The sequence below is a fragment of the Bactrocera neohumeralis genome, chromosome 6, assembly GCF_024586455.1.
Source record: "Bactrocera neohumeralis isolate Rockhampton chromosome 6, APGP_CSIRO_Bneo_wtdbg2-racon-allhic-juicebox.fasta_v2, whole genome shotgun sequence".
Taxonomy (NCBI): domain Eukaryota; kingdom Metazoa; phylum Arthropoda; class Insecta; order Diptera; family Tephritidae; genus Bactrocera; species Bactrocera neohumeralis.
Window position 1 is genome coordinate 12,895,211 of NC_065923.1, and position 67,177 is coordinate 12,962,387.

Consider the following 67,177-nt stretch of genomic DNA (forward strand, 5'->3'; position numbering starts at 1 on the left):
ATAGGGCTATTGAACAAATCAGTGGTCACTTAAATTTACTGAAAACTATACAAAATCGACTATAAGTCTCATCGGTTTCATGACAGTTTAACTTTACTTTATTTGAAATTTCTTAGAAGTTAAACTTTCTTAAAAAAATCTTAAATGGTAAAGTAAAAGTTCTAAAAAATTACTTGGATCACATGAGTTATATATAAGATATAGCAACAAAGTTTCACTGCACTTACAGAGCTTTTATGGTATAAAAATCGCCTAGCATTAGACAATTATAAACTTATTAGTAGATTTCTGCTTTCAAAACCTGTCCTAAATCCATTTAATGTTCGGCAGCGGCACAAAATTTATGAATATCTCATTTTGAACTTCTTCTTCTTCTTTACTGGCGTAGACACCGCTTACGCGATTATAGCCGAGTTAACAACAGTTCGCCAGTCGTTTCTTCTTTTCGCTACGTGGCGCTAATTGGATATTCCAAGCGAAGCCAGGTCCTTCTCCACTTGGTCCTTCCAACGGAGTGGAGGTTTCCTCTTCTTCTGCTTCCCCCGGCGGGTACTCCGTCGAATACTTTCAGAGCTGGAGTGTTTTCGTCCATTCGGATAACATGACCTAGCCAGCGTAGCCCCTGTCTCTTAATTCAATGGCATCGTATATCTCATACAGCTCATCGTTCCATCGAATACGATATTCGCCGTGGCCAACGCGCAAAGGACCATAAATCTTTCGCAGAACTTTTCTCTCGAAAACTCGTAACGTCAACTCATCGGTTGCTGTCATCGCCCAAGCCTCTGCACCGTATAGCAGGACGGGAATTATGAGCGACTTATAGAGTTTGGCTTTTGTTCGTCGAGAGAGGACTTTACTTTCATTTTGACCTGCACAAAATAAATGACAAACGTACTAATTGTTACAATCGATACTATTAAGTACTTAATATAACATCATTCAAATGGCCTCCATGAACTCTTTTGCAGGAACTAATTCGATGAACCCAATTTTCGAATACTTTTTCCACTAAAGCAAATCGTATGTCATGAATAGCACGTTCAATATTGACTTCTAAAGCTTGAAGTGGGTCTCGTTTACTGCCAATGACTTCAAATAACCTCACAAGAAGTAGTCTAATGGCCTAAAATAACAACTTCTTAGAGGCCATTCAATGTCGCAATTTCTTGAAACAATCGAATCATCAAACTTTGCTCGCAATAACTCGGTGATTACACGTGCTATGTGGCGCGTACCCCGTCCTGTTGGAACCAGATGTCGTCAAAATCACTTTCTTCCAATTGCGCCTGTAAAAAATTGGTTATCATCGACCTAAACCCTTCTCCATTGACAGTAACGTTGTAACCAGCTTCATTTCGAAAGAAGTATGGTACGATAATTCCACCAAGCTGTCAATTTAGATGAATCTGATGGTTGTTCATGAATAATTTATTGATTTTATTTACACCAGAATCGAAAGTTTTGTTTATTTACCGCACCACTTAAATGAAAGTGAGCATCATCAGAGCAGATGATTTAAAAAAAAAAGTTATGGTTTTCAAATTGTTCCAAGGCAAAATCAGTAAATTCACGACATTTACGGTGGTCCAATGGCTTTAGTTGTTGAGTAAGATTTATGTTATATGGCTGCAAAGCCAAATCCATTCTCAACATCCGGTTGTGGTTTGAGACAGTCCCAATTCTTGAGAACCTCTTGTAATCGAGCAAACTTGCCTGAGCGGCAGCAATATTTTCATTACTTCGAGCGGTTCTTTGTCTTATAGGCACTTGAACATTATGTAAAGAAAATGTCCGCCCAAAATTTTCAACAATTCGGCGAATAGCGAGCACTGGTCTACGATTATTACGATCATATAATGACAAAAGCGCACGAAAAATTGCAATTGGAGAGTGATTATTTTTATAATAAATTAGAATAATTTGTTAACGTTTTTCTTGGGTCCATATTTCCTTTATGTAATTATAAACATTCCTGAATACAATGAAAAAAAATACAGATCTTGAAAATTGGAAAACCCGGTACTAGACTCTTGATCCAATTTCAATAATTTCATCATCAGAATACTGTTGTATTTGTTGAGATTCTCTGAATAGTTCTACAGTTTTTGAGTAATAAAATTTAAAGTAACTCTTTTCAGTTACAGTTTTGTAAGTTTACCGAAAAAATTAAGAAAAAACGTTAACTACGGTTATACTGAAGCCATTATTCCCTTCCAAAGTGCCCTGGTTATAACATAAAAAGATATACTACTGTGCTCAAAAAATATGGTAACATTTGAATTTAAACTGCGCGCGTCGAAGGATTTAGAGAATTATTTTTTTTTTTAGGTTGGTAGTACTGTCAGTCACATTTATGTCAAATTTCATGTCAAAATATTCATTAGTGTTTGAGATACGTGTCGTTTTGTGAGCTGCTAAAAGTGAGTTTTTCGTTTTTTGCGATGTCGAAATTTGTTGAGCAAAGAATTTGCATTAAATTTTGTTTACGGAATCAATTTTCTGCTGATGATACGTTGAGGATGGTGCAGAAAGCCTTTTGGTATAGTGAGTTCCAGGCCGGCCGTGAACGTGTCGAAGACGAAGAGCGTCCAGGGCGTCCATCAACCTCAACCGACGAAGCTCACGTTCAACAAATCAAAGATTTGGTGTTGAAAAACCGTCGATTAACAATTAGAGACCTTGCTGATGAAGTTGGCATATCGAAAGGCTCAGCCAATACCATTTTGAAGGATGTTTTGGGCCTCAAGCGTGTCAAATCTCGACTGGTACCGAAAACATTGAATTTTTTGGAAAGAAGGCGTCGCGTTGAAGTGTGTGAAACGATGCTTTCCAGTCGGTATGTAAACAGATCATTATCTTCATTTTGTTTAGTCAGTTTGTGTGGTAGATATATGCTACATTAGTCTGATCTGAACAGTTTGTTCGGGGATTATAGCGTTGTCTTGGATAATCTATAGTGTTCCGACCAACAAGCAGATTACAGAGTTCTTGGCAAATTTAATTCACCCTGTTCAGGTTATAAACATGGTCTGTTCACATAACAACTGTGACGAAGAAAGTAAATGCGAATTGTGAAATCAAATATATGAATAAGAAAGATTTTTCCCCTATTACTATAATAACTACCTATAATTCTACCTATAATTCTATATATATACTATGAACTCTTTAGAAAAAAGGCTTGTTTGTGCACGTGCTCTTTAATGCCTTAATACACTTTTTTATTTTCATTGCATATCTGAAGTAAATTAATTAAACTAATCTTTTTACTTATCTAATGTAGAAATAATAACTAATGGTCTATTTATCAGTTTATATACCGTGATATTACATTACTACAAGTGGAAATATAAAAAGTAAATATTTTTTTAATCAATAAATAATTGATTCGACACTAAATACCACAACATACAGTTTAAAAAAGAATTTTAAGGCTAGACATAAATATAATGATAAGATCCACGATAAATATTTTTTGACATTAAAAATCTTGTAAAAATAATTTGTTGTTTTTTTTGCGATTATATTTGTGGCAAGCAAATGTTTTCTTATGCAAACAATTTTTGGCCGCAATTAAGCACACAAACTTAACGGATTTTCGATTTTGCGATAGTCGACAATTTTCTTCATTAATCTTCACAATTTTCGTAAACACAACACATTGCCGGCAAAGCAGTTGTTCGACCAAATTTGGTGATAACGATACTATTATCATTTTACAGTTAAGCGGCATTTAATCCAACAACTATGTTTTTGTGTCTTTCGTTCGTTGACATTGACATTATAAAAGCGCACGATAGCCTTAACGAATTTCAGTCACAACTTTTACTACCAAACAAACCTATCACAATGAAGTTAGCTGTGCTTGCGCTCGCCTTCGTCCTGTGCTTGGCATACGCCACGGTGAGTACTACCAAATTTACTTATGTACTTGACATAGTCAATCATTGAAAATTTTGATATCCCTTTTTCCGCAGGCCGATATCGATTACTCGGTGGAGGATAATGAAATAGCGGAGTTCGCTCCTTTGGGTCTCGCCGATGAACTTGGCGATGCGGATACATTCAGCGTGTTCGGTATATTATGGTTTACTCTTACTGCCAGTTTGCGTACTCTCAAAGGTGTCAATTGCACCATACGCCGTGTGATGAGCATACGCGATGAAGGCGTTAATTTCCTCAATGCCTTCAAGGACTGTAACACTGCCGCTTTGAAGGACCTGAACGCTGTGATTAATCAAGTACAAGCTGTGGTGAACACCTGCAATGATATTATCCATTTGAACAGCAATGTTTGCAAAAATGGCGCTCTGGATGATCAGACTGATGCCAAGAAGAATACTCCTATCGTCTGTTTCTTTAAGTTATTGGGTAAAATGCTGACGCTGAAGGGTCAGATTGGTAAGACGATTACCTTGTCGAAGAAGTTGTCATCCACACCGGGCGCCTATGGCACTTGCAATATGTCGGCAGTGAGCGATTTGGTTTCGGTATTCACACAATTCCCGTCTTACGTGAAGACTTGCTCGAAGTTGAAGAATTAAATGGTGAATTTTTTGTTCGCTGTAAATTTTGATAGGACGAAGAATAAATTGAAATCGCTTTAAGTTGCATAAAAATTTTGTGGAAGTTTCTACTGGAATGATTAGGATCGTAGATTTTCTTCGAATATCAATACTTTACCGATTTAATTTTTAATAATAGGATAATATATCGAACTCGTTCCAAAAATTTCACTTCAAAACATTTAGTCAATTTCATTTTATTTTCAAGTGCAATTTTTTATTGTGTAAAACATTTTATGAGATTATAATTTAGTCATCTTTCGGCCAAGATATTCCAAGACTCCACGGTCATAAAATTCTTGATCCTGATTCAAGTGGCTTTTGACGTACTGATTTGCGGTGAGGCCTCTCCCATCCAAACAATTATTCAGAGACAGAGATATAATTTTCAAGAATACGGTGGAGCACACTCCATTCAAGGTGACCAAAAGCTTTTGTCGTGTCACCAAATTTGTATGAGGTCTCGCATTTTCCTGGTTGATCGCTACACCTTTATATTTTTGTCAGCAACTCAAGTTTCGTCGCTAGTAACAAAGCGCTTCAAAAATATATCACTTCTTTGACGTTTGATAAGCAAATCACAGTCGTTAATGCGACGAAGAAAATTTCGTTCTTTAAAAACATGAGGACTCATATGATGAGTCTCGAAAGTAACTCGTTTTATGTGCTTATGAAGAGTCGGGTTAGACAAACTTAACCTTTCAAAAATCTTTTGTGTTATTATTCAGTGATTTGCATCGACCAACGACACATCGGCTTCGAGAGTGCTCCCAGGACTTCAGATCAAAATTGCCGGAGCGATATTTTGCATACACATCACATAATTTTCGTCTTGCTTGAACTACATTTTTACACTTCTGATAGTAAAACAGTAAGATATGCCAAAAATATTGTTTTCGACCTTTCATCTTCCATACAACACGTAACCCGTTCAAAAAAATGTAAAAAAAATTGTACAAACAAGCCTTACCATCTATCAGCTATTGTAACTGTAAAACGGTTAAGTGTTAAGTTGGCTGCGAAAAAATTCTATAAAATAATATGCAATTACTCTATTGAATAGCTTTTCATTTCCATCAATACAATATAAGTCAAAGGTAGGTAGACACCCTTCCTTAAGTTCATTTGTATTTTTATTATGCTTTAAATTCTACTTAAATTCACGAAATCACCCAAAGTAAGTGCATTTCATATGAACTGAACACACATTGTAGTGGAAGCTTAGGTGGAAGGTATATGAAATATCGTAATTGTCGGAAGCATACATACACTACCTCAAACATACTACATATATCTATTTATTACTGCATTTGTATATTTAACAGTAAGCGCTTTGAGTTACCCAATAACCATCATAATTTTCGGCAACAACGGAAACGGAAATAAAATCAAGCACAAATGCAATAATACAATTTTATGACATTTCACAAATGCCATTTACTATAAATGTGTCCACGTATGTATGTACACTTTCACAAATATTTAGGCACATCTGTACTACTTCGTCAATATATGTAGGTCTGAAGAAGTAGTACACATGATACATATTTACAAATAGTTTTGAGAGCAACCAGCAGGAATAATTTGCACCAACTCAACAATTTTCAATATGAAAGCGCCCAATTCTTATGAGGTTTATTGTTCAAGCTGAAAAATATTAAGAGATGCATAGTCTTGAGCGTATTTTGAGCTAAAATATTTAATTTTTGAATATAAAGATTAAATTTATGCAAAATTAAATATTTTCGAAAATTTACAAATAGTTTAGAGTGCCCAGCAGGAATAATATGCACCAATTCAACAGTTTTCGTTATAAATGCGCACAAATGTAGGCCACAATTCATTTGCGGTTTACTGTTTAAGCTGAAAAATATTTTGAGACGCATAGTTTTGGGCGCATTTTGAGCTTAAATATTTAATTTTTGAATATAAAGATTAAATTTATGCAAAATCAAATATTTTCGAAAATTTACAAATAGTTTAGAGTGCCCAGCAGGAATAATATGCACCAATTCAACAGTTTTCGGTATAAATGCGCCCAAATGTAGGCGACAATTCATTTGCGGTTTATTGTTCAAGCTGGAAAATATTTTGAGACGCATAGTTTTGGACGCATTTTGAGCAAAAATATTTAATTTTTGAATATAAAGATTAAATTTATGCAAAATTGAATATTTTCGGACATTTTCTCTTAATTGAGAAATCAACAAATAGAGATGCAATTAACACCAAAACTTGAACGCGTATAACATCATAGATTTTTCCTGCAAGGTATGTATGTAAAGTAAGCTGACAAGGAGCTTTGGTGTGATAGCATAAAGTCAGGTTATTTATATTATGTATAAACACGTTTCGAATAATCAACGTATAAACACACATGCACATATAAGGTATGTGTGTATTAGTATATTGAGGTCCATGGCTCATAAACAAAAGAACATTCATAGATAATCATAACGTTGAATAGAAGTATGTAGTACCCGTGTGTAATTCATATGAAGGCAATTTATATAAACACTCATATAAATTATGGAATACAGGGTGAGTCAGAAGAAATTTTTACATCTTGCGCCTATGAGTATGCATTCCAGGGTCCTGGTTGCCTACATTTTAGCGGAGTGATACAAAATTGTTTGTGGTTTTGAGTAACTTTAAAATTCCAACATTTTTTGGAATATAATTCCATATTTTTTTATAATTTTTCTAAGATTTTTGAGATTGAAAGAGAATTTGTTCGAGTTTGAAACTCCTTTTTTTCTTAAATGTAAGAAACCAGGAAGATTACAAAGCCAAACTGGATATTATGACTATTTTTATAATATTATTGAAATCGTTTATCTGATTTTTGATCATTGTCTGGCTTTCATCGCATGATAATCTACAGTACTTTAACTGAAAAATCTCTATATATAGAATACAAGTATATCTACAGAACATAGTTAAAGCTTCTATGCTTAGGCATCCACAAATGTTTACTATATAGTAGGGCATATAATGTTTAAGGTTAATCTCGAGAAAGCTCGCAAGTTTCAGTGATAACAGTTGCGGAAAAATGCAAACCATATTTTTCTGACTGCCTCACAAACTAAATACCTGTTCAACATAGTTTCGACACACCCTGTTTAACTAAGGCCATAAACGATTGCGCTTTGACTTTAAGAAATCGACAGGTAGCCAGTAAATGTAGTGACAATAAACGAGCGGACGAGCAGAGATAAACACAGTCTTAAACATACATACAAACGTAACGCCTGTTTATGGCGAAATATCAAAGGTGAACTTGTGAATTGCGCAAACGACTGCTTAGGGGAGTGTGGTGGGCAGCAAAATGATTTACTGGCGAGAGCAGAACAATTGTGAATTGCCATAATTTCATTATTATATTTCTGTGTGGTACATCTTCTCACACATACGAATATGGTAGGTATACATATATTTGGTGAAGGAACCGAAAAATTACCATTAGAAATAAATGAAAAACTCATACAGGCATATGAAAAGTAAGGTTGGGTTCTGTTTCGTTCGGAATCGAGTATTTAAGACCAACATATGTAGCTCTTGAACTCAGTTTATGCGAAGAGATGATGACTTTAGATTTGCGCAATCTCTGTGATTTCGAAGACCAACGCCTGAAAGTTAATAATCCAAGTTTTCGGTTCAAAAACGTCTATAAGAGTTACTTCTCTAGCATCTCACTTTGAATCTAGTATTGGAAGTCGGCAGTAGTATATAGTAGTATATGTTATTCTCGTTCGCCATAACCTCCAGTTTAAGACTTTCTCTGCATGAAAAAATGTTCTAATTGGAGACTTTTTAAACTATAATATTCTAGAAAAGAGATGATTCGATATTATATTAAGGTAGTTCAAAAGAATAATTTATTTCAAAAAACGGTGTTTAAGATTAGTTGAAAAAAGTACTAAATATTTAGTAGAGAAACGATTTCAAAGTTCTTCCTCCTAGTAAACGCCAAATAATCCGGAAACTCGAGTTTTTTGGCTAGTTGTCAGTAGGCTTGAATAAAATGGATGCTAAGTGTCAATCAGGCAGCTGTCAGATTACACTTATCCGAAGGGTTGTCAGATCACTGCCAAGCAATTTCTTCAAAACATTGGAATAATTAGCGCAAAAGCTAACCCATTGTAAAAATATTGCAACTCATAAGGCCTTTGCGTAAGAAAGGGATAAAAGATCACACCTACACAACAGTTTCGGTTAGAATTGTAAAATCGCTCTAACGAAACTCATAGAATCATTAGACTCTTTAGAAACTTTAACAGAAATATCTGGTAGCGCTGTTGGTTAACTAACCGGTGATTTAACCGTTAGCTGGCATAGAAGTTGTCAGAACGGTTACCAGAAGGCTATCAGATATCTGCTGTCAAAACAGTTTAACACATAATTTATACCAATGACCGCTTTTAGACGACTTTTGTTCGATAATATATGCTCACAGATAGTTTATTATGACAGTTGGCTCCTGTCTAATGACTATCAAAGGCAGCGCTATGATCCCAACCTACTCGAAATATAAAGCGTTTTATTGTCCTTAGAGTACAAAACCGTTCCACCTGAGATCTGAGGAACACAAGGTGACTTGAGATCGATAAAAATCCAAACTGGTTTTATGACCCATTCATGGACCCAAAAATACAAGTTGAACTCGGGTGTAGAATTGCAAGAAATAGTCTATTTGTTTAACGACAAATTATTCGCAGTAACAACAACAACGCCCACGACAAATGTGATAAAAAGCCCAAACAAGTCAACCAACGCCCACAAATGTGACACATCACACACAAGAACTGCACAGGCTCATCAACGAATTTTGTGTCTGATTGTTCACAATGAATTTGGACAATCGTCATGGCTTTGATGCGCTGTGTTTTTCTCCCTGCCACTTTTTATCACTGCCGGTCTTCGCTTCAGCTATTTGATTGTCCTTTGTCGCTGCAACTTTTCAACTTATTGCCATTTCAGTCGTCATGAGTCCTTAATAGCCCACGCAAGCGGGGAGTGTGCAGCGTGAGGGGGCGAGAAAGCTGGTCAATTGGTTGGATTGTGGCATGAGGAATGCAATAAACGAAACTCACAGTTAACTTATTTATGTTTTACGAATTTTCTCCCCAATAACTCGATAGATAACTCAATTGTAGGCACATTTACGAATTGCTGCAATGATTGAGCGTGCATATGTGTGTGTGTATCTAATAGTGGACACCCACATTTGTGTATGTATGTCTGTGTGTAATCTGCAGGTGTTCATTCAACTTGTCTTGCCGAGAGTTGAAGTCTTTTGCTAGACAACTGCGTCCAACTACGCTTCGTTGACCAGAAAACAACAAAAGCAATAACAACAACAACGTCTACGTTAGTCGCAACGGTGGCTACCAAAAATATAACAACAACAACAACAACAAACTTTTTCGCAGAATGATAAGCTGCATAATATGTACTTCTAACAGTTTACAAGTACCTACTTCGTTGCATGCAACAAAATGTGGCAAGTGCAGCACACTTGAGTGTATGCATTTTGTGTACTGTATTTTTTAGTTGCAATTATCGGTCTCTTGTTGTTGCATGCTCTCATGTATACTTCAACTACACTCTCCTCGTGTGTTATGTTGTTGTTATTATTATTGCTTTGCTATTATTATTATTGTACCTTTGTGCAATCGAAAAGCTTGCCACTACCATCATGCCACATTCGCTTGCTTCATTGTTGGCTGCGAGCAAATCGAATTGTAAGCACTTTATGGTTGTTTGCTTTGTTGTGATTGATATTTGTTGTTGGTGTGTGTGTTGTTGCATTTATTTTTCTGCAATTGTACACATTGTTGTTGATTGTTAAGTTTTGTGTTTGGTTTATTGGCAAAGGTATAAGACTTAAAACTGATTGAACGGCACACGCTGGCATGACATGAAGCCGGCTGAGCGGGTTTTGACACGCGTGTTGACGGTAAGAGGGGCGTGTGATCAAATACTTATGTATAGATAGATAAACTCAAGCCATGGATAGTAATTCAGTGAAGGGAGCATGGTCGGGCTACTCCATAAGCTGGAACAAAGCTTTCAAGCTTAACATGAGTATAGAAATATACTTGGATTTGAATGGGTTCCAAAGTTCTCTAAGGTGCAATGTAATGAACTCTTTATTTAATTAGCTAATAAAGAGTCTCGGGTATTTGGAACCGATATAGAGTTCATCATGGGACCAGAATCAAAAGAAAATCTTGTCTAAGATATTGCGTAGAAAATCGCAAGTTATTCAGTTCTGTAAAAAATTCAAACACTTTCAGAAATCAGAAATAGAAATTAGACTTTAGAAGAAAGAATATAGTTTTTACTTTTCCTACCAGGTGCTTCCAGTAGTAAGCATGAAAGTTGATGTACCGCCTGATTCCTCGAACTTACTTAAGTTATGCGGCCCAAACCGCAAAGAGTATGAACTACAAGTTAAGCCATCAGTTTAGGAACCTGCTTGCTAAATATTGCATATAAGATTTCGTAGAACGTTTGAATGAACGATTAAAATGTTAATTTTGACCTGATAAGTCTAGAATTGATGAAATATATAAAAAGCGTTAAGTGGTACATGAGTTTGCGAGTTTCAAAAAATCATCTGAGTAAATTCTATAACACCTCTAGAGTTTTCAAGTTGATCTGAGTAATAGTAGTTCTGGAACCTTTAAGAAGCCTTTCTAATAAAATATTTAAAAATTGTTACAAAAGGGCATTTTTTACTCAAGGAAACCCTTGTAATCCCTTAACACAATTTGAAAATACCATTTAGTTAGACTTGGCAGGTTGGAACACGCCGTCGTCGATTTGTCGTTATTAAAACAAGCTCTGACATTCCTTAAATTAAGAAAAGGAGTTTATTCTATGCCGATTTTTCGTCCGAAATTATAATTCGCTTAACACTTAAACGTCTTTTTGAAATAATATGGACAATCTGCTTAGTTAACTTGGTTAAGGATTTCTCCGAGCTGCTAAATGCTATAAGAGGTTTCAGATAGCGCAAAAGAGTGTCGTACCATTTCTACAATCTAATGTTGGAGAAGATAATCGGAGAATTGGATAAATCAAGGAAAAAATTGTGGTGATAAACCAGAACAAGAAGCAAGCTCATCTAGTAATAATTAAGAGAATTCTAGTCTTGTATTTCGTCGTTATAATGGCCAGAAAGAGAGTGAAAATACTTAATATGAGCTTTATCATAGTGGACTATTTTGAACTGAGTGTGAAAAGATAGTAGTAGTGAAGCAAATACAACTACAGATGAGGCGGATCTTGGCGGTCTGGGTGAAGGAATTTACAGTTTAAATACTAAGCTCTGAAAGATTTCATTATCATAGCAGTAGAAAAAGTTTTGCTCTCGCTTTGTTGAAAAAATCAAGTGGAGAAGGACTGCAAGATTTCAGTTTGTGTTTCGAATTTGCAGGAGCTTGTGAGGCGAAGAAACATCTCTTATGGGGTGATAGGGATGGACAACATCACTTCGTGCTTTACAGTTGCAATCAGGTAGAAGAAGAATTTCCTATTTTTTAATAACGTGTTCAACTTTGTCTTTGTATTAAAGAATAAAGAATAATAATATAGCTTTAGCACGAGTAGTTTATAGATCGAATGAGAGGTGTGGATAGGTCGAGTCATCCATGCAACTTTTTTTATGACGATAACATCGAAAAAGTTAAAGAAATCGTAGATTGATAATAGAATACATCAACATCCCTTATGGATCGACTCAACACTTTTAGGTTAATGTTTTGTATATGAAGCGTGGCAATGCTAGACTCGTACCAAAAGTTCTGAATCTTTTACAAAACGACTTCAAGTAAATGACGCAAAAGAGATGGTTGGCAACAAAGCTGAGGATTCTTAACTCATCGAATGCAACATTACTGGCGACGGGACAAGGGTTTATGAAAAGCGAAACTGTCCAAGGCAGCGAAGGCCACCCCAGCCGAGGCTTTTAACTAGCGTATGGAACAATTTTCATTAACTGTTATACTTGTATTGGCTGAGGAGCGATAATAAAGTTTTATATTCAAATACGTGAAAATGTAGTATTTTTTGTCAGTCTGGGTCAACATTGTTACATACAAACGATATATATTTGTAGATTTATGTATACATACATTTATATTCTCATATTTCTGGAAGACAATTTATCTGCAACAGTCCGTCGATAGGCAATTAATGCACAAATTGCATTTTTTCCGACAGACTCACGAAATTACATATCAATGCACACATACAAACATATGGTATGTGCTCTTATGCATATAAATATGCAAATCAAATGAAAAATCTCGTCTGCTCCGAATTTTCATTCAATTTTGTCTACCCGCTTACTTACATACATACATATATACATACGTATATGCATATATGTTTATATGTATAAAGAGCCATTTATGTATGAGCACATGCGAGTAAATTGAAAATGGAAATTATTACAATTGCTACAACAACAACAAGAGCAAAAATGTCGGCATGTGAGAGTAAGCAACAAGTGTCTGTACATTTGTTGGTATATGTTGTTGTTGTTGTTATTGTTGTTGTACATATCAGCTGCGAACGCTGAACAAGCGAGATATGAACATTACTCGCCTGTGTTGTTGTTGTTGTGCTTGCGCGACCGCCCGTTGATGAAAAAGCTCCGATCGGACCGGACAAATGACCACTTCACGTACGTCAACGTAATCACATTACGAGCGCGAAATATGAATTGCAGAGCGATGACAAAAACAACAACTCTCAATTATAATAAAAACGAAAAACAACAATTAAAAAATAGCTATAATAAATAAGCGAAAGTAAAAAATAAATTAACAGAAATCTACAACATACAACAACAACAAAAACAAATTCACTGTAGGCATTGCAATTGGAAAAGGGCGCAGCTAACTGTACACCCACGCACACACACCCAGCACACCGGTCGGCCAACTGCTCTCCATCATTCAGGCCGCATGTCTGTCCAACCGTTGGGCCACTTATAATTGCGTGCACATTTGTGTGTGTGTGTGTGTGTGTGCAATCGTTATTAGTTGTTGGCTTAGATGTCGCCGCTTTGGCTTTGCAATGGTTGTTGTTGGCCGCTGACGGCGAGCGTGTTAATTAGATTTCATAATAAAAATGTTGCCTGCAAGCGCCAGCAATTGGAACAGGATTGCGGGCCATGAAGAGTGCGGGGTACTGCTCGTATTTTAATTTCCGTTCGAGCCGGCACAGCGGAAATGGGCATAAAAATGCTATTTTGTTTTTCTTCAAGTGTTAAAAGGCAGTAAAATTTTGTTACATTCTTGTTGTTGTATGCTCTAGTGATTACTAGAATGAAGCAAAAAATCGCATAAAAAAGTTGAGCGTTTTATTGCTTTATTGCCAGGCCGAAGGATTTTTTAATAAAAAAATGTTGAATAATAAATTTTTTAAGTTTTTAGTGAAATGGTTTTGCAATGATTATTAAATTTAGTTAAAAAAAAATAATTAAAATAAAAAAGTTATAATCATTAATTTTTCATAAAAATATTTTCTGGCATAAAACTATTTTTTCGGTTACTGTAAGTACTTCATTATTCTTTCTTTTAGATAACCCGTTATTACACAACAGTCCTAAAGAGTCATGGATGAATGTATGTAGTTATAAGTAACAGAGGGCAAAGAGTTTCCAAGAGCAAAATAGAGTACCATGATAACTACTTGAGAAATAGTAAAAAAGGGAAAACGCTAACTTCGAAGTTATAATACCCTTCACAGGTTCATTTCTTATAGCTTAAAAGGGTAGGTAAGGTAAGGATCTTTACCTTAATTTGATCAGTTTACGTGGAAGCTATAGGCTATAATGATTCGATCTGAGCAATTCTCTCGGAGATTGTACCGTTGCCGTGGAAAATAATATATGCCAAGCTTTGGAGGTTACAGCTTCGTTTTGAACAATAATCTGTATAAAATTTTATCAAGATATCTTGTCAAATGAAAAAGTTTTCCAAGAAATTGATTTGAGTGGTTTAGTTTGTATGGCAGCCAAGGACTTCGCGATTCTGACAAATGAGTGCAACGTGAGGAGAAAAAGACGTGAGTAAAATATCAGATAAATATCTTAAAAACTAAGAGACTAGTTCGCTTATATACGTATAGACGAACATATTCATTGATATAAAAGGTGATCTATTTCGTGGTTCCCTACTTTTTTAAAGAAAAAACATAGAAACTTCAAATTCAATGCGGAATATTTATTATCATTCTTTGTCATTTAGATTTTGAAGTTTATCTCTTTTAAATGTTGGCCGCGGTTGCATTTCAGATGGTCTATCCGTTGAGTCCAATGTTCGATGACTCGTTCAGACATGTCGCGGGTAACTGGCTAATGACACACGTGATGCTTTGCTCTAAGACCTGTATTGAAGCGGGATTGTCCGCATAGACTTTAGACTTTACATAACCCAACAGGAAAAAGTCTAATGATGAAATATCACACGATCTTGGTGGCCAATCCACCGGCCCAACACGTGAAAATTATCTGCTCACCGAAGTGTGCTCTCAGTAAATCCAATAATTAATGCGATGTGTGGGAAGTGGCGCTGTCTTGTTGAAACCAAATGTAGTGGATATCTCGAGCTTCAATCTCAGGTATAAAATAGTCGGTTATCATGGCGCGATAACTATCTCTTCAGGTTGCTCTACGTTCTAAATGCGGCAATTTTGCTTGTTTACATTGCCCATTGAGCCAGAAATACATAAGTTCCATCGCTGAACCAAAATTTGGCTCGAAAACATCGAATCTTCTTGGAACTTTTCAAGAGACCATCGAGCGAATCGATGTCGCTGAGGAAGGTTCAGCGGCTTCTGTTCTTACACAAGCTGTATTTTGTACACTTTCAATTTAAGATCTCGAAGTAAAATCCGCCAAGTCGTTCCATACGTCAGTCCGAGTTTTTGCGAACGGCGCCGAATCTACTCACCACGGTCTTCGTGTACTAACTCAGTTACGGCTGCTGTATTTTCTTCACTGCGTGCTGGTCTATTCAGTCGAATATTATCCAATAAGGAATGCTGGGTCTCACGATTGGTGATGGTGTTGCGAAGAGTATGCGCAGTAGACCGATTATGTTGACAATAAGTTGACGGGAATTTTCGCAATAAAGTTGAACGATTTGTAAACGTTGTTCAGCCGTAAGTCTTGCTATGATGAAATGCTAAACAATACTGAACAAAAATAACATGACGGCTTGATACGATTCCCGCGTGAACTGTCAAAAAATGCTATTGAAAAAGTAACTTTATTTGGATCACCCGTTATACATATGCTTTACACGGTCTGCGACGTTTCTTACTGGGTATTACGAACTTCATGGTATAATTAATGTAACCTTTTCAGGTTATAAGAAAACCGGTATTGCAAAACCAGTGCATTTTAAACGACTTACGAGATTATATAAGACGTTGGAGATTAAATGATGTGGGGCTTTATAGATGACTGCATGTTTATTAAAGTGGGTCCTTTTGGCGGGGACTGAAAAAATGGAAAAATCGCACATGCGGAAAATGTTTGCGGTTCATTATGATATATTAAATTACTCTTTTTTTATGCCAGAAAATAAAAAAAATCTGAAAAATCGGTTGTCTGGGATATAGTTATATGTTATAGTTGTCTGATGTGGATGTTTCCGACAAATAATCAAGAAAATGTCATAAAACACTTTTGTATTAAATTTTATTAGTATATCTCCTACTTGACGAAAAAATCTGTAAAATCCCGAAAATCGTTGGCTCGAAACAGACTGATCCGTAAAATATTTTTCACAAATGCGATTTAATTGATTCGCTTTAATGTATGTATTTAAACAGAATGCTTATTGACAAGGTATTTTAAGATTTCATATATGTATTTAAGGTTAAGGTAATTTTTGTTTTGATGTATGTATTTAATAATAACACTGTGCTACAAAACTTTTGGAACTCTTTAACACTGATTGATTAGAGGTCCATCAATCAATTAACTAATTCATGACTTTAATTTGTAATTATAGATATGTGCTTAATCCTTAATTTGTCAATTTTCAATCCCGAAATTTCGGGATCTCCAAAACTAAACCAGTTCCAGATAACAAAGATTTTAGACTAAATACCTAATTAGTTGTTATACTATCAAGGATTTAATATTCAACAATTTTTAACCCTGTAGTTTCGGGATTTCGGGAGCTAAATTAGCACTAGATGGGAAAGGTTTTTGATTAAGCAAATCCGATATTCTTTTATAGTACATTAAATTAATTTTGTCGTTAATCATCTACTGACATTAATTTATTTACAACGTCAAAGTCATATTTAATTTTCGGGATTCCAAATTAGTTAATTTTCAATCCCGAAATTTCGGGATTCTAGAACTGAACAGAATTGATCTCAATATTAATAATATTGATTAATAAAGGATTTACAATATGTACGATAGTTCCACTTTTCGGGATCCCGAAATCAATTTTTACCTAAACACCATATATACTACAAATAGCAAGTACTACGAGTATATATGGTGTTTAGATTAAAGTTGATTTCGGGATCCCGAAAAGGGGGACTACCGTACATATTTTAAATTCTAAGTGAACATGTAAACCGTCATAAAATTGTTGCTAAATTCTTTGCATTCCATGAAAAAAAAATTTGTTGCATAGTGCTCTTAACAAGTAAACAATGATTCCAAGTGCATTTTTCTGTGTTAAGACTGCATACGACAATATAGATTAAACGAAATTGGCGTATTAGCTCTTCGCAAGGCTTACAGTTTAATTTTCACATTGCTAGTGTCTAGTAAGGCAATTTCTTTAATTTCAAGTGCAATGCTGTTCTACGCAATTTTGTTCTTATTTTTCATCTTGGCGCTGCTAAATTATGTCACCATGCTACGCATACGTCATGGTGCACTCCATAATATGCCGGGGCCGTACTGCTTTCCATTTATAGGAGCAGTTCAGGTATATCTCCAGATTAGTATGAATAGTGAGTGATTTTCGAAAGGAAGTTCAAAATAAACCCTTAAATTAAAAATTCTCAAAATCTCCGCAGATTTGCTGGATCGCATGTTGAAGTACCACGAGCAGCATGGCAGCATATTAGCCGGTTGGGTGGCCAATCGTATATCGGTTTCCAGCATCGATTTGGAATTGAATGAGCAAATCTTGGCCTCACCAAATCACATTACCAAGAATTTCAACTACATAATTCTGCGTCAGTGGCTGGGCAACGGTCTGCTGCTGAGCGACGGTCGCAAATGGTTTGTACGCCGAAAGATTATAACACCCGCCTTTCATTTCAAGATATTGGAGCAATTTGTCGAGGTTTTCGATCAGCAATCGACGATTTTGTTGAGTTGTTTGGCGAAGAAAGCGGATGGCCGCAATGCCTTTGATGTCTATCCGTTTGTTTGCCTGGCAGCTTTGGATATTATAGCGGGTAAGTGGAGTTGAGCGATTTCTGAATTAATGTTGTTGTAAGTTTTTGTTGGTATTGAATGTTTCAGAGACAGCTATGGGCACTAAAATGGGAGCGCAAACTGATGCCAGGAGTGAATATGCATTGGCTGTGAATAAGTGAGTGTCAGAAGTCAACGAGACTGTGTGTGTGTGTTGAACAAAACTTTGTCACGTTCGTAGTGTATGCGTTAAACCCGGTTTAACGATCATATGGTTGCCACTAGTATACAATTTTGAGTTAAAAATTTAAATTAAAAGTGCTATAAAGTGATATCAGCATAAATGTTTGAAAAATTTTGGGTATAAAAATATTTTTTGGTAAGGTTGCCACCTGTTTAAATGATTAATTTAAATATAAATTTTGTTTCTCAATGATATAAAAAGTTTTTCGAAAATCAATATTAAACTAAGGACAATTAAGAAGACTTGCAATAAGATATTTTTTAAAAAGGGTTGCCACCTACTTGTAATTTTTTTGCAATAAAAATGATAATTTTAATGGATTTTGCCATTAAACTATGAAAATTTGAGAAAACTTAAAGTTCAAAAATTGTTGTGAGCCATGGTTGCCACATGTTTGAAAAAATGTATACAACCAAATGTAAAAAATAAACGCATTATTACGATAATGCCATTTGAAATAGAGGTTTAGCGGAACTAACAAGGGAAAATATTTTTAAAAAGCGATGCCACCCGCTTGTAAAATGTTATTCAATAATTAAAATAACGGAAATTTTTGTAATATGCAAATAATTTTTTTTTTCATATATATTCAACATTAAATCTAATAAAATAAAAATTAATAACATTTTTATATTTCCGGGTAATTCTCAAACAATCCGGAATCAACTTTTCAACTTTGTTAAATTTTTTCAAAAAGACTACCAATTTAAATTTCTTACCTTTTTACTTCTAGAACAACAAAAATTATCGCCTGGCGTTTCACAAAATTCCATCTCTACAATGAAATTTTATTCAGCATCTTGCATCCCCACCTCAAGTTGCAGCAAATGCGACACATTAAAACGTTGCATGAGTTCACAACCAATATGATCAAACAAAGACGTGAGGCACTTGAAAAAAATCGAAATGTGGCGCCGCTGACGGAAGACTCTCACTTCGTGGGCAACAAGAAACGTATGGCTCTGCTTGATATGCTGCTCCAGTCCACGATCGATGATCAACCGTTGTCCGATGACGATATACGCGAGGAAGTCGATACTTTCATGTTCGAAGGCCACGATACCATTAGTTCGGGCATAAGTTTCACACTATATTTACTCGCACGCCATCCAGAGGCACAACAGAAGGTGCTGCAGGAAGTCACAGCTGTGTTGGGTAATGATCGTAAGCAAGCGATCAACATGACTGAACTCAATGAGCTGAAATATGTCGAATGTGTTATTAAGGAGACACAGCGTCTCTATCCCAGTGTGCCGCTTGTGGGCAGACAATTGATGGAGGACTTCAAATATAGTAAGATTTATATACATTTGTATAATCATGAAATTATCTATGAAATTTTATACAGCTCATTCTCAGATTGGAGATGGCATCATACCCGCGGGCACTCAAATTCTTATCAGTCTTTATGGAATGTTTCGACTGGGACGTTATTTTGAGCGACCCACTGACTTTGTGCCCGAACGTCATTTGAATAATGGGAGCGCTAGTGCATTTCTCTTCATACCCTTCAGCGCAGGCCCTCGTAATTGTATCGGCCAGAAATTTGCCATGCTGGAGATGAAGTTGATAATTGCCAAGATCGTGCGTGAATACGAGCTGTTGCCCTTCGGCGAGCCCTTTCAAATAGAATCACATATTGTTATGCGCTCATCAACGGGTTTACAGTTGGGCATGAGAAAGAGAGAGTGAATGCTTTGGCAACTACATGGTATGTGAATTGTATCGACGATTTTTTAAAATAGTGATTGACTCACAATATTTTTATTTTTACTAAAGTGATCAAATAAAATGGGGAAATATGTGCATTTAAAACCTTTGGAAATATGTGTATTTAAGACCTTTTCTTGTAGAATGCCTCATAAAATCGGGAATTTAGATAAGAGATATTATTGCTCATTAAATTACGAGTAACTGTTCTGAGAATTTAATATTTACCTACATAAAATCCCTTTTATATTTAGAGAGTCTTTTTTTGAAATGTTCAGGCTGACATATTCCGTGATTTGTTCAGAACCTGCAAGCAGGCGTGCCAAATCTAACCCCAAAAATTAATTCATTGTGATTGTTTACAATAATTTCGAAAGAGCGGTTAGGCAGACATATACGAGTCTAGCAACTTTCTAGAATACAAATATTTACTATGGACTGTTACAATATGTCAGAAAGAATACATCTATCTATTTCTATTTTCGCTAAAAATTATGTATAGATCTTTTAAAGAATAAGAAACTTCCAACTATTGTAGATACATATAACAATCGAGAACGTATTGACGACGAACCACGTCCATGGCGGCCATCGCCATCAACCGATGACCAACACGTCAATAAAATCGAGAAATTGCTGCTTGAGAATCAACGATCAGCAGTCAGAGATCTTACTGGCATCGTTGGAATATCGGAAGGATTATTGAAAACCATTTTGAAAGATCCTTTTGACTCAAGAAAAGTAAAAGCACAATTGGAACCAAAATCACTCAATTTTTTCGAAAGACAGCGTCCAGTTAATGTCTGTGAAACAATGCTTTCCGACTACCAGGATGTCATGAAACGTATTATTATTGGCGATGAGTCTTGGATCTATGCTTACGATTCAGAAACAGATGGTTAATCGGTCGAATATCTTGGCAAAGGTAAGTCGAAGCCGAAAGAACCACGTCAAAGCAGGTCAAACATCAAGATTATGTTCACCGTTTTCTTCGATTATCGAGATGTGATGCACTCTGAATTCCTTCTGATCGGCCAAACTGTCAACATAGAATACCATTTGTGTGCTATGCGTCGTTTGCGCGAAGTTATTCCATAAAAAAGGCCGACAGCTCTTGATTTTTGCACCACGATAATGCATTGTCGCATACTGCATTGATTCTTCTTGAGTTTTTCGCCAAATTTTCGTCCAAACTCGTGCCGCCACAACCGCATTCGCCTGATTTAGATTCGTTGCACTTCTAGATATTCAGGAAACTCAAAGACAGTTCCGGGGAAGCCGGTGTGTACATTGAAGGCTATTCCGGAAATTGACTTCAACAACTATTTCGAGGATTGGATAAAATGTTGGCAGAAGTGTATTGGGGCCAAGTGTGATTATACAAAAGAGGACGAAATATATTTTGAAGAATATTTCTTGTTTCTAGTAGTATTTGAGCTTTTTGTCATTGGTTGAGAAAAATACAGTATCAAACATTTTTCCAAGATATAAAATCATCCGATTCAATCAGTTTATGGTAATATCGAGTATTGCATCATTATTCCCTGCGATGTTGGAAATATGAAAAGCAAGTTCAGCTATAGGAAATTCAATATAAGACAGGCAGTATATACATACATACATATATGTATATTGGGCAGGGCTTAAAAATGAACGTAGGAATTCAAGAGGATTGATTCGACAATGAATTAACCATGGACGTAGAAAGTCAAGACGTTCTATAAACATAGAAACACTCTACCCCATATATGAACAGCATATCCATAACAAAAACTCAGAAAATTCACCAGACTTATCAATAATAATTTCAATGTCCATGCTTTCCGCTAAACTTTAGCTATTTTTATATTTGGCTCGCTACGGGTTAAAAAGTCATTAGTGTGTCACTTAAGTTCGCAAACTTGTAGTTCAAGCTTTACGCTCCGCTCAACTCCGGCAAGACGATTGCGAAATCCACTTCCGTAAATTAACGCTAATGGACATACACGCAACGGCACAAAGTTATTGTTGTGGTTTCTGTTGTTGACCCGCTGAAGCTGTTGCTCGCGCTGTTCCACTTGTTTTTTAGACACAAGCGTCCAAATTCGACTTGACGCTCTCTCAATTCAAGATATTTATATGACAGTTATGGTTGTCTCGTTTGCGCACGCTCTCACACACATTATCGCTAATCTGCGAACACCATCGGTTGTCGTTTGGATCGGCAAATAAACAAAATCGCTGAACCAAAACAAACACAAGACGCTGGCACTGTATATTTCCCTCCATACATACTACATACGCTCTCTCATGCATACAATACAAACCTCTTTTGGACCCAAACAGGTAATTTGTCAGTAGAAAAAAGCTCTTCTTTATTGACGGCATAGTAAAGTTGATTGTTTTGTCGTAATAGAGATGTTGTTGGCTCTCGAGTGTGGCAAATATTGGATAAATGATAATTTTTTGTGAATTAACACATTGGCGATGCGGCTAAAGATCAATGCGAAAACACAATTAAATCAACAGTAACGGTAGGGAGGGCGCTCAGGTGTGGCGTAGCAGAAATAATTGGAGTGGAAGCCGCGTTGCGACAACAGCCGACGACGACTGCGCAGTTGTGACGCCATTGATTGTGCGCATAGGCCTCACAGTCTCCGGTTGAACAGCGAGAGCAAGAGCAGCGGTTGCTGGCTTCCAAGCGCCGAGTTTGGTGGAGCTGCAGTGCGGCTTTGTTTTGCATCTTTCGCCGTTGGACACTTTCGGTTTTCAGTTTGTTTGTTTCAGTCACTTCGACGTGTTGTGTTGCAATATGATCGTCATTTGCATATTCATTTCGCTGACAATCGTTTCGGCTTTGAATTATGTGAAGACGCGTAGGAAACGTGCGCTCATCACGAATCTAAGTGGACCTTTGGCGCTGCCGCTAATCGGTTCGGTGCAGAAGTTCTTGCTGCTTACGCCAAGAAGTGAGTTTTGTGTTGTTTTTGGTGACAAAACTGTCACTGTTTTTAGCCATGTTAAGTGATCGAAAGTGTTGCCAGAAATCGCGAAAACCCTTTTTGGTAAAAAATGTAAATGAAGCGCTACTGGTGTCGACGCAGTGCCGTATTGGAACTGACAATAGTTTCCTTCGTATATTTTAAAACTCCAAAGCTCGCCGGAAAAGTTCAAAAATATTTGTATCGATGAAGTTTGTGTAGTCTGAACCGAACATTTAATAACCTTTCTCTGGGAACAACAGCCACAGTATTCGGAAATAGTTTCAAAATAGACCTACCTACGTCGTTGAGTGTCGTCTGGTTTATGTTTACCACTCTGAGGAATATGAGCTCTCGTCACGATGCAAAACCTAAAGTTTTCTTAAAAGGGTTTCTTACAGAAACCAAATCTTCGACCGTTTTTACTTTTGTAAATGCTTTTAGCGCTTTGATGAGGCTGATGTTGAATGGACGCACGTAAAGCACTCACTTTTTTCGACATTTCTCACTGTCTTCTTGTAATCTCTCATTTTTGCGCTTAGTTCAAAAATCTATCTTAGAGAATGATCCAAAATCGTCTATAAAATCTTTAGTGGCGATACATACTTGCTCCTTGAATAATATTAACAATGTCATGATAGGCCACTCTAAACTGTGATCGCTCTTGAGTACTCTCCATACATATGTATATTTTGTGATGCTAAAGAGGTTGTGTCTCGAACATTTTTCGCGGTAGGCATTGTTAACCTCCTTCTCTTTTGAAACGCCTTCACAAACAGTGATTTAGTAAATAAAAGTGAAATTTTCACAGATTTTCTCGTCAAGTCACGCAATTACCTCAACAAGTTCGGCACACTTTCGCGCTGCTGGGTCTTCGATCGGCTCTTCATACTCACCGCCGACTACGAGTTTGTCACACAGCTGCTACACAGCGCAGATCATTTGAATACAGGCTACAACAATCTGTTGCAACCGGTCTACGGCATCGGACTGTTGAGGCGAGACGCCGACGAATGGCAAAAACGACGTCAATTGATCACGCATGCGTTGCGTCCACAGATGCTAACGGATTTTGTGGAGGTATTTGCAGCACAAGCACAGTTATTGGTGGAGCGCCTACGCGAAGAAAGTGACGGTAAAAGCAGCTTCGATATACAACCATATGTGCAGAGAGCGGTGCTCGATGTGCTCATTGCAACTGCAGTGGGCGTGGAGAGCCAAGCGCAGTGTGCGCAATCGCAGCCTGTGGATGGAGAGTATGCGCATACTGTGTTGGCGTAAGTGGGTGCAAATAGTGGATTGAAATTTGTAGAAATTTTATTGTTTTCAACTATGTTTGACATTTTAGGCTCATCGAGCTCTTTAAGTCGCGTTTTCTCAGTTTAGACTCCGCGAATTCCACAATCTACAGCATACTTTGTCCGCTGATAAAGCGACGACAGCAGCAGCTATTGAAGACAGTCAATCGCATGAATAACAAATTGATTTCAGAGCAACGCGCAGCCACCACAACTGATAAGTCCAATGGTGCGGTCTATACGATCCAAGTGAATGAGTCACAGAGCGAAACTGTGCCGCTGCGGTTTGACACACTTTTGAAACAGTTGCTCGCTGCCGAAATCGCCGATGAGTCGCTGAGCAATGCGGAGATCTGTGATGAGCTGAATACCTTCGTTTTTCAAGGTTGCCTACTAACACCGGCGGCGATCTCATTTGCGCTTGTCGCGATTTCACGTCATCCGAGCGTACAACAAAAAGTACTCGAGGAATTGCTATGCGTTTGGCCGAAGGGTACGTCGTGCATCTGCACGCTGGAGAATTTAATGAAGCTGAAATATTTGGAGTGTGTAATCCAGGAGACGCTCAGACTGTATCCGCCACAGCCGATTATAGCGCGCGATCTGAAGCGAAATTTCAGCTACAGTAAGCTGACGTCTTTTCAAAACAGAACTATTGAACTAAATTGTTCTCCATTACAGCCCACTCAAAGGTTAAAGATGGCGTTTTACCCGCTGAATCGGAGATCTATATAAATGTCTTTGAAATGCTGCGTCAACCCGAAAGTTTTGCGGATTCCGAATGTTTTCGTCCGGAGCGCTTTAGTTCCGCCGAGAATACAGACATGCTAGCCTGGGGTCTTGGTCCGCGGAACTGTGTTGCTCAAAAGTATACCATGCTGCTGATGAAATCTGTGATTGCGCATTTATTACTAGCCTATGAAGTACTGCCTTTTGGCGCGGAGCTAAGTTTGGAAGTGAAAATCGTCCTGAGTTCTGCGAGTGGTTGGCAAGTGGCGCTTAGATCGCGCGATAATTAGTTTTATAAGTTGGCAGTATTTTTTTTACAGTAGGGGTATTTGTTGGGGGTTTTATAATATATACGCATTTAATAATAAAATATTTATATACTAGATCGTTAACAATCAAGAAATGTTATCTTATAATTGGTTACTGGCATGCCTGTAGTTTCGGAATGAGGTTAGGGAACTTTGAACTAGAGTTGATAAAGGTTCATCTGCAAAGGTGAGAGTTGAAAGCACTTAAAGGCCAGTGTATACTGTGTATACTGATCGTTATCTATATTCAGTCTAACTTCTGTATAAGACAGCAATATTCTCTGAGACGGTTCTTCCAATTGTTATATTTAAAACTCTGAAAAGGAATCTTTAAAGTTAGTGAGCCCTACAACAATGCTTAGAGGTCGGAGAAAATATTTTCTTTTTGTCTCAAGTTTAGTTCTTATTTTTGTATTAGTTCTAGGTATAAATATATTGGTTCCGATAATTCTGTAACAAAAATAGGTCTACGCCTTTGAAGGCAAATTATCGAAAATATCAAAAAAGTAATGAAGATCATCCAGCCCGACCATCATGTAACCTCTACTTCGATTGCGCAGGAGCTATGACACGAAAAACCATTTGGTACCATTTAACTGAGCCTAGATATAAAACGAAGCTGAATGTATGGTTGCTACACGACTTTCCTTATGCGAATCGCATCTAAATCGTTACTAAATCGATCCATTTGTAAAGTGGATGGTTACACGTGTTGGAAAATGGATCACTTACGACAACATTGGTTGAATTGCGATGAACCGGCGTAAACGATGGTCAATACAGGATTGCCTGACAGGAAGAGTCTGCTTTTTGCATGATGGATTGGTAGGGAATCATCTACTTTGGGCTCCCCTTCGGCGTCCTCTACGAGTTCTTAGTTCGGATCTGTACTTACCGTTTGAAGTAAGCAATCGTCCAGAAGTGACCAAATCGATAGTGACTCTCCAGTAACTCCGATTTTCGAACGTTTTTTCAGGTGAAAAATTCACTTCAAGAAAAGTTTATGAAAATCGACTTCCAAATTTTCAGCCAAGAGAGCCGAGGGTTTCAGCATTTTGTAATTGTCTACAAAATTCCAAAAAGTTATCGAATACTTACATAATTGATCTAAATCGCATAATTATAATTATAGTAAATGAAATTTAAGGGAAAAGTAATGGATTTATTTTTACTAGATCTAAAATATCTTTTCTTTCTTTAATTTTGTATTGCTTTCATTAAAATACTCGGAGGCTCCAGCGAATACATTCCACAATGTTGCCGCAACATGTTGCTTTCAACATCAAATGAAATAAACTTGCAGAATATGAACTAAAATAAGAAATATAAATAAAATTAAAATTAAATTAAATTAAATTATGTTGAAAGTACTTGCAACATAAACTACTTGTTGTAATTATTATATTCTAATCATTGTATTCTTCTTGTGATTTGTCTTATGAAGAAAATTTCTTTTTTGTCTGAATAAACGATTCTTCCGAATAAAACGTTTCTAATCTAAATTATAAATTAAATAACAAAAATTAAATAAAATAAATAAAATAAAATAAAATAAAATTAAATTAAAATTAAAAAATTAAATAAAAAATAAAAAATAAAATAAAATAAAATAAAAATAAAAAAATAAAAAATAAAAAATAAAAAATAAAATAAAATAAAAAAAAATAAAATAAATAAAATAAAATAAAATAAAATAAAATAAAATAAAATAAAATAAAATAAAATAAAATAAAATAAAATAAAATAAAATAAAATAAAATAAAATAAAATAAAATAAAATAAAATAAAATAAAATAAAATAAAATAAAATAAAATAAAATAAAATAAAATAAAATAAAATAAAATAAAATAAAATAAAATAAAATAAAATAAAATAAAATAAAATAAAATAAAATAAAATAAAATAAAATAAAATAAAATAAAATAAAATAAAATAAAATAAAATAAAATAAAATAAAATAAAATAAAATAAAATAAAATGAAAAAAATGCTTGTAATAATTCAACATGGGGCTGTATAATATCTTCTAAGGCATACAAAACTCGTTACCGAAGTCCAGCTGTGTCTTCCCAACACAAGTCATTTTTATTATGTGGTTTTATTTGACAAAGAAACTAAACTACAACAATTATTTAGGTGATATGTACAGTGCCTCGGAATATAAGTTATAACTGATATTGATTATCAATACAAAATTGATCTGCCTATATTTCACCATAAGACCATAAGAACGTTGTTGAATTAATCTACACTATTTAATTATCTTAAATCCTCAATTTTACTTTATTGATTAATTTTCTTCTTCAATGTACCACTAAAGCTACACATACTTATTAACATGCAATAATACTCAATACATTCCTTCTATCCAATTACGGCTAATGCATTCATCTCCTCTCACTTCCCTTCTCTACAGTTCTCTCCATTAGCGCAACATCAATAATTTCTTACCCCGAGAAACATTTCATCATTTCTTAACATTCGATGCCGGGCAAATCGACAATGATTGGCCAAGACCGAAAATTCCAATACACACAAAAGGAGTGGTGTTAGAATGTGATTTCTCCAAGGATGTCGTGTACTCAATACATTTCGCACACATACATTTGTATATAAACATTTGTGCACCCAAAAGCACGCACATATCGAGCATCGGCAGCAACAAGAAAGCGAACAGCAAAACTTGGCAACAGAAACAACTTTGGTTGCGGATACACACACACACACATCTACTATACTATTTATATTTATCTGTGTAAGTTGCGCACATGCTCCCTACATTCGTCCGCTTTATTAGCAAACAGCCAGCCAGTGAACTCAATGCTTGTAGGGTTGGTATACATGGGTGGTGGTGGGGGGCAAGTAGTCAACATTACTCACAAAAGCAATTGAAAAGTGACGATGACATCGACCAAAACTCAAGTTGCTGATAGATGATGTACATACATTATATATAGTACATATCTATGTTTGTGGTAAACATGCAACAACAAATTATTTTTGTAATAAGTGAATAATAATTTTTTTTTGTTGACCTAACGCGCTTGTGTTATATTCGAATTCACCCACTTCTGACTTTCGCTGGCGATAACAGTCTCGCTTGCCAGTAGTGTTACAGCCGCTATTACAGTGCCTACATCTTTAACAGTGGCGTTAACAGTGATTGAATAGCTTCATTAGCTGAGTGTTTTGAGGCTCTGAACTCAGTTCGGTTGCAAATTTGAAATGGAAAGGATGTGTTAATGCTACGGACGGAAGAAAACTCGTGTAATTTACGTAACAAAATGGGATCCTAAAGATATTTCATATGACTTACTTTTTGTAAGAAACAATTTTTGTTATTTATTATACCCTGAACAGGATATATATAAGTTTGCCACGAATTTTCTAACACCCAGAAGAAAGCGTCGGAGACCCTATAAAGTATATACATAAATGATCAGTATGTTGAGCTGAGTCGATTGAGGCATGTCTGTCTGTCTGTCTGTTCGTCTGTCCGTCTGTATATATACGAACTACTCCCTCAGTTTTTAAGATATCGTTTTGAAATTTTGCAAACGTCATTTTCTCTTCAAGAAGCTGCCCATTTGTCGGAACTGCCGATATCGGATCACTATAACGTATAGCTGCCATACAAACTGAACGGTCGGAATCAAGTTCTTGTATGGAAAACTTTTGCATTTGACAAGATATATTCACGAAATTTGGTATAGATTATTTTCTAAGGCAACAATGTAATATCCGAAGAAATTGTTCAGATCGGTTAACTATAGGATACATCTGTCATACAAACTGAATGATCGGAATCAAATGCTTGCATGGGAAACTTATTCATTTGACGATATATCTTCACGAAATGACATGGTATGAGTTACTGTTTATAGAAATAATGTAATATCGGAAGAAATTATTCAGATCGGCTATAGCATATAGCTGTCATGCACGCGAATCGGAATCAAGGGCTTGTCTGGAAAACTGTTATTTGACGTGGTATCTTCACAACTTTGAATAGATTACTGCTTAAGGTAATAATATAATCTCCGAAAAAATTGTTCAGATCGGATTACCATAGCATGTAGCTTCCGTATAAACTGAACACATAGTTACGAAAAGAAATGCACCTGTGAAGGGTATATTAGCTTCGGTGCAGCCGAAGTTAACGTTTTTTCTTGTTTTTTTTTTTGGAAAGTTGTAAAATTTTGTATAAAAGTTTTGGGTATCACATCAAGTTGTTGAAATGCATCATTCTTCTTTAGTGTACTGAGAAATCTCATATACTGACCCAGGTATGGGCTTCCTCGGAGCTGTAAGGTAAGGAATATTAGTTTAGTTTAAGTCATCAAGGCTCATCCAGAGATTGCACTTGAATTACAAAATCTTCATAAAACCCAAAAATACATACAACTCCAGATAAGATTCCGATCCGGTAAGATTCTCAAGCATACGGTATGCACGCCAACAAGGCAGTGGGCTGTTAGAATCCCCACAACTTGGAAGAGGTTTGCTGAGCAAAAAGAGGAAACATTGACTTTCATTATAAGTACTGATATTTTAACTTTTGATATGAACAACCACTTTATCATCGTTCGAACCATCTTTTAACCCTTAGTAGTCTGGAATAACACTGGTATATGAGAGAGAGCCGTGATTCTTACCCACATCCACAATCATTTGTCATAGACAGGAACAGTTAGTTAGTTAGTTAATACCTTGTTTCGAGATTCGGATCATAAGCCGGTTGTATAAGAGCCGTCCAACTAAGCTCCCGAAGCTTATGGCGGACCAATGTCGATGTATGTGACCTGGTGTTGTTATGATGAAAAACAATTTCTCTCCTATTAGCCAAAATTAGAAGCTTCTGAGCGTTTACTTCTTTCAGACGGTCCAATTGTTCAGAGCACAAGGTCCGAGTTACGATTTTGGCTAAAGTGGATCCGCTTATCTGAGTCACTTATTATTCCCGTCCGGCTATATGGTGCAGAGGCATGGACGATGACAACATCTGATGAGTCGACTTTACCAGTTTTTGAGAGAAAGGTTCTGGGGAAGATTTATGCTATTTTGCACATTGGCAGCGGCGAATATCGCATTCGATGGAACGATGAGTTGTAAAAGTTATACGACGACATTGGCATAGTTCAGCGAATTAAGAGACAGCGGTTACGGTCATGTTGTCTGTATGGATGAAAACGCTCCAGCTCTGAAAGTATGCGACGCAGTACCCGCCGTGGAAAGCAGAGGAAGAGGAAGACCTTCACTTTAGTTGAAATCGCTTGGGTCCCAAGATATTGGGTTTAAAAATGAATGGTGTCACCCAGGCCCATCGTCCAGTTTTTACCCCGGTTCCTATTATACTCTCTCATACCACCTCTGGTGAAACATTTTATGCTTCTGGCGTATTTAGTTACTTATCTGTCGCAGTTTTAGTACCGTTACATGGGGAGTTCCGATTTCATGCATTTTTGCATGTCAATAGGGCTGCTAAAGGGATTTGGCGTCAGCTTGCATGGATGGGCAGAAGGACGGAAGGACAGACAGGCAGAGAGTCACCCGGATTTCAACTCGTCTCGTTATCCTGGCCATTTATATGCATATAACTTTATATCTAATTCGATTCGTTTTAGGTGATACATACAACCGTTAGATGAACAAAACTTTTATAGTCTCTAGCGACATGTTGTAAAAGTATAAAAATCTAACCGAAAAAAATTTAAAATTTCTCCAAAATCCAAAGAATGTCAACTGGCTTAAATTCACAAAAATATCACCAACATCCTCCAACGCCTTTCCATTACATTAAGCTTGTTATCACTCACCCGGCAATCCAATCGTTTCCATCTAACCCAGGAAAGCATCCTTTTGTGCTAAGCCAATCATTCGACACTTTCGCACAGTACATTTCACAGTTGAATTACAGGCTAATTTTCTGCTATTAATATTTAATTTTACCGAAACATTTGGGAGTTTGACAAGAACCGCACATAAACATATTACAACAACACACACACACATACACACAACTATTTAATGTCTCCATTTAGTGGCGCATAACACATCCTTGACAACAATCGTAACCAATTTTACCACAACAACAGCAACAACAATGGATAATAAGAGTCAAAAGTCCATTTCATGTGGTCTTTCATGCAAAATCGCACGAATCTAAAAGCATCTGTTGAATTTCCGACGCCTCAGCCCTAAAAAGCAAAGTAGCATCCTTGCGATTATCCTTAAATAAGAATAGTGGCAGTGGAAAAAACCCTGTTGTTGGTATTTGTTATTGTGGTGCGCTCATTTGAAACAGACACAATATGCATAAGTGTGCTGCTTTCAATTGGAGCAAAAGTAAAGAAACCATTTCATATTCTTCTTCTACTTCTTTATGCCCGTTATTTGCCTTTGTATCCTTTCTTTGCTTTGTGCTAACCCTTTTTGCGTTTGCACAAAAGTACATTTGGCTCGGTTATGCCACAAAACATGTCATTTCACAGAGATAAACATTAAACAACAACAGCAACAGCACTGTGGTGTCGGTTTATTTGTTGCTTTTTTGGCCTTTGGTCATCTTCATTGATGGGCCATCAGATGGCGTATAAAGAAAAGGGGTTGGGTGATGAAGATATTGTATATATATTTGTCAAAGGATATGAAAATCAGTTCGTAGAATCTCGTGAGCTCGAAAAGTTGGTTGGTAGGGGTTGGGGGGTTGTAGACTCAACTAGCAGCTTGGAGCAAAGTCGTTGCTGTTGTCTATGGGCTACTAATTTTGCCACAAATAGTAAGCCACACTTCTTGCGAACGTTAGCCTGTTCAATATATACCCTATACAACATTTTTTATATACCCTGTTACTATTTTCAATCCCTTTGGTTATTATAAAGTAGATCTAGGTACCGAAATGCTTAAAAAACGTTGTTAACAGCTACAATCGAAGACGACATGACAACTTTGTTCAACGGGACCGACGTGCCATTGAGCTATTTGCTCCGAAACTTGAAAAATGCTGTTGGGAACCACCCCCACATATGAACTGTTTCTAGTAAAACTGATTTACGCGACATTTTGAAGAAATCTTGAACATATAAAATATTAAATTTTATTAGAAGAAAACCTGACGATCCAAATAAATTACCGTATCCATTATCTATCATCTATCATCTATCATCTATCATCTATTACCTATTATTTATTGTATGTTATCTTCGCCCCTTTGTCGAATAACTCCAAACACCTATGCTTGAAACCCCTAAGTTTCCTATATCTCAGATTTTTCTCAGATTTTTGAAATCATTCCTCTTGTCATCAATCTAAATTGTTTTCAATTTTATAACCTTCCCACATTATCTATTATTTTTTGGTGTCATTCCTCTTGGTATTGTAATCATGTTTCCCCTCCTGAGCCTTCTCTTCCTACAACAAAGCATCAGCACTGAAACTTTAATGACACGCAACAAATGCTTCAAAATCTTCTCTAAACATTTTAGTGTAGTTTGTTGTTGTTGTGGTTGTTATTGTTTTTGTTTTTCTCGGTGGCATTGTGGTGTTTAAATTCATGATTGTTTTGTAATTGTTGTTTTGTATTTAGTTTTTGTTCTACCCATCATCGTGGCTGGCTGTGGCCGAAGTTGCATGTCGTCTAAGTTTTTTGCTGTTTGCCGCGCGCTGGAAATTCGAAACTCCGACTCACTTTGTGGTTTTTTCGGTTGACAATGGTGTTGTGGCATGGAGACATAGCTGGAGTTGTAGCAATGAATATATTCGAATTTTTCAACTTCCTTTGCTGTTGATTTGAATGTTTTCATTCCGAACGGAATTCACTTCCGTGGCGAAAATGTAAATTTTTAAAGTTTCACGTCAGTTGGTGGCACGATGACATCTCGGTGACGTCTTACAAAATGTCAAAGGTTAGTTCGAAATAATGTTTTGCGAGTTTTTGGTAAAGAATCGAATTCGCATATGGATATACATATTTAGTAAATAGTATTCAAAGGTTTCATAAAATAAAAGAGCGTTTAGTTGTAATATGAGATGACAACATCTGAGGAGTCGGAGTTAAGAGTTTTCAAGAGAAAGGTTCTACGGAAGATTTATGGTCCCTTGTGCATTGGCAACGGCGAATACCGCAGTCGATGATCTGTTGGAGATATACGATCACATTGACATAGTTCAGCGAGTTCAGAGACAGCGGGTACACTGGCTAGGTCATGTCGTCCGAATGGAAGAAAACACTCTCACAGCTCTCAGAGTATTCGACGCCGTACCCGCCGGGGGAAGCAAGACCAGATGGAAAGGACTTGGCGCTGTTGTAAATTCGGCCATAACCGCGTAAGCGTTGTCTTCCCCAATAAAGAAGAAGATTTTTGTAAATAAAGTGGCACCAGAAGTCGCCCATATATATTTATCACTGTACTGTAGAACAGGTAAGAATTGTTAAACCTGAAATTATTTAATAAAGCTTTGTTGGTGAAAGAGTCTTGAAAAATAGCTGACGAGTTACTGCTTGGTTCCTTTCTTTACTAAAGGTGAGATGGTCATTTATTGAAGAGATCGTTCGAGTGTCAGAGTATCCAGGGACCAAGCTTAAGTCATTACGGAGGTGTAACGTGCTCTTCAAAAAGATGGAAGAGAGAGAGTAAAAAGATAATATTACTAATAAAAGTCGTCGTAATAATGATAATGATATCACACAAATTGTGAGAGAGAGAGTTGCTCAAACTTAATATTACTAATCTATCAAAGAGTGGAATTGTAATGTTGTGTTTCATTAGGGCAACGTCAGACCACACACATAGACTCATTAGAAGTTCCGGGAGTTTGGTTAGGGGTTCTTATGCATCCGTCCTATAGTTCGAACCTGGCATCAAATGATTACAACATATTCTAATCAATGGCGAAAAATTTTGCTTGTGAAAACAACGTTTTAAGAAAATCGTCTGTCCCATATTTTTGCAATTTTTTTTACTAAATCTTATGTTAAGATGGAATTTGGAGTAAGTTGTCGTAGTCAGATGTAAATTTCTTAAAAAGCTGGAGGCCTATAGAATGACGATATATACGAAAATATGTAGCTTTTTTGAATAATTCTTGGTAATTTACGCAATCAACGCATGGGAAGAAGTTAGATGACCAGTTGATAATAATGATTCTTCTTGATACGAGCTGGAAGCTCTGACAGTGATGTAATATCCAGGACATTGGCAGAGCTTTGGATATAGTGAAAGTCATGCAAGGGACAGCCATTGGTTGGAAAATAGGAAGAGTGACGCTTTTCAATTTGGAGTACTGAGTATGATGAGATATTGTTGTTGGCTTCCAGAAAAGCCACATTTTTTCTTGTCTCTAAAATGCAATATTCGGCCCAAATATTTCCCCAATATCTTCAGCATTGGCCTTAATGTGTCATATCGAAAAATTTGTAGGTTATAACCAAGAAATCAACAGCGTGTGTTCAAAGGCTTTTTTGGACAGGGAGTACAAAGTAACATAAACATTACAATGCTAATGAGACCAACGTGAAAGAATGTGTCGGTGTGGCATACTAATAAGACACATTTCCCACATAACAGTACTAATGAAAACATTCAAAGCTGGGAAAACGTCAAACATATGTATAATGAGAATCTACAATAAATATTTAAATTACGAGTATATGTACATATGCGTATTTCATAGAAATCTAAGCGCCAAAGGCAAGGACACTGGATATCAAAAACAAAGGCACACGTCGTTTTCAAATAGAACTGTATGCTTTGTTGTAGCATCCCCATTGTTTTTGTTATACATGGTTGTATTAGTTTTCAGAATTTCCCTCTCTTATTTTGGCATGTGTACAATCAATGTTTTAAAAAATAGTTAGTTAGTGGACTTTTGATATAGTATTGTGCAAAACAAATGGAACCCACATCACGAGCTTCAATTTCAGGCATCAAATAGTAGTTATTATGTCGCGATAACGGTTGCCATTGACGGTTACGTTTTTACCGGCATCATTTTTGAAGAAATTTTGACCGATGATTCCGATGGCCCACAAACCACACCAAACCGTTGTTTTTTCTAGATGGGAATTTTGTTTGCTTACATACCCATTGAGCCAGAAATTGGCCCCATCGCTGAACAAAATTTGGTTCGAAAACGTCGAATCTTCTTGGAACTTTTCAAGAGCCCATAGAGCGAATCGATGTCGCTGAGGAAGGTCGAGTGGCTTCAGTTCTTGCACAAGCTGTATTTTTTACGCTTTCAATTCAAGATCTCGACGTAAACTGTGTCAAACTATTCCATACGTCAGTCCGAGTTGTTTCGAACGGCGCCGAAACACTCTCAGCTCCGGCTGCTACATTTTTTTCACTGCGTGCTGAACGTGGTCTATTCAGTCGAATATTATACAATGATAAATGCTGGGTCTCAAGATGTACAAGGTGCATTCCAAAGTAAACAGGACTTTTTGAATCCCTGGTGGCGCCATCTATATGCCGACGGGTGCGTTAGAATCTGCTATCTTTATCAATTGTCCAGTGAGACATGACATGAAATTTCATGGATTGGAAGTGAAGTTTGCGTTTTAAGTGTCAGTATGTTTGTGTTATTGGTGCGAAAATGAGCTTCGAACAAAGAGCCAACATTAAATTTCGTTTTAAAATTGGTAAAACTTTTACCGAAACGTTTCAATCGATGAAACAAGTTTATGGCGATGATTGCCTATCCCGTAGCAGAGTGCACGAGTGGTTTCAACGTTTTCAAAGTGGTTATGAGGACATAAATGACGATCAACATGTGGACCAATCAAAATGCGTGATCATCGGAAATTCCAACGAAACTGTGTTTGAATTCATCAAAAATCAGCCGAAATCATCATTGAAATTCATGGAAATGGAATTGAACATCTCCAAAACATCGATTTATCGCATTTTGACCGAACATTTGGGCTTACGACAGGTATGTGCGCGGTTTGTTCCGCACAAATTGACTGACGACCAAAAATTGCTCAGAATCCAACATTCGAAGGACGCTTGTGACCAAAAATCACATTTTAACCATTAACCACTCCCCGTATTCACTTGATATGGCACCGTGCGACTTCTTTCTTTTCGGAAAAATGCATTTGCCCATGAAAAGAAAGCGTTATGCAGACGTAGAGGCCATTCAAAAAGCTTGCACCGGCATACTGGCGGCCATACCGGCCAACGAGCTAAAACACTCGTTCGACATGCTTTTGGACCGTGCAAAAAGCTGTATTTAAGCAGAAGGAGACTACTTTGAATAAAATAATTATTTTTTACTGAAAAAAACATTTGTTCTGTTTTTTTAGGTCCTGTTTACTTTGGAAACCGCCTTGTATGATGGTGCTATTGAAAAAAGTACCTCTACTTGAATCACACGAATGTTTTATATATTCTAGTCCTTGAAACTGTGGCGAGTTATTTCTTATTTAGACAATTATCGAGGGAATTCTAGATAGTAATACTGTATCTCTACTTTGTCTAACAGTATATATTAAATAGTACTGCATAGTCTCTAATTCCATATAGGGAGGGGTAAAAAACCAACTTGATTGAGCCTTTGCCACGTTAGCTCGCAAATATAAGTATGTCTGTACTGAATTTACTCGCGTTTCACAATGCAACCCTGCAGCGCTGCTTTTTTCTTTGTAGTCGTATGCTAACACAACTCAACACATTTTGAAATAGCTGCAACAACAACTATGAAATCGATTTACCAACCGCATAACGCGATGCCTAACGAACAATATGAACATTTATATAACTGTGACAAATGCAAAATCAACACCAACAACACAAATCGGAAAGGTGTAGACATTGCAATAGGCAAAACAATTCGCAGAGTAAAAACAGAAAGAAAGCAGTACAAATCCTATTTCATGTAACACAAAAACCTTTGCGAATGTATACTGTTGCATACGAGCGGGAAGGAGGTAAAAAAGAAACCGTTATAAATACAAAATTCAAAATAAAGAGAAAAAATATCGAAGGAAAAATAGTTTGCGGTTAACCGTTACTAGGTTGTTGTATTTCGTATTGCACTGGATAGTATTTGTTTGATTGAGAGAACACTGTTACAAGCGCCACGAGAGACAAGGTCTAGATTAGACTTCTCGCGATCCTTGAAAAGTTCTTAGAATTAGTCTTTATTACGTTTCTTATATCTGTAGGTTTTTTAAGCCACTTTGAAATGTAAATTCTTAGTTTTTTCCACCACCATTTGCCAATATGGAATATGGATCTTGTCGGAGAAAGGAAAGTTTAAAGCGCCTATAACCTCGTTTAAACATTCAGAATTTGGTTTTTGGGGATTGTAGAAAAGCAAAGCTAGTACTACAGATAACCATATTTGGGGCACCGGCGAAGTCGATGAGCCTCGACTCATTTGGGAATGTTTCGTCGTGGAGGCTGAATTTACCGACCAAATATATGTACCTTCTTTGCCAATCCTGGCGTTAAAGTCGCCAAGCATGATTTTGACATTGTGGTGAGGGCAGCTCTCATAGGGGTGCTCCAAGATTCCATCTTTGGTCACGTAATCCTTCTCTTCCGTTGAAGAACTTCATCCACCGGGGTGAATGTCAGTGCTCAGAAACGGCTACATAACCAGCTGGGCAACGGCACCTTCCCAATTAAGGGACCGGACATTCCAGGTGCATATTCTTATATTTATAATTAATGCGTTTGCCATGTTGGTCATCAAAAAGGGGTCTTTCATCCTAGGCTGTTTTTGACTGTTCATTGGGGGTGTTTTTTACGTGGCGGGTCCCAAACCCAGCGCACAACTCTGTGCGGAGAATGTTTCGCCTTCTCACTTTATCTCGCTTTGAAACGGATGTTCTTAGGCTACCCAGAGTATACTTACTCTAAGACCGGAAGTCGTGAGCTGCTTGATTCATATGTAAAAGAATCGTTTCTGGCCCAAGTAAAAGAAGATCAGAGAACTTTCCTTACTTGCGTGTACTTCTATCATGGTTCCATCCTCCGCAAACCATTCCAATTCTATTCTCATAAGAGAAAATTTGAAAGGCTTATCTTTCTATGATCCACATTCATTCCCCTAAAGACTTTCACCAGGCCGATAAATATTTGTAAATTTGAAGAAGGGGCCTTATAGTCCGTTGACTTAATTCTTTTTCAAGCTTTAATATGATCATATTTTTGAAGTGATTACTGTAAACTTGAAGTGCATTTCTAGCGTTGCATCATTCCGCAAACTGACCAACCGTTGGACACGTAAATAAAAAGTACAATGGTAAAGCAAAAGAAGCTCGCTAACACTTTTGTGTAACACAAAAACCGTTACAACAGAAATTTGCAAATGTCGCCGCTGTCTCCGCTGGCGCCGTCACCGTTGCATATACAGGAAGCTGTTTGCATAAAATGGCCATAAAAGGGATATCGGCCTTACACGCGGTTGTCTGATATGTCCACACACACACATATTATATAACAGTTGTGAGTGCTATCCTCCGCGTATGAGTTACATAGTCGCGCAATTGAACGGTTGGCGGAACGTCATTCTGTGCAAATTTGCTTACACGCTATGGATGTCCTTCCGCAACAAATGTTTGTTGTTTTACGGTGCAAAGTAGCAGAGTAAAACCAACAGGATTACTAAATAGAGAATGGTCATGTGACTAGTGTGGCACTGGTCTCTTTTCTATGTTTGAACTGAAAATAAAATTTTAGGCTTCAATCAAGTAGTTCCAAAATTTTCTACTTCTAAGATATTGTATGTCGTTCGGCAGCAACTGTTCTGAAGAAATTTTAAGCAGTACTATCAATCTTCTAAAGAGTTTCAGAGATAACTTGAGAGCGTAGTCTTTTTTTTTTGATATTAGGGAAAGGAATATCCTTCAAAACAGCGGCCACCACAGTTGGAAAATTAAAAGCTTGGATTGACATGGTAAACTTATAGGTCGTCATTATGTTCCGTTAAAAAAAGAAGCGCCCTAGATAGTACTACGACAATTATTAAATATTAATAACATTACGTTTGTTAGGTGAACCTTGCAGTAAGGTTATAAAATTTGAGACCATTTCCGCGGTGATCTCTTTTATGGGAGTTAAGATCATGTCAATAATACAACTAGAGGTTCCTCATTGCATATCGAAGAGCTATTACAGACGAACAGCCGAACTTTTTCTTCTTTATTGGCGTAGACACCGCTTTCACGGTTATAGCCGAGTTTACAACAGCGCACCGTCGTTCTTCATTTTCACTGTTTGGCGCCAATTGGAGTTTCCAAGTGTAGCTAGATCCTTTTCCACCTGGTCTTTTCAACGGAGTGGAGGTCTTCATCTTCTTCTGCTTCCCCCGGCATCGAATACTCTCAGAGCTGGAGTGTTTTCATCCATTCGGACGACATGACCTAGCGAGCGCAGCCATGTCACTGAACCATACCAATGTCGTCGTATATCTCGTACAGCTCATCGTTCTATCGACTGCGGTATTCGCCGTTGTCAATGCCCTAAGAACTATAAATCTTCCGCAGAACCTTTCTCTCGTAAACTTGCAATGCCGACTTATCAGATGTTGTCATCGTCCTTGTCTCTGATTCATATGACAGAAGGGAAATGATGAGTGACTTGTAGAATTTGGTCTTTGTTCGTCGAGAGAAGATTTTGCTTCTCAATTGCCTACTCAGTCCGAAGTAGAACCTGTTGGCAAGAGTTATTCTGCGTTGGGTTTCGAGGCTGACATTGTTGGTGGTGTTTACGCTGGTTCCAAGATAGACAAAGTTATCTACGACTTCGAAGTTCTGACTTTCAACAGTGACAGGAGATATTTCGTCTTGCCTTCGTTCATTACCAGACTCATTTGCTTTGCATCTTTGTGTAACTTGGAGGAAGCAGAACTAACTGCGCGGAAAGGAAAAGGACACAACAACCTCGGATGAGAGGCGAAGACCACTTACCACGGCAATTATTACCGTTATTGGCATCAACTGGGAACTGTTTCAGACCTCAACGGCATTTTGTTGGGCCGTTACTTTGTGTTCTCTTAATTTTCGCAATAAAAAACAAATAAGCAGAGATGGCTTTCTAACGGTTTAGAAAAAAATTGGAAATTTATGAATACGCAGTGTTGCAATGAGTGCTTACATAAACACAGTTCCATGAGTATACGTATTAGCATTCACATTTACTATGTTGTATGTATGTATGTTTGTGTGAATGCAAGTGCCGGTATATATGGCTTTTTGCAGACTGTTGATGTCAGCAGAATTGCCGTATGAATTAATAAATTTCGAAATTGGTGCGAGTGAAATCGGGTACACGTACATATATCTATGTACATGTATGAATGTATGTCCATGTATTTGTTTACGCATTTCACTGCTTGATTTTCGCTTTGGTTTGCGTTGTCGCAACAATTGAATTAAAACTCGATATACAATTATATACAACATAAACATATACATATAAACAAACGTAAATATTATAGAAAAATACGGTTACTAATATTTTGATTGAATTGGTTTAATTTTCTTTGCTTAAATAACTGTTATTCAATTTTCATTTTAAATTCGATTATTTTGTGGCAAGTGAAATTAAAGTCCTTAATTGACAACGAATGCAATTTTAACTTTTCCTTTCAGTGTATTTTCGTTTTAGACAATCTGGCTACTGTTTACAAGAACAAAGTCACGTTTTAGGTGGAAGAAATTAAAGAAATTAATTATTAGGTTAGGTTATACTGGCCGGCTATCAAGCCATACATACATAGATCTACTGCTTCTTAACAATGCCAGATGGAGGTTCAGTTTAGTTCGAGATGAAGTATTTGTCATATAGGACGTCAACGCCCTAGATACTTAAGACTTAGGAGAAGTTCCAGTGTCTCTCTCAAGTCAACTTCTTTGCGCTTTCTGCATTTATCGTCAACACATATGTATGTACATAAGTATGTATGACCATCCGGCTCTCATGTGATGCAAGTTGGTTGTGTTCTGTTAAAAGACACAAAGACTGCCGTCCGGAAGTCCCTTCGAGACCGTGTGAGTAAGAAGCAAGTGAGTTTTCCGAAGAAGCTTTTGCACATGATCTTGGCGATCTTGATCCGATATTTAAGGCATTCCATCTCGCCCTGATCCGTCTGTTAGCCCTTTTGGAAACTTCGTTTTATACCGTTTTTGTTGACTTTCGTATTTTTTGAACTTGTTCGTTGGCAGACGGATAACACTTCTGGCAAACACATTAGCAGTTTCGTTTCGCAAAACTCCCTTGTGACCTGGAATCCAGTATTTGTATATGCAGCCGATTTTCGGCCGTCGCAACGTTTACTGCTTCCCTACTTCAATGGATATTCTCTGACGTAATGCGAAGTGCGATTATTGGCTTAATTGCTGTCTGACTATCGACGCATATATTTATCCTTTTTATGTTTTTCCTGCGTTGTTGGCTATCTCGGCCGCTTTCCTAGCTACAAAGACTTCCGCGTGGAAGATACTGCAGTAATTCCGAAGCCAGAAGGGTCGCCTCAGATCCAGCTCCGCGCAATAGATTCCGGCGCCCACTTCAATAGCCATTTTGGATTCATCTGTATAGATGTTGGCAGTTCCGCTGATGTGTCGCAGGCTTCTGCGCCATCCATCCTCATTTAGTGTGATTTTGAACCGTTCCATCAGTTTTCTTTATGGAATTTTGTTCATAGCGATCTACCACACCAGAGAACCATAATGGTTCTAGAATAGCGATGCATGAGGCCAGGTGATTCGCCCCAAGGAGACCCTGGTATTTTCTTACATGCATATAGGGTACCAATGCCCTTTTTCCTTCGCTCCTTCACATTGACGGAAGTACGACGACCTTAGTCCAGATAGCATATTTTCCAAGGCTGTACATGGTTCCTGAATTAAAGCCGCATTGGAACCGATCCTGTCTACATTGAGGAGGAGTTCGGCAGAAGCCACTTTGCTTTTATCTATATTTATTTGATTTGTTCAGCCTTCTTTACGGGTTCGGTTTACGGTTGAAGCTCCGGCTCTCCTCTATCTGCTGAGAGGACCTTTAATATGGCTTTTCGGTTCTCTCCTAGATCTCTTCCCACGTCTCGCTCTTCTAGCGTGTCAGGATTTTGTTTAAGAGCGCAAGTGAGAATAGTGTTTCTGGAACGGGTACCATTACAGAGATATTGAACTCTACTTTGATCGTTTCTTTAAGACTTAAGAAGAACTAGACCTTTAAGACCGCTATTTTCTTGGGTCTTGGGTTTTAGGTTCTTTTTGTAGAGAGTATACGCTGTTAATCAACAAATAAACTGTGATACAAAGTCGAAGATTGCTGTGCATTTGCTCTAATAGTTCCCCTTGTATTAAATAATTCCTATTGGATGAGAGAAATGATACCATCTGGTAGAAAGGTTATTGTTTTCAAAAAAGTTCACCAAGTTAAAGAGCGGTCAAGTTCAGTTTGATAAGATATTTTAATTTTTCGGACATTACAAAACTGCTCTTTAAGCTATAACATTACCAATAGTTTATTTTTGTTAAATATCGCAAAAGCCCGGTCATATTTCCTCACTTATCAATACTTGTACCTTCTGCAATATAGAGAATACGTCCTGTGACTTATAAGTCATATCAGTAGGGAATATAAGCGAGAGTGCATTGTACATTCAATATGCCATATGGTTTTATACAGCTGAGCCCTTTTACTATTAAATGACTTCCTGACTTTCTGCCGGCATTTTAGTGCTTCAGGCCAGCCAATCGACACCGGAGCGAGCTCTTCCAGGCGGCTACTTCACTTTTTCCTCTACCATTATGCTTTCTGTATGTCGTCCTTTGGCATTCGTTTTACTTAAACGACTGACAGCGACTTCTTTGTACTTAATCCGTTAAATCGTCTGCAATGAATTACTAGCAATAAGGCGGTCAGTCAAGTAGTCGGTGTTGCACTTATACATATGTATGTATATATATACCTTCATAAGGGTAAGTGTCAAAGCTTCTGTGTGGTAGACAAGCGTATGTACGAGGATTTAAGAATTATTATTTTCTCCCGCTGGGGTCTAGTGAAGTATGAAATAATGCACTCATCGCTTATACGCCCCGCACCCACCTCAGTGTCAATGGAACACTGTCACTGTCATGGTCACTAATCAGCCGGTTCAGTAAGCCCTGCCGTCGCAAAGTATACAGACAACTAATAATAATTACTTCATTCTGTCTGTATAGAATATCCTGTGCACTTTTCTTTGCCCTTATTTATGTGCCTCATTTTCGTAAATAAATATTTTCCACTTCACTTCACAGGTCATTTGAATGGTCGGCTGTGTAATCATCCGTATTAATACGCGTCATAATGTCATATCTATGATGTAGTATTTACGGTTATGTTATGGAGTTGTGTTACCTAAGGCAAGGCGCTTAGCACGTATGGTGACATCAATCAGTGTTGCCAACGACATGTTTCATTTCATTTTCATAATATGTATTATCTATAAATGGCTCTAATTTGCCATTTATTTACCTATATTGCGGTGTATATGTATGCATATGTATAAATAACTGTTAGCCTTATTACTTACACCCTCAGCATGGAATAATGTGTGTGGTAATTAATATTTTTGTAAGGTTATACGGCTGTACGGAAGTATGCAATTCGCTGAATGTCCTTCTTAATTAGCTATACTACGAGACGAGAAAGAAGCCTCGCAAAGGTTTACAGTAATTAAATGTTACATTTCAAGTATTTGAAAGACAGTAAGTTAGACCTTAAATCAAGACTTTTGAGAAAATTTTAGTTCAAAAATGGCAAAAGTGCCAACAAACCACTTCAATTTATTTTTAGATTTGCTAACGTTCGAGTTGAATTCTAGCTTTTGAGCTTTTGGTGTACCCAGATATTGTCTCATACATTTCCAGGTAGTTATGGGATCCCGAGATGGTGTACTTCCGCAAAATATGCTTACTTGGAACTGTTCTTAGTATATTTACTGGCTCTATGTATCAGAAGCGCTAGCGTATTATTGCGGATCAGTTCAGGACCAGCTTTTGCAAACTTACTCCAATTCTAGAACTCCGATTCTATTAACAAGGATCGATACAGAACTTTCCCAAGCCACATACGTTGGTCCAGTGCTCTAAAGTGTTGGGAGATCGGGGACAATTCCTCCCCGGCCTAGAGCGGCTTGGCGCTCTGGAATAATTTTGTGCAGATTTTTGCCTCCAACAGGAGACCTGCTTCCTTTATCTTTCTTGGGCCCCGATTTTCTCTCAACGGTGAGATGTCGGTCTTCAGTCTAATAAAATTGTTTAGGATCATAATACGGTTCTACAACTTTTAGAGTCATCGCCTTTATAATCTGATACAGAAGAGACTTGCGCATTTTATGTCGAGATCTTAAATTGAAATCGTACGGCTTCAGCATGCTCTATGGGCTCTTGAAAAGTTCCAAGAAGATCCGACGTTTTCGAATTTTGTTCAGCGCTGAGATCCATATCAGGCTCAATTGGTATGTAGGCGCATCAAACAATGGATTTATTGAGAGAGCACTTCGGTGAGCAGATAATTTCACGTTTTTTGGCCGGTCTATTGGCCACCGAGATCGTGTGATATCACACCGTTAGACTTTTTCCTGTGGGATTATGTGAAGTTTAAAGTCTATGCGAGCAATCCCGCTTCGATTCAAGCCTTGAAAAGAAACATCACGCAGGTAATTCGCCAGTCACCAGTCGAAATACGCATACGAGTCATCGAAAATTGGACATAACGGATAACGGTAGCCGCGGCCAACATTTGAAAGATATAATCTTCGAAAAATATATGCCAGAGAATGTTCCTTCGAATAATAATAAGCATTCCCAAGAAAATTTAAAGTTTTTGTGATTTTTCTTTAAAAAAGTAGGGAACCTCGAAATGGATCAAGACTTTCATCTCTGTTATAAAAAAATTAAAGCCCGTCTCAAACGCAGTATTTTTCTCGTTCATTAAAAATTTAAACTACTCAATTTGTTCCAGTCTATATCGCTTTTCAAGAGCAAAGCCAGCTATTACCCATACGGGCAATAAGTAAACTACACCTCAGCTGCTCAATGCTTCGGGATTGTCTTTATTTTGTACTTCAACGCCTGCCTTTGACACAAATGGGTGCAAATTGCTGGCTATAATGATGCACATACTCGTGCATGTGTTTGTGCTGCTGCATATGTGCTGGTGTGTGAATGTCTGAAAAGCGCGTTAGCGCCAAATGAATGGAATCCGCTTTAGAAAAATCACATAAAAGTGCAAATTCGTGTTTTCCTGCATACAAATCCCCATATAAAGCTAAAAGCCTGTCAAAAGGGAAAAATCAAAATCAAATGCTAACACAAACACACACATACACGCGCACATATGTGCAGATGTACACGGGGATGCACGTAAACACTCATTCAGATGAGAAAGTCAACAAAGGCGATTGAAGAAAAAATTCGGCTGGCGTTGAATAGTTCGAGAGATAGAACGAGAAGGAGTCGGAGAGAGGGAAAAAATATTTTGTAAAGAAAGTACATAAAAAGTGAATCTGCAGTATCCACACATTCCCCGCAGGGAAAGCCGCAATTAAAGAAATTATTTGAACTTCAAAAATTACCTCTTCACTTACGGACTGACACCGATGTAAATTTGGACTTTATAAAGATGAAATACATACTATATACTGGTCTTTCCAACGGAGTGGAGGTCTTTCTCGTCCTCTTCCTTCCCCCGGCGCTTACTGCGTCGAATACTCTCAGAGCTGGAGTGTTTTCATACGCTCTTACTTCGCTGAACCATGTCAATGATGTCGTATATCTCGTACAGCTCATCGTTCCAAAGGATCACAAATATCCCGCAGAACCTTTCTCTCGAAAACTCGTAACTGGAATCTGCATCGTTAAATAAGGACTCTTCTTGTACAATTCTTTTAAGTGTAGATCCAAAAAACGACTTATCTTGACGACGCTAGGTTTGAGGGCGGTTCATAAAGAGGTTCCCAAGAGATCGGGCATGCAAGTTTATATAAAGCATTTCAGTTGGGTTTTAAAAATTATCGGATATCTGGAAGATCATCAACTATAAGTTAAAGAGTGAGAATTTACATTCAAATCTAAAAGTTTGTCAAGTAGTGTCTTTCCTCACTAGAAATACCATTAATTTTATCTACTATCAGACTTCTTTGGATGTCTAGTTATAACGTTATCGCTGGCAGATGCAAAGCCGATAAGTTCCCAAGAAGAACGCGCTTAAACCGCGAAGGTTAAATCTCCATTGTCATCTTGCGTTCTAGCGCTGGATCTATGGATCTTGAATGCGTTTAGTAGGGTTTCATCGAAGACCAGGCGAGGTACTTTTGGCCAATGGAATAACGCAGGTGATCTTCTGAACCACTTAGCAAAGTTCTTCTTGCCGCGATAGGAGTTCTTACTCAATATTGCCCATGATATATACAAATGGAAGTTGTATGGAAGAAGGTGAGTTGGTAACATGCAGTCACTTTCTGCTCTATTATTCAACTTTTGCAAGACTGAAGTTGAAGCATCTCAGCAGTTATATTTTCGGCCACCTTAATCAATTTGTGTTAGGCTCAAAGCGCCTTGTCGATTTATGACGGTCTTATGAACATTATATAAAAGATTTATTCACCACAATGAACCAGCGCTCTAAGCTGTTTAAGAAAGATCCCTCCTAACTCTTTTAACCTAACCCTACCTAGCCTAACCTAATAAGGTTTAAGAGGCCAAGGGAAGGTACGGCACCGAAAATAATACAAATTGAAGCTGGTGACAGTACATCAGAATATTGATTTAGTTATTTTCGTAGAATTTGTTGACAATGAAGGCAACTTATTAGATTGCAAATCTAAAAGAGTTCCCCGAAGGGTTTTTTAATTGTATGGGAATTTCACTGCGTAATCTTGTTTAATCGTTTTTTAGTACTTTACTATATTGAAGGGCGTTTGAAAGCAACATGAAGATTTTGTTTCGAGTTTCGAGTTTCGATCAGTTGATTCCGATCGTTCAGTTTGTATGGCAGCTATATGTTATAGTGGTCCGATATCGGCCGTTCCGACAAATGAGTAGCTTCTTGAAGAAAAAATGACGTTTGCAAAATTTCAAAACGATATCTTAAAAACTGAGGGACTAGTTCGTATATATACAGACAGACAGACGGACATGGATAAATCGACTCAGCTCGACATACTGATCATTTATATATATATATACTTTATAGTGTCTCCGACGATTCCTTCTAAGTGTTACAAACTTCGTGACAAACTTAATATACCCTGTTCAGGGTATAAATATGGTCGGCATCGGTTCGATTGCGCTTGGCTCTCAGTCCTTCTAATAGGCAATTTTGTGAGTATATGAACCTCTATAGATACACATTTACTGTTACTTATGCCTCCGCTTAAAAGCTGCACATAAAGCGAACGCGAGCTCGCATATGACTCGTGAGACGTCAAAAGAGTGAAATTTCTTTGAAAGTCGAACGAAAGGGTCTTATATTGCATTGTCAGTTCGCTGCATTGATTGAGCGCGCAAAGAGATTCGACAGAATTAGCGTTAAATGATTCAGGTACATTGCAAGGGCTAGCAGAAAAAGTTCCGTTGTTGTAAAAAACTATATAAAGGACTTCATGTGTGACTAATTAATTACTTTTGCACTCGGATGAGCGAGTCATTGTGTCAGCGCAATCAATTAACGCTTAATTTGTGTAATTAAAAAATGAAATTAATCGCAATGGCAAATGCGACTAAGCTAATATTGTCATCAAACTAATAAAGCCATTGTTAGTTAGTATTTTTGTACAACAACAGTGGCAGTAATTACATTTGTGGCATTGTCGCCACACTGTTGTTGCAACAGAAATTATGTGGCAATCATTATCGCTATTATTACACCGTTAATCAACAACTAAACACACTGTCGCAGTGTCAACTGAAAACAACAACAACAACAACGAGCTGAAGTTAACGACAGTGACAGCGAATAATAATTTACTCGTGTTTGCTTTTGTTGCAACTGAGGGTGTCATGCTTCGCTATTAAAATGCAAACAGTCAGGCTGCCGCTGATATTATGATGACATAAACGGCAGCAAAAAAAAAAAAACATGAAAAAAGATATTAGTCAGTAGCTTGATCAGCTACTTCCGTTATTTGTTGCACGTTGGTATATATTACCATTGCTTCAAGTACATATACTCACGGGCATAGAGATAGCTGGCAACGCCGGTTTCTATAATTTTTGCTCGTCACTAGACACTTATTTTTTCATTCAGCCGCAAGCCTTGTGGCAAAAACAATTTAAATTATGCAAATCATTAATGAGCTTTTTCCCGCTCTCGCTGCAGCTTTTTGTCTTAGCTTTATGCCCACAAAGTGTCATAATTTTGCACCTTCATTACCTTTCACCAGTTCGCTTGATAGCTTTGTTTGCTGAGCGTTGGTGTCAAACAGTATGTCAGCAATGGCGCTTAGCCTCGCGAATGGATTTTGAAATAGTGAAAATATTTTTTTCTGTGGTTGTTGTAATCGTCAACTTGTTATTCGCCGAGTTACACAATGTTATAAGGCGCTGTCATAAGATAAGCTTTTTTTATCACAATGGTGGGTGTAAAATATTTCGGAAAATAATATTTTTTTCAGATTGGTTGTAATAGTCTTTGAAGTGATTTTTTCATAGTCTACATAAGCTTTATAAGAAGTGATACTCTTATATTTTCGATACCTGTAATTTTTTTTCATTTTCGGATTTTAAAAATCGGAATTTACATGGATTTCAAACTTTTCATGGATTTGACGCAATACCTCGAGTCTGGTTATTCTAAGTTGTAAATCCTGCTTCATAGCCTTTAGAGTTGAAAACACCAAACTCTCTTAAAGCTTATCGTTCGTTGCTCTTCAGAAAATATGTTGCAGTCGAGTAGAGATCGTAAAAGAGGCATTTGATATCGTTTATTACTACAAGAGTATGAAAAATTGGATTCGGTTTTGGTATGCTGGTATTGGCTCAGGAGACAATTTTGTAAGCAATAATAATGATTTGTATTAAAATTCGGTTCGTGTTAAAAAAACTAATGTTTTACATATTCCAAACTAATTAATTTGATCTCATAGAGTCACCGAAGTGCTCTGGTTAGAGGTCTTCTTTTATAATACTTGCAGAAGTGTCATCGTAATCTGAAGAAAACCAGAATAATAACTGGCAAAGGACTGTTAATTCTGCAGCAAAACATTTCAACAACAACTATGGTTAGTGATATGTGGTACTATGTGGTTTGATTTCCGATCAAAATAACAATATTTCGCCCAATGCCGATGACACATTTTCCTGAATATTTTTACCATAATAAAGGTATCTGTTGGCCGTTCATATTTTGCAAAGAGCTTGTAGGAACTCTATCTATCGGAAACTCCATAAATGGAAGCTGGGAAAGACAAATTTGAGTTCAGATTAGCTTAGGCTAAATGGTCGATTCTAAAAGGGTCCCTCTTGGACAACTTATAACGCTGGTCCTTTGTTGTACCTAGAGCCTTGATCATAGCACTCATAAGTCGAACAAGCGCTTTGATATATCATACATTTATTAAAGCGGCTAATGCCAGCTATGCCTCCTTCTTCACCGTAGATATGACTGCCGAGATGTTTCAATTTCAGTCTTTCTAACCTTCAACAATGGATGAGAAAGCATTTGGATGTTTCCATATCATCTTCTTGCTTCGACTTTGACAACCAGCGTCCGAAATTTAGCCTTGCAGCATACTCGGCAATGTCCAACTCCTACGGCGGCAAGATGAACTGTCTGAAGGCAATTTAACTTAGTAAATCTTCTACGTTCTACTCTAGATCAAAAGGATCTCATTGTCGTACAGATGCTGATCGCCGACCAATGCTCATTTAGTGCACGCGAAGCCCATAAGTCTAGTGCAAAAAGCGCCTGAAAAACAGGCGGCCAATTGACTAGGCCACGTTCACCAAACTTAGTTTTCAATAAATCGATTGTGACATTCGCTGTGTGGCTTGTGGCGCCGTCCTGTTGGAATCACATAGTGTCCAAGTCCATATCATCTAATTCGGCCAAAAATATTCGGTTATCATTGAACGGTAGCGATTCTCATTCACGGTAACGTCCCGGTCTTGATCACTACGGTAGAAGTACGGCTCAATGACGTCACCGGCCCATAAATCGTACCAAACCTTTTCACAAAATTCGCCACAACGAGGCCACACAGATGCCCAACGCTTGAAAACGACGCGTGTAAGAGTGATTTGGGTCTTCCATAATTGATGCGCTAGCGGCAGCAATATTCTCGACATTACAGGCACTTCTTTGTCTTATTTGCACGGAAACACTTTGAACTGTGCCTGTGGATTCAAATTTTTACACTAGACAATCAATTGTTAATTTGACAGGACAATTATGACGACCAGAAATTGGATGTAGAGCTTTTAATAATTTCGACCCGTTGTTGGATCGTATATCTTTCCATGATGAAATGGCAACCTTACAGAACCGTTATCATTAATTAATAAATATATGCATTTTTAAATAATTATAACTCTCAGTAAGCACTTTTCTCTTCCAAAATTTACCCCTCCTTAGTATTCAAAAATATTTCAATTACACTTATTAATATCTCTTCAATAACATTTTCTTTTAAGCGTTAATGTTGCAACCGCATGGCCTTCTTTTTTATAACCAAAATATTTAAAGTAAATAAGCCGCTGGCCCCTTCATGCCTTCATGTCTCTTTTGAGCGCGTTAAAGCCAAAATGTCTGTCGGCCTCACTTCCATTTCACTAATTACCAAAGCAAAATTTTGCTTTGCATCTTTTCCCATACATTCTCATGCCTTTTTGGGTTTTCTCCGCCTCTTACACACACACACACACACACAGGTGGCACAAAACTGGCGCAAACTTTTCTACTTACTTGTTGCAACTAATTAACTTGATGGATGCCATTAATTATGCGCCCCACCGATGAGTTTGAGGCACAACAAAAATGTGGCAACACTAATAACTTTTTATAAGAAATTGTTGCTGTTTTTGTTTTGTCGGTCAGTGGTCGGTCTTTTTGTGGTGCGGTTTAATAATGTAAGAGGTAATTTACCGTTAATTTGCATTTATTGCAACGCCTATTTAGGGTAATAAGTTGCAGAAAGAAGCAATTATTTTATGCTTGCAGATGATCGCTTAACGGTTTTGGTGAAGATATTTCACAGAAATGTATCTGAAGAAGATATATTAACTATTTTTGGCTTTACTTTAATTTATTTTATTCAAAGTGCAAACAGGTGGCAACGCTTTCTAAAAAAAATTGCCACACATGCTTTTCTCCTGTCTAGTTTGATGACCGTAACTTTATATTTAAATTTTCTCTGAAAAAAAATTTTAAAGGTGGCAACGCTATTCAAAAATATTTTTCAAAATATTTTTTTTTTTTGTAATATCTTCAATGCTTTGTTATCTGCTAAATTTTTTTGATTAAAACTTGCAAACAGGTGGCAACCTTGCTGTATTCTTTCTTTTAAAAAATACATTTTCAATGACAATTATCTAAAATTCTCATCTCAACAGAAAGTGCAAATAGAAAAGCAGTAAGCATCCAAATAAACAACAACAGCAACACATCACTCTATTATGAAAATCATCCACTCTTGATTCCAATCGATTTGAAGTACTTAATTTTTGTAAGCATCCGTCTTAAGACAGCTAAAAAAATAGTAAAAAAGTCGAGGAAGCAGGAAAAAGTGAAAATAAAATTCCTTAAGTTGAATAGCATCTGCTGCAGACAGACAAAACGACAGACGGATATGCGTTGACATTTAAGTTCGTTTGTAACATAAGTACAGCGGAAGCCAAGCTGTGGACTAATGTGAGAGTGCATGCAAAAACTTGTGCGGCGCTTTGTGTGAGAGAAATTACAGAGAAGAAATTGGAGTAAGCAAATTGATTTCTCTTGTTGAAGTTCATAGATAAGCTTTTAATATTTAGTGAAGCGACAGTTCAAAGCAGACAGTTGAAGGACAAATATAAGTGAGGGAGAACACGAGACGATGATTTGAGTTGTGAGAGGGGATGATATGCGTCTAATATATATGTATGTACATACACTTTTGAATATATAATATACTATATACTTAAAATTGCCAAAACAATTTGTTCTTAGTAGGACGAATCTCGTCTTGGAGTTCTGTGTCAGGTTTGGCTCACTTCTGCAGTTGTGAATCCCAAATGCGCCACAAGTTTAGTAATTGTCTATATACATAGGGCATATACCCGGACAGTTCTATATAAATTACGATACCATTTTTTTCTACGTTTAAAATTTTTTTATGTTCGTGAGAAGTTTGATTATTACTTTCTTTAATAAACATGAAAAACATAGAACAACGAGTTTGCCTGCAATTTTGTGTTTCCAATGGAATCTTGGAATAGTTAAAAATATTGTAGAAATATTTTAGGGGGTCCACTTTATAACGGGCACAAGTATTTGAGTAGTTCAAAGCATTTAATGAATGTCGTGTGGTCACTTGACTCATTCGAGTTGTCCATCCACCACTGTTAAAGACGATGACATCGAAAAAGTTAAAAAGTCAGTGTTTGAAAATCGTCCTTTTGATATCAGAGCGATAACAGAGAATCTCAACAACTCTTAACGATTCACCTACCATATTTTGGTTAAAGATTTGAGTATGAGGCGAGGCAATGCTCGGACCAAAATATCTGACCCTCGTCGTCGAGGAGGGGTCGCAAAAGAGGTGGATAAAATAGCGGAGGAACCTACATTCATAAAAAGTTGGGTTTATGAAATTGACGTCGAAACTGTCCAACAATCTAGCGAATGGCGCTCCAAAACTAAGCCGAAACTCAAAAAACGACTCTAAAGTTGGTCGCTATTCAAAGTGATGCTCATCGTTTTCTTTGAATGTGAAAGAATTCGTCGAAAACGACTGGATTTGTGGGCAACCAATTCTTGAATCTTTTACCACATATTCTACTATGATTTTCACTGATTTTTTGGCTCAACCCGAAACAAGAGGTATTGCTTAACCTCCTTGTTCGACAGATTTGGCTCTTGGTGACTTTTTTCTGTATTGGAAACCAAAGACACAAATGCCCATTCCAGCGGAGGCTTAAAACAAGTATATGGAAAATTGAATTAATCATTGGACTAATGGTATTGACGCAAAAGCCTATTTTATAGGTGATAAGGCTTACATTGTAGAATAAAGCCGGACGAAAAGAATGACCGACGATTGCAATTTAATTGTGCTCTGCCCAATCCACATAAAAGGAGACCCCACAATCTGCGTCAAATAAGATTCCACAGCATCGCATATAAAATTCTATAGAGCATATTGAGTGAAAGATTAAAGCCCACCGTCAACAAACTGATTGGACCTTACCAGTGGGGCTTCAGTCCTGGAAAATCAACAATTTATTCCAAATCATGGAAAATACCCGTGAAAAGAGGATTGACATACACCACTTCAGCAAAGCTGCTTTTGACAGCACGAAAAGGAGCTGCCTTTATGCCGCGATACGGTTGTGTAAACTGATGAAGAGCAATACTAAAAGCACCGTCAGGATCGGGAAGGACCTCTCCGAGCCGTTCGATACCAAACGAGGTTTCAGACAAGACGACTCCCCTTCGTGCGACTTCTTCAATCTACTTTTGGAGAAAATAACTCGAGCTGCAGAACTAAATAGAGAAGGTACCATTTTCTATAAGAATGTACAGCTGCTGGGGTATGCCATGACAGATATCATTGACCTCAACATCCGCGCTGTGAGTTCTGCTTTCTCCAGAATGGTTAAGAAAGCGAAGCAAATGATGGTGAACGAACAAACAGTCGTATTCGCGACTAGGCAACCACGTCACTGTTGACAGTCATAACTTCGAAGTCGTAGATAATTTCGTCTATCTTATAGTATTAACAACAACAACTTCGCCAGCCTCGAAATTCAACGTGGAATAGCTCTTGCTAACAGGAGCTACTTCGGACTGAGACGAACAAATCCTGTTATATGGTGCAGAGGCATGGACGATGAGAACATCGAATAAGTCGACGTTACGCGTTTTCGAGAGAAAGGTTCTGCAAAAGATTTATGGTCCTTTGCGTGTTGGCCACGGCGAATATCGCATTCGATGGAACGATGAGCTGTATGAGATGTACGACGACATTGAGATAGTTCAGCGAAGTTTCAACGTAGTTCAGAGGTTACGCTGCCTGTCATGTCGTCCAAATGGATGAAAACATTCCAGTTCTGAAAGTATTCGACGCAATACCCGCGGGGAGAAGTAGAGGAAGACCTCCACTTCGCTGGAAAGATCAGGTGTGTAAGGACTTGGCTTCGCTTGGAATCTTCAATTAGGGCCAAGCAGCCAATTGGATGTTGTGTACGACGCGTGGAGTTTTGTAATTGTCTATTTCTGGAGACCCATCGTTGAAAAAAATGTCTTACTACTTTACACATGAATATTGACAAGCTTGTCTTGGCCTAAACGCTTTTTGTATATTTTTTAGATTTTAGCATTATTTCTACGTACTTCATAACTCTTCAATTCTCTTAAATCAAATCTCTTTAACATCAATGCAAATATGTTGCAAGCACTATTAATTGCGAGTTTGATGTCGCTAATGCAAAAATTCTATGTGTCGCGGAAAATATGCAAAAAAAAGTATTTATGAAATTGAAAGCAAAAAATTGAAAAACCGCAATAACGACAAAGACCGACCGCAGCAACAGAAACGCCAACCACAAGTTGACAACAAACAAATAATAAATTGCAACAACAACAAAGCGCATGCAACTGCTGACAATTCAGCTGTTAATGAGCCGAGCGCTGAGCGCACAATGCATTTGATAACAGTTATTTTCCACAACGCACACCCAAACAAACACATACATATGTAGACAGGTGTGTATGTGTTCATATAGGCTTAAGGGATTAATGCTGTTGGCATTAAAGTATTTGTTGCACATTTAATTTTTGCTATTTACACATTCAGCCATTATTGTTAACACGCCAGCAGCAATAATATCGCACGCCTTTATTGCTCACTTATAAACTTTAAAAATATTTAAATGCTGTAATGTGTTCATGTTGTCACTGTTGCTTATGTGTAAATACAGTTAGCATATATCTATGTATGTATGTATATGCAAATAAAAGTGGCTCGTAATGAGCTCGGCTGAGTGTTGAAGGACAAATGCAGTAATTATCCGCAGCTGTCAAATGATTGTAAATTATTTATTTATTTAGTGGATTTATTAAGCGAAATTTTAAAACACAACAACAAAACAACATTAATCCATAATAAAGTGTGTCTGTCTGTTTGTGTGCTAATGGCAAAGTGTAATAATTTTTAAATTCAATTACTTTCATTAAAATCGAAATTCATTAATAATTTTCTGTCCGATTGCTAGAAGCTTTAAAGTGCCAGTCATTAAAGAGTTCTAGTATTTTAAATAAAGTTTTGAAAAACTATTGTAATTTTGAAAACAATGCTTTTTCATCGATCAGTATCTGAATTTTTGTCAGAATACTCTATTTTTATATTCTGAACCTCCATTATAACCTCATTTAATGGTTTAATACTCTTTTAATATGGGATGGCTCATGAGACCAATTTTGCAAGTGTGAATCTTCGCAGTATCTGGGTTTGAATCTAGCTTCCGACTCTATATACATAAGTACTACTTCAACGGGACTTTTATATTAAGAGGTTATATCTACTTATGAAATTTCAAAAAATCGTTTGTTCTCTCATACGCTTTTAGCGTTTGTATGTATATCGTACTTGTAAAATGTTAATCCAACAAATTATTCCGGAGCTGTGAGTAATAGAAATATTATTTCTAAAATTTTTTTAGCTTACAATAATCGGTTCTGAAAAGCTTAAACGTGTGTTTTTTTGAAACGTTATTTCAAGTTTCTGTGAGGAAGAATTCATCGAATTTTGGATGATCATATAGAATAGAAGAACTTTTTAACCCTTTTTTGACAGATCACGCCTGAGTCGCGTCTATTATTTTTGTTCAGTATTGCTTGGAATCGCTTCATAAAACAAGGTTTATAGTCGTTCAACTTTATTATGAAAACTCACGTTCTGTAAAGAATGTGTTTCGCGCGCTTTGCTCAACTTATGATTAACATAATAGGTCTACTGAGCGTACTATTTGCAACACCATCACCCATCCTGAGATCCAGCAATTATTTGTGGATAATATTCGACCGAATAGACCACGGCCAGCACGCGGTGAAGAAAATACAGCAGCCTTAGCTGAGAGTGTACACGAAGATCGTGGAGAGTCAATTCGCCGCCATTCGCAACAACTCTGACTGACGTATGGAAAGATTTGGCGATTCTTAGGTCGAGATCTTAAATTTAAAGCGTATAAAGTAAAACTTGTGTAAGAACTGAAGAAGCTCGACCTACCCACGCGACATCGCTTCGCTCAATGGACTGTTGAAAACTTTCAAGAAGATCTGACGTTTTCGGGGGAAATTTTGTTCAGCGATGAAGCCCATTTCTGGCTCAATGAATATGTAAACAAGTAAAAATGCAACATTTGAGACTAAGAGTAATCTGAAGAGATTCAAGTGCTTCATTCAGAAAAAAAAAACGGTTTGGTGTGAATTGCGAGTCGATGGATTTATCGGTCCATATTTTTTTCAAATAGGATACCGGGGAGAGCGAAACCGTCAATGGCGAACGTTATTGCGTCACGACTATTGGATACCTGAAATTAAAGCTTGTGATAATTGTGGATTTATTGGGAGAACACTTCGGTGAGAAGATAGCTTTACGCTTTGGGCCGGTCGATTGTCAACCAAGACCGTTAGTCTTTTTTCTGTGGAGATAAGTAAAGTCTTAAGTCTATGCGGACAATTCCGCTTCGATTCAGGCCTTAGAGCAAAACATCACATAGTGTCATTCGCCAGTTACCAGTCGGAAATGCTCGAACGAGTCATCGAAAATTGGACTCAACGGATGGACCATCTGAGACATAGCCGGAGCCAACATTTCAAATACATAATCTTCAAAAAATAAATGCTAGAGAATGTTCTTTCGAATGATAATAAACATTACCCATTGAATTTGAAGGTTTTGGGTTTTTTCTATAAATAAGTAGGGAAGTGGGGAAAGTGGGGAAGTACATATATAAATGCTGTTTGATTCAAAAATCGCTTTCAAAATCTAGGAACTTTAGGAACTATTTTTACTATTCCTTTCGGAAACTAACCACCGAAAAAAGTTTTATTTATTTTTTGTTTGTCTGCCAAATTAAGCAACACCAAAAGTCACTTTTTGACAATATTTTGGAGTTTTGATGTATCTCATTTAGAATTTTTTGGGAAGTTGAAAGTCAAAAATTCATTTTGAGTTGTTTTTTCATTAACCTAACTTTTATATTTTCCTAAAATTATTATTTTATTAATGAAAAACACAATTTAACTAGCGAATCGTATTGAAAGTGTTTACTCACAAGTTAGTAAATCGAGCAAAATGTGAAAGTGCAGCAAAAACAAAAACTGAAAATGAAAAAAAAAAACATGGAAAGTTGCAAACTACTTCAGCCACTATGTGTTTGTACAACGGGATAAGTAGCTAAAACTTTTGCGGCTATTAAAGTATTAAGTGCGAGTTGCAAGTTCCGAGTTGCAAGTAGCATCTCAGTGCTGCAGACAGCAGACGCTAGGTTTCGCGCGATGCTTCCTCGCTACAACTACAACAATTACATTATGCGCTGTGCGAAGTCAACAAAACTTAAAATAATGAAGAAGAAGAAAAACTAAACTACAACAATAAACGGTAAATGTTAAAACAATAACATCAACAAACAATTGCGACGGGTGAGAAGGGCGAGCGCACGGCAAGCGAAAGAATAACAGCGAGTCCTTTCTTATGGGCTGCCAAAGTAAGTGTGAAGGCTATGCCAACAGTTGCCGCAACGGTTTAACACCTGCTTTGCTTTGTGGACTTTTGTCTAGATAAAGCATAAATGCATTTGAAATGATATTCGCGTGAAATAAACAGGAATTACTTGAGAAAAAAGGTTGCGAAATAAGGATCATTGTAAAGCTTGAACTGGCGTTGGTGTTTGGCTTTTGAATTGCATTTTCTGGTGTTAAATCCTTTTTGACAACTTCTCTGAAACATAAGACTTTGACATATCACATATGACAGAGGATAAGAGATTTATGGGCTTAAGTGCTGCTTGAACTGTGTGATATATTAAAATAAATAATTTTGAAAGTAATATTGAAACTTTTATATGTCTTACTTGCCAATACTAAAATGTGTTGTTTCGCTGAAATTGCAACCCTGCCACCTCCCGTTATATATACACATGAGTGCTTGTATCTGTGTCACCGTTATTCATATGTCTCTCCTTCATCTATTACTCACCTTTTTAAATCAATGTTGGCAAAAGTTTTATTGGATAAGTTTGTTAAAAAAATATACATGACAAAGGCAGGGGTCAACTTCAGCCAATGCCAACCTCTCCCTTCGATGCGAGCGAAGTTGAAACTTTGCATTTTAATTTCTCTCTTTGCTGTCTCGCGCCAGCGTTTGTAGCTACTCAGCGATTCTTGATTTACGTTTAACTTTCTGATTCGATTTGTTGTCGTTGATGTCGCTGCGAGTGAAAATCCGCAATCCACACTGATCCGGCTGTAAAAAAGTTTCTGTATTGGCGGGAAGGTCAAATGTGCATTGATAAGTGCTTAAGTTACAGTTGTGAAAGTTTCTCTGCGAATTTTTCCGTTGTTAATTTTTTTGTTGCTTTTTGTTAGCAGTAGTTAACTGCACAGAGATCTTTTGTCGCTAATTTGATTTGTGTCAAGTGGCACAGACTTGTTCACCAATTTATTGAAAGGTGATTGTGCAGAAGATAATTTCAATTGTAATATGAATGTATTAGTTCAACTAAAGAGCTTAAATGTCCTTTTCTGAATATGAGATCGTACTAAATATGGCTTACGGAAGGGCAAGAGATATAGTTAATGCGGCTGCATGATGATTTTTAATTGTATTTTGTTGGTATAAATTTGTTTACGAAATCTGGACGAAAACGTGGATATTGTTAGTACGAGCCTTTTGAAGGCCAAAAAAAAAGCTAAACTCGTTCTGGCTCGTCTCTTTGCATGTCCGATTATTAGTCAAAACTAACTAACGCATGCTAGAAATATTGGAACAATAGTAAAGGTTGATCCATTTCAAGGTTCCCTATTTTTTTTAAAGAAAAAACACAGAACTTCAAATTTAATGGGGAATGTTTATTATCATTCGAAAGAAAATTGTTTGACATATATTTTTTGAAGATTATTTCTTTCAAAAGTTGGCCGAGGCCAAGTCTCAGATGGTCCATCCGTTGAGTCCAAATTTCGATGACTCGTTCGAGCATTTCGTCTGGTAACTGGCGAATGACACGCGTGATGCTTTGCTCCAAAGCCTGAATCTAAGCTTAGTTGTACGCATAAACTTTAGACTTTACGTATTTCCACAGAAAAAAGTCTAATGGTGTGATACCACATGATTTTGGTGGCCAATTGACCGGCACAAAACGTGAAATTATCTGCTCACCGAAGTGTTCTCTCAATAAATCCATTGATTGATGCGATGTTGGGGAAGTAGCGCCGAATTTTGAAACCAAATGTCGCCGAGATCACGAGCTTCAATTTCAGACATCAAATAGTTGGTTAACATGGCGGGTTACTGACTCACCGGAATCATTTTTGAAGAACCGATGATTGTACCGGCTTACAAGCCACAGCAAAAAGTTTTGTTTTTTGGATGAAATGGCAGCTCTTGAATGTCTTTAGGTTGCACTTGGTCCCAAATGCGGCAATTTTGTTTGTTTACACGCATTATCGAAGACCAAACTTTGTCTCGAAAGTCCTCGGATCTTCTTGGAACTTTTCAAGAGCCCATAGACCGCAGCGACGCCGTTAGAGAAGGTCGAGCGGCTTCAGCTCTTGCACAAGCTATATGTATTTTGTACGCTTTAAATTTTAAATCACAAACAAATGCGCCAAGTCGTTCCATACGTCAGCCCGAGTTTCTGCGAACGGCGCCGAATCGACTCTTAAAGGTCTTCGTGTAACCTCTCAGTAAGGCTACTATATTTTCTTCACTGCGTGCTGGACGTGGTCTATTCGGTCGAATATTATCCAATAATAAATACTGGGTCTCAAGATAGGTGATCGTGTTGCGAATAGTACGCTCAGTATGCCGACTATGTTGACCATAAGTTGATCGAAGCGCCCGAAACACATTCTTTACAGAAGTAGAATTTTCGTAGTAAAGTTTAATGATGTGTTCAGGCGTGAGCCCTTCCTTGATGAAAGCCCAAATAATATGACAGAGTGACGCGACACACGCGTGATCTATCAAAAAAGGCTACTGAGAAAAATACCTATACTTGGATCACTTTATGCGATCTGTATGCAACCCGAACCCAACCGATGAATAAAGTTATAGACCCAATATGAATATATATACTGTAAACGTCAAGCTCCCACTATTTCCTCCTTTAAGCAACTTTTGAATGCCTTAAGCTCAGTTCTTTGGCTACTGACTACCATCCGGAAACTCAAAGTTATCGTTTCCGTTTCGAAATGAATCAAAAAACATATTGAAATGTTTTTGGTATTATAAAAAATGTACCCAAAGATTTAACCTATTTTTTCCTTATAGGATTTATAACAACCATTACTTCCGGAAGTTTAGTGTTAGTGTTAATATTTATACATATATACACATTCAATTCTTTCATAGCGGGAAAAGCTACTCATTTTCTTCTCTTGCGAAATAATCCCTTTTCTTAGCAGACACTGTCAACATAATCAAATTAAGTACCCAACACACATGCCGCCTTATCTAGATTGTGCAACAGATGAGTTGCCAAGCCGCAGAGTAGGGTTCCTAAGCGCCTTTACGGACACTCGGCACACACACAAACACAAATGCATTGTTCTTTTGCCTGAAGTTGGTGGTAAAAATAAATTCTACAGTGAAATGTCAGCGAACAAGAGTAGCAAGCGAAAAGCTGGAGTGTAGTCTTGCAGAAGCCACAGCAGATAGCTTTGGTGTCTTATGGAAATGGTGCCGCTATATGAGCAACCAGTCATGTGCATGCGATGGAATAAGGTGTCTTACTTGTTGGTTGCGCTTGAAGCAAAGATTGCAGTGTTTAACTGTGGATTGTTCAATATGCCGTGAAATTCTATTAATTCAAAAGGTTGCTTTGGAGTAGTAAGGCAATGTGTTGTTGCTTTCAATCTTGGCTATGGGGTGAGAACAGCTCGAAATAATTTGTATACCTTAAGGAGAGTTTACTAAATTTTGCTTGAAATTTATAACATCCAGAAAGCAACGTCGGAGACCCTATAAAGAATATATATAAGTAAATGATCAGTATGTTGAGCTGAGTCGATTTAGCAATGCATAAGCGAACTAGTCACTCAGTTTTTGAGATATCGATCTGAAATCCTGTATGCGTCCTTTTCTGCCGAAGAAGCTGGTAATTTGACGGAATCATTGTTGTCCGGCTTCCATAAGAGATAGCTGCCATACAAAGTGACCGATCAAAATCAAGTCCTTGCATGGAAAAATTTTTTAGTTCACGAGATATCTTCACGAAATTTGGCATGGATTTTTATCTAAGGCTCCGTTATAAGCTCTGAACGAATTATTCAGATCGGATCACTATAGCATATAGCTGCCATACAACTGGCCGATTAAAATTGAGTTGTATAGAAACTGTTTTATTTGCAAAGGGCCTAGCTTCATGTTGCTTCATGCAACCGAAGTTAATGTTTTATTTTATTTGAATGGCAACTTCAACCTTAAAAAATCAAAAATCTCATTTAAATGAATTCAATTCTTATTAGGCAACAGAGTCTGCAACAGCAATAAAAATTGTTGGCAATATATCAACGAGATGTGTTAATGAAAACAAACGTGCGCATTAAATCATTGCATAGTTACAGGCGTGCAACCAGCGACAAGCCCAGCTAACCAACTGGTTGACCGTTAGAGCAGTTTCTGTTAATTTCATTCTTGTTGCCTTTGTTGTAGCGCTACATACAGTGCATTTAAAATGCAATAACTGGATTAGATGCGCTCATTCCTAACCAAAATGCGCTCAGCCACACACACTCAGCCACGCAACCTGTCAGGTGTGCTTGCGGAGCTTTCATCCTTTACTAGCACAAAGTCTATTAATGCGCTCATATCTTGTGCTTACTCTAGTTGTTGTTATTGTTGTTGTTGTTATTCACTCTGTTATTTATAGAGTTTTTAACACAATCACGTTGGCGTTGACATTGGTCCGGCAGCTGGTGGACGGCAGCCGCCGGCAGGCAACTGTTGCTGTGCGTGCGAATGTCTGCATGTAGTTGTGTATATATGTATATATACATATGTATATATCTCACCTGTGTTCATTTCTAGCTTGCATATAGGTGCGTTTGTACATTTGTCTCTATTTAGCCGTTAGTTTGTCGCATGGCATTGCACTTATCTCAGTTTATTAAAAATTCATCCATTCTGTGTTTGCAGCGCAATCTGATATATACGCATGTACATATACAGAGAAATAAATGGAATCGTTTGTGTTTACCATATATTTATAGCAGTGCACTGAAAATGTTTTATTGCTTTACATTTTTTGTGTAACGTGAATTTGTTTAAATCTAATTGCATTAGCAAGCTTTGTTTTGATTTGATAATAGGAATAAAACTGCATATCAAATTGGTGTTAGAATACTTATTCCTCGCAATAAAATGTACTAAAAATGATCTACAACAATACTCGGTATCTAACCAAAGTTAATGCCTTAGTATTTTCAGTTTAAACCGATTGAAGCCAATGAGTTCTTTCTTTTCGAAGCCACAAAATAACAAGTAAGGAAGGGCTAAGTTCGGGTGTCACCGAACATTTTATACTCTCGCATGATAAAGTGATAATCGAGATTTCATTATACGTCATTTAGATATTTTTCAAATACCGTATTTGTGTAAAGTTTATCATCATTGGTTCCTAATGTTTATACTCGTATTATAAGAGAAGGCATCAGATGGAATTCAAAATAGAACCGATTTCACCCATATTTCGTACATGTCATCAGGGTGTTAAGAAAATATTATATACCGAATTTCATTGAAATCGGTCTAGTAGTTCCTGAGATATGGTTTTTGGTTCATAAGTGGGCGATGCCACGTCCATTTTCAATTTTTAAAAAGCCTGGATGCAGCTTCCTTCTGCCATTTCTTACGTAAAATTTAGTGTTTCTGACTTTTTTGTTAGTCGGTTAACGCACTTTTAGTGATTTTCGACATAACGTTTGTATGGGAGGTGGGCGTGGTTATTATCCGATTTCTGAGTTTCAAGCCAGCATGAGAATTTAGCCGAGACATGCACCAATGCTCAATAAAACTTTTAATTCGATGATTACTTTTTTTTGTGATATTGCCGATTTTGCCCACCTTCGAACTTTACCTTCTTATAGAGCCAATACACGACCTCACTTAAGTTAGGGAAAAAAAGTTTTCAAACAGTTTTATAAAACAACCGTTATGAAAAAACTAAATACTCTCCTTAGCAACTTTGTTGCGATAGTATAAAATGTAACAGAAACATACATTGTTTGTGTTTAAATGCAATTAATGACGGCAAATGGTAGACTTTTATGGTATACATGCTCCGCCTGAGCAAACGTGTCAAAAGTGCTTTGCACGATTTAAAAGGGATGATTTAGTAGACGGAGATCGTCCTAAGCGGTCAAAATGGTTTGAAAATAAGGAACTGAAATCATTGTACTATGGAGATTGTACATAACAAAAGCATGCAGAAGCTTTGAGAGTAGCTCGAGTAGACATTTTAAAAGGTTTAAAAGGAGGCGAATATATTTTCAGAAGCAATCAAATCGGGTGCTATGAAAATTGAAGCCAAGAGACGTAAAAAGATTATTTCGCATGTGTGTATTATCGCTTCGACGACACAAAAAGAAACATTTTTGCATCGGATTGTGACTGGTGAAGAAAAATGGATCCTGTACGGCAACCCTGAGTACAAATTATATGTGAAACCTGGTCAACGAGCCAAATCAACGGCCAAGCCAAATATTTATGACGTCAGAGTAATGTTCTGTACTTGATGGGATCAGAAGGGCTTTGCTGAATTGTGAGCTACAAAAATCAGTTGAAACCTTATTGAAAAACGCTATCGGCAACAATTCATCAAATGGAAGCGAGCGATTGCCAAAAAATCGAAATTCGTGGCTAGTTAAAGACGCAACAATTTTTCATTGTGATATCCCCCCTCATAAAGTAAGACCGGTTAAAAACTATTTAGGAAATGGCGGCTGGGAAGTGTTGCCGTACCCGCCTTACATTGTGACAAAATTTTAATTTAAATTTACCAGGTAAATAATATTTCAAAAGAATGTATTTTGTTTAGGTGGTAGGACTGTCCTTAATTACTATACCTAAAGTGAGCGCGATCTGTCAACCAGTTTGTTTATGTACAGAAGAGGCTTAAGCCGATGCACTTCAGTAGTGCGTTGCGATTATTACAATGGATAAAACATCGAAAAAAGAATTTAAAGAATTTGTTCCAAATTTTGTATTTCTAATCAAATTTCGTGTGCGGATTCAGTTTTATCAAAAACACAAGCCTACAAGTGGTAAAAAGCCTTCAAAGACTGTCGAGAGGTCGTTGAAGACATGCCTCGTTCTAGACGACTTCGACCTTTTTAACAGATGGAAATATTAAAAAGTGAAGAATGTGGTGCTTGAAAATCGTCAGGTAAATGTTAGAAAGATGGCAAGAGAGCTCTCCCGAGTTCGTTCCAATGATTAAGGTAGATATTTTGTGTTCGACTCGATTTTTTTTCAAAAAGTGTACCTTAAACATATCTCTTTGGACATGCTTGATCGTGCGAATTCCGATCCCACATTCATGGAGAGCATTATAACTGCCGTCGAGTCATGGGCTTATGAGTTTGATAGGCAAACAAGTCAACGCTCATCGGATTGGAGGGAAAAAATGAGTCGAAAGCAAAAAAACTACGACAAAGCCGCCAATGATGGTCATTGTCTTTTTTATTTTCTTGGTTTAGTGCATAATGAATTTGTTTCGGAGGGGCAGATGGTCAATAAGGAGCTCTATTTGGCCGTATTGAGGCGTTTGTTTGAGAACATCCGTCGAAAACGGTCGAAATTGTGGAAGACTAATTCATGGATTTTACACTTTGTTTACAATTCGGTCACTCAAAGGCAAAAACGCAGTGAATTCCATCGATCAACATCTGTATTTACCAGAGTTTACTCTCTGTGATTTTTCTTGTTCCCCAAACTGAAATTGCCGCTCCGTAGAATCCGTTTTTAGTCGATCGAAGAGATAAAATTCGCTGAAGGAGCTGAAGGCCGCCACTTATGAAAAGTGTTTCGAGGACTGTAAAAATCGTTGGCATAAGTGTATTACTATATGTACATCTGTTGGTGATTACTTTGAAGGCGATAAAATAAATATTGATGAATAGTTAAATATTTAGCGTTTTATTTAAAATTTCCGGGTATTTTTTTGCCACAAAGGACAGCCCTGACCTTGCCACATCTTGCTACCAAATGTGCGATTCAAACCAGAACGCGGTATCAAAAATTCGCTTGACTCACACTTATTTACAGAAAGATGGGAAAAAGTTAAAGCTTCAGAAGAGAAATACTTTGAATAATACTATTGCATATGTTTTTATTAAATGAACATTAAATTTTGAAAAAAAGCCACTCGAATATAGTTATAGACCCAAAATATCTCTCTCATTTTCATTCTCTCTGCAAAATATGTTATGGAAGACACGGCATTTCGGGATCAAAGGCTTGTTACTACTTTTATACTTCTAACTTTGGTAGTGAGATCTCGTAGCTGAAGTACCGTACTAGATCTTCTTTAGTTAACAAAATTTTCGTTTCAAGTGTTCCACAAAATTTGCTGAAACTCATCTCTTTATCCACAAATGTGTTTGTAACAATCTCCATGTTTTTTTTATGATACTGTTAAAATATTTGGGTCTTTTAATTCGCCAAGCATAGCTTTTTGTGAATTTTCTTTGGATATATACGAGTCTAGCAAGGTATTAAATATTTCAAGTTTGAAGTAAGGAACTATTGTTTTTAACTAATATTAAAATCAAAAGATAATTTAGCTCAAATAAATAGATTTTTCGATTTTAGCGCCCTCTATTGTACAACTTTATATAACCACATATGTAAATATAGCTAACGCAGTCAATTAGTAAGGAATTAAGGAGAATTTGAATTTTTTCAAAGAATATTTCATTATAAAGTATATACTGATCAGCAATTTTGGTGTAAGTTTATAATTTGGATATGCTTAAGTATTGAAAATATAATAAAAGTATTTTTAGATGCCTTAAATCAATAAGTTTTTCCTCCACTTAAGCCACTTCAACTAATTTACTTTTTGTGTCTAAAGTGTAAATTGTAAATAGCTTTCAATCAAACATGTAATCAATATAAAATCAAACAAGACATCCCCAAACGCCTTTTCAGCGGGAAAGCTCCAAAGCCCACTGCATATTTAAAAGAAAAACAACAAAAGCAATCACTTGTTGCATTTGAATGATTTATATGATAATTCTGATTAATATTAAATGCACACACTTATAAACAATTGCATTAGCATACATGAGGTGCGACACTCCCCTTGCGTCAAAATCAGAAAAAACGTCAATCAGTGTGTAACAGTTTAAAGCCCAGTGCGACTATCAATCAAAATCGTTGTGATGCTTGAACACCTGAGACAAATGTGAACGCTTTCCTGGAGTGAGAGTATAAATATATGCACGAATATACAGATATGTGTGTTTAGAAAGATATTCAAATACGAAAAGAAGCAACAAGCTAATATTTTTAATTGTAATA

General features: G+C 37.1%; 3 protein-coding genes across 3 annotated transcripts; all 3 read left to right on the top strand.

Moving 5' to 3' along the window:
* Window positions 1-3,815: 3,815 nt before the first annotated feature.
* LOC126762483 (uncharacterized) lies at window positions 3,816-4,622 on the top strand. Its single transcript, XM_050479259.1, has 2 exons — window positions 3,816-3,906; window positions 3,981-4,622. Exons 1-2 carry the CDS (start codon window positions 3,853-3,855, stop codon window positions 4,545-4,547), a joined length of 621 nt encoding a protein of 206 aa, XP_050335216.1. The 5' UTR covers window positions 3,816-3,852; the 3' UTR covers window positions 4,548-4,622.
* A 12,741-nt stretch (window positions 4,623-17,363) lies between these two features.
* LOC126762473 (cytochrome P450 4d8-like) lies at window positions 17,364-20,020 on the top strand. The gene is made up of 5 exons (XM_050479245.1): window positions 17,364-17,573; window positions 17,640-18,026; window positions 18,094-18,163; window positions 18,963-19,522; window positions 19,578-20,020. Exons 1-5 carry the CDS (start codon window positions 17,414-17,416, stop codon window positions 19,919-19,921), a joined length of 1,521 nt encoding a protein of 506 aa, XP_050335202.1. The 5' UTR covers window positions 17,364-17,413; the 3' UTR covers window positions 19,922-20,020.
* Window positions 20,021-22,496: 2,476 nt separating this feature from the next.
* On the top strand, window positions 22,497-25,290 carry LOC126762471 (probable cytochrome P450 316a1). Its single transcript, XM_050479242.1, has 4 exons — window positions 22,497-22,887; window positions 23,711-24,176; window positions 24,248-24,822; window positions 24,879-25,290. Exons 1-4 carry the CDS (start codon window positions 22,731-22,733, stop codon window positions 25,214-25,216), a joined length of 1,536 nt encoding a protein of 511 aa, XP_050335199.1. The 5' UTR covers window positions 22,497-22,730; the 3' UTR covers window positions 25,217-25,290.
* The last annotated feature ends 41,887 nt before the right edge of the window (window positions 25,291-67,177 follow it).

What these genes read in the sequence shown, in the direction of transcription:
- LOC126762471 (XM_050479242.1), top strand. Translation starts at nt 22,731, where the DNA reads ATGATCGTCATTTGCATATTCATTTCGCTGACAATCGTTTCGGCTTTG. An exon ending in CTTGCTGCTTACGCCAAGAA is followed by an intron (nt 22,888 to 23,710) that starts GTGAGTTTTGTG and finishes AAATTTTCACAG; the next exon opens with ATTTTCTCGTCAAGTCACGC. An exon ending in TATGCGCATACTGTGTTGGC is followed by an intron (nt 24,177 to 24,247) that starts GTAAGTGGGTGC and finishes TTGACATTTTAG; the next exon opens with GCTCATCGAGCTCTTTAAGT.
- LOC126762483 (XM_050479259.1), top strand. Translation starts at nt 3,853, where the DNA reads ATGAAGTTAGCTGTGCTTGCGCTCGCCTTCGTCCTGTGCTTGGCATAC. An exon ending in TGTGCTTGGCATACGCCACG is followed by an intron (nt 3,907 to 3,980) that starts GTGAGTACTACC and finishes CTTTTTCCGCAG; the next exon opens with GCCGATATCGATTACTCGGT.
- LOC126762473 (XM_050479245.1), top strand. Translation starts at nt 17,414, where the DNA reads ATGCTGTTCTACGCAATTTTGTTCTTATTTTTCATCTTGGCGCTGCTA. An exon ending in TCTCCAGATTAGTATGAATA is followed by an intron (nt 17,574 to 17,639) that starts GTGAGTGATTTT and finishes AAATCTCCGCAG; the next exon opens with ATTTGCTGGATCGCATGTTG. An exon ending in AGCTTTGGATATTATAGCGG is followed by an intron (nt 18,027 to 18,093) that starts GTAAGTGGAGTT and finishes TGAATGTTTCAG; the next exon opens with AGACAGCTATGGGCACTAAA.